This window comes from Staurois parvus, unplaced genomic scaffold (genome assembly GCF_062004578.1).
Source record: "Staurois parvus isolate SC_StPar_1 unplaced genomic scaffold, SC_StPar_1.0 ptg000657l, whole genome shotgun sequence".
Taxonomy (NCBI): domain Eukaryota; kingdom Metazoa; phylum Chordata; class Amphibia; order Anura; family Ranidae; genus Staurois; species Staurois parvus.
The window spans coordinates 629,708-701,796 of record NW_028318453.1 but is presented as its reverse complement, the minus strand read 5'-3'; the positions used below and the strand labels follow the sequence as shown (position 1 = coordinate 701,796).

Here is a 72,089-nt window from a genome sequence, read left to right as displayed (position 1 = left end):
CAGCTATACTTTGACCTGCAACCCCGGACCTTCTCTTCAGAATCGGTGAAGGTGGGATTTGTTATATCCCTGTTGCAGGGCGAACCTCAGGGATGGGCCCATCGCCTGATGGAGGCCCACCACCCACATTTGAACACTGTGGCCACCTTCTTTAAGGCAATGGCACAGCTGTACGATGACCCGCATCGAGCTGCCTCGGCTGAGGCAGCCCTCTATTCTCTACAACAGGGACGCCGGGCTGCAGAGGATTATGCTGCGGAGTTTAGGCGCTGGAGTGGAGATACACAATGGAACGACGCAGCCTTGCGCCACCAGTTCCGGTTGGGACTGTCGGAACCACTGAAGGACGAGTTGGCAAGAATAGGGGTTCCAGACTCCTTGGAAGGTCTAATAGATCGTGCGATCCAAATCGATCGCAGACTGCGGGAAAGGAGACAGGAGAGGTCCAGCCAGGGGCAAAGAACCTCATGGATGCTGCCAAGAGTATCAGTCATGCCAAGGGTCAGTGTCGGCAATCGGGGCCCAGAGCCATCAGAGGGAGCCGAACCTATGCAACTCGGCTTGATGCGACCTTCCCTTTCTACTGAGGAACGACAGAGGCGTCGGGCAAACAACCTGTGTCTGTACTGCGGAGCAGCGGGTCATATGGTGCGCTCCTGTCCGGAGAAATACTGTAAGTCCTCTATTTTCTCTAATATATCTACTGTGTGCACAGGCAACCCCACTCACTTGGCTGTACCTGTGTCTTTTCAGCTCCCAGGAGGAAGCATACAGGTGACGGCTATTATTGACTCCGGGGCATGTAGCTGCTTTGTTGATCTCAGTTTTGCTACCCAGCATCAGATACCGTTACTCACCAAAGAACATGAGAACCAAGAGATTGTCCTGCCAACATTTAAAGTCGATAATGCTCACCCCCTAGACGTAGGTGAGACCTTAAGGCTATACTTACGGGTTACAGCATCCTTCCGTAGGTCGGACGATCTATTCATCCTTTTCCATGGAAAGAGTAAAGACGACCAGGCGTCTCTCAGGTCAGGATCATCCAGGCCATCCAATGGCCTACAGAGCTAAGGGCTTGGCACCTCCGGAGACAGTGACTGCACACTCAACCAGAAGTGTGGCTACGTCCTGGGCATCTTCCTGGCATGTTGCCTCTGCGATGATCTGCAGAGCGGCCTCATTGTCCTCAATCAACATTTGTATGGCTCATTACTGTGTAGAGCCTGCCTTCTTATCCTCTGTTAGTTTTGGTTTGAAAGTCCTGTTAGTTGATGGGGCAAATTACAGTCTTTGTTTGAGTAACTGCCCACCTGTGTGTGTATGGCTAGTTATTTCCAGTACGTATGCTGCAATGGAGTCTGTCAGGAAAACTGAAAATTTCCTATCAAATACTTTCGGTAATTTTCCTTTCCTGATGGACTCCATGGTAGCAGGATTTATGGGAGTGGGGTCCTATAGGAGAAGAGAGGGTGGGACTAACCCATACGTATGCTGAGAGTCAATCAGGAGGTAAGTATGTGATAGGAAATTTTCCATTTTTTTTAGCATAAATTGATGGATGTCGGTTATCAAGGTAGTATGTGAAGACTTGAATAGGCAGAAAATAGAAGACAAGGCAGGTTTTATCTTGCAATAATAATGAAAGTGTATTATTTGGGATATAATAGGCACAAATATTGTACAGTGGCTGTACCTTGCAGTCCCTGATAACAGAAGGCATCAGATGCCACTTTGTCAAAGTTCCTTGCGCTGCAGCCTCTCTCAAATTTCCTGACTTGGGTTGCTCCAGAGTAAAAGATTTCTCTTTATTGTTTTTTAATTGTGTTTTTTATGTTATGTTTTTCCATTTTTTATTTTCATATGTATTTTTCAATGCAGAGGAAAGGGAAGGGAGCAACAAGTAAAGGAGGACATCTACAGCTAGGAGGAAGGGCAGGCAGAGGCAAAAGTACGTGTTGAATTTATGGCCAGAGACTGCACACCCTTCCCAAATTACAACCATCCAAAAAAAGACAAGCAAACCTAAAAAGAGAGGTAGAGGTGATGTCACATGGAGGTAACCAAGCATTGCTATTGTGACATCCTCCTTACTCTAATCTCTTCCTCATTCACCTCTTCCTCTTCCAACTCCTCCTTCTTCTTCTCCTCTTCTTCCTCCTCTTCTTCCTATACCTCATTCACCTCTTCCTCCTCCTTCAAGACCCTCTTCTTTCCTTCCCTTCTTCCTACTTTTCCTTCTCCTTTTATGTGATTATGGCACAATCAAGGGCTCTGGGGAAATGAGTTTATATGGCAAGAACAGTGCCAACTGACCCATATATGTGAAGAACTGGTGAAAACAGCCCCCTCCGCTAGTTCATGGTCCCCCATTAACACATTTAGATTCAAACAGTGAAAACAAAAAACCTCTTGGATTACCTGCACCATTTGAAGTTTTTTTTCCTTTCTTTCATACAGAAGTAGCCCTTGGTTGCTGCACAAATCATTTCTGCAATTCCAATGCTTTGCCAGCATAATTTTACTCCCCCTACTTGACAGCCAGTTGTATTTTTTAAATATATATTATATCATTATATATAGTTAAATCATTTGAGGAATACATGCAAGGACAAAACCTATGGCCATAGGCTGTTGGTCCTTTTTTAATGCAGGGGGAAGGGAGCAACAAGTAGAGGAGGACACCTACAGCTAGGGGGAAGGGCAGGCAGAAGCAAAAGTACGTGTTGCATTTATGACCAGAGGGTGCACACCCTTCCCAAATTACAACCATCCAAAAAAAGACAAGCAAATCTAAAAAGAGAGGCAGAGGTGATGTCACATGGAGGTAACCAAGCATTGCTAATGTGACATCCTCCTTACTCTAATCTCTTTCTCATTCACCTCTTCCAACTCCTCCCTCTTCTTCTCCTCCTCTTCTTCCTATACCTTATTCACCTCTTCCTCCTCTTCCTTCAAGACCCCCTTCTTTCCTTCCCTTTTTCATCCTTTTCCTTCTCCTGTTATGTGGTTATGGCATAATCAAGGCCCCTAGGGAGCTGAGTTTATATGACAAGAATAGTGTCAACTGAACCATATATGATGAAGAACTGGTGAAAACAGCCCCCTTCCCTAGTTCATGGTCCCCAATTAACACATTTCGACTCAAACAGTGAAAACAAAAACCTCTTGGATTGTCTGCACCATTTGAAGGTTTTTTTTTCCTTTCTTTCATACAGAAGTATCCATTGATTGATGTGTTCTGGATTGTAGCCATTATAGCCAGCACATTCTGGTATTCTGTATGGGCATAACTCCATACACAGACATGCTTTGACCTCTCTAACTCTGGGGTCTACAAATCTGGTGAGCATTTTGTGGTGTTATTGGTGGAGACTGAATCAGCCTGAAAGAGGAGTTATACTTTATGACTGAAGCATGGCAAAAAGGATTGGAATATTTTAGAAATATTTTACACATATACTTTATACAGGTTAAATCAGAGATAGGAGGGGACTGACATATACTGTATAGGGGAATGACAGAGGGATGTATAATTCTTTGCACTGGTTTTCAGTGCAGAGGTGCTGGCTGGTGGTCAGGAACAGGGGCAGACTGACAACTCATGGGGCCCCCCAGGCAATAGGTGATCATGGGGCCCCTGTGTCCTTGCCCACACTCAAAGCACACCCAAAAAAACCTATAAAAGGTACCAGGGGCATTTCATGGGGCCCCCTACTGACCCTGGCCCTCGGGCAGTGCTCGAATGGTCAGACCGCCCCTGCTCAGGAGGCTTTTTTCCTCCCACCAACTGTACATCCTTATCACCTGTCAGTATATGACACACATTTACTAGCTGCTTACATTCTGTGATGCTGTGATTGGTCACGTGGAACAGTATGCTTTCCTTGTGATCCACTGGGTCTAATCAGAAGCAATTACAGGACTGTGTATGCAGATACTCACATGAGCTCAGTTCTGGGAGGATGTACAGATATGTCCTCTAGAACAGTATAATAGTGGTCCAACTATATATGAGGTGTGACAAAGTAATTCCCGGAATGAACTGGTAATAACTCTATGAAACATCTCTGAATTCTTCAAAAGTTTGGATGAAATTTGAAGACAACGTTCTTTTTGATCTTCTCTCAAGATTAGAGGCACCAACTTTGCAGAAATCTTTCTCATTCCCATATCCTTCGATAGAATCTGCTGCACTATTTCCTGCTCATGTTTAATTCTTCTGCCATCAGTCGGACACTCAATCTTCGATCTGAGCGTACAAAGGTTCACACTCTGTTCATATTTGCATCCATTCTTCGGGTTTTTGGCTGCCAACTTCTTTAGTCATTGTGGACATTTTCTTGCCCTTCCTTAACCACTTGAGCCCCAGAGGATTTACCCCCCTTAATGACCAGGCCTTTTTTTGCTGTTTGGCGCTGCACTAATTCAAATGATAATTGCGTGGTCATGCAATGCTGTACCCAAATAAAATTTACGTCCTTTTCTTCACACAAATAGAGCTTTCTTTTCGTGGTATTTGATCACCTGTGCGCTTTTTATTTTCTGCGCTATAAACAAAAAAAACACGAAAATTTTGAAAAAAAACAATATTTTCTACTTTCAGCTATAAAAAATATATCGTAAACTCAAAGTTAGTCATAAATTTAAGCCAAAATGTATTCTGTTACATGCTTTTGGTAAAAAAAATCCCAATAAGTGTATATTGATTGCTTTGTGTGAACGTTATAGCGTCTACAAACTATGGTATAGATACTGTAATTTATGCCTTTTTTTGCTATACAGCGCTGCACTAATTCAAATGATAATTGCGCGGTCATGCAATGCTGTACCCAAACAAAATTTACGTCCTTTTTTTCACACAAATAGAGCTTTCCTTTGGTGGTATTTGATCACCTGTGCGCTTTTTATTTTCGGCGCTATAAACAAAAAAACACGAAAATCTTGAAAAAAAAACGATTTTTTCTACTTTCAGCTATAAAAAATATATCGTAAACTCAAAGTTAGTCATAAATTTAAGCCAAAATGTATTCTGCTACATTTTTTTGGTAAAAAAATCCCAATAAGTGTATATTGATTGCTTTGTGTGAACGTTATAGCGTCTACAAACTATGGTATAGATACTGTAATTTATGCCTTTTTTTGCTATACAGCGCTGCACTAATTCAAATGATAATTGCGCGGTCATGCAATGCTGTACCCAATCGAAATTTACGTCCTTTTTTTCACACAAATAGAGCTTTCTTTTGGTGGTATTTGATCACCTGTGCGCTTTTTATTTTTGGCGCTACAAACAAAAAAAACATGAAAATATTGAAAAAAAAACAATTTTTTCTACTTTCAGCTGTAAAAAATATATTGTAAACTCAAAGTTAGTCATAAATTTAAGCCAAAATGTATTCTGCTACATGTTTTTGGTAAAAAAAAAAATCCCAATAAGTGTATATTGATTGCTTTGTGTGAAAGTTATAGCGTCTACAAACTATGGTATAGATAATTTGAAATTTACACAGCTTTTACTTTCTGACCGCCCATCACATCTCTTGAGGTGCTAAAATACCAGGATAGAACAAAAACCCCAAAATGACCCCTTTTTGGAAAGCAGACACCCTAAGCTATCTGCTGAGAGACATATTGTGTCCATGGAAGATTTATTTTTTTTCCACAAGTTTCTGGAAAATGACAAAAACGTTTTTTTTTTGTTTTTTTTTTACACAAAATTGTCATTTAAATGATTTATTTCTTGCACAAGCCATGGGTATATGTGGAATTATACCCCAAAATACATTCTGCTACTTCTACCAAGTATGAGGATACCACACGTGTGACACTTTTTGGGAGCCTAGCCACATACAGGAGCCTGAAATCCAATGAGCACTTTGAAAGCCTGAAGGTGCGTAACTTCTTCATTTCACTTCCCCACTACCTATCAGTTTCGGAGGCCCTGTAATGCCAGGATAGCACCAAACCCCCCCAAATGACCCCTTTTTGGAAAGTAGACACTCCAAGGAATTTAAAAAGAGGCATGGTAAGTATTTTTCAGATCTAATTTTTTCTCACAAGGTTTTGAAATATAAAAAAGAAAAGAAAAAATATATTTTTATTTTCTTTCTTCATTTTCCAAAAACTTGTGGTAAAAAAATAAATTCTTCTATTGATTCAACATGCCTCTCAGCAAATAGTTTGGGGTGTCTACTTTCCAAAAAGGGGTCATTTTGAGGGGTGGGGGCATTTTATGCCCAGCATTAGAGGTTTATGCCACACATCACTCACTCTTCTAACCACATGAAGACCAAGCCTTTTCTGACACTTTTTGTTCACATTAAAAAAATCTGTATTTTTGCTAGGAAATTAAAGTGAACCCCCAAACATTATATATTTTCTTAGAGCAGACACCCTAGTAAATAAAATGGTGGGTGTTGCAATTTTTTATCTCACATATTACTTACACAGCGATTTTTCAAACGCAATTTTTTTGAAAAATATACACTTTTTTTAATTTTAATGCACAAAAACACAATATATTGGCCAATTATTTGGTATGATATAAAAGATGATGCTATGCTGAGTAAATAGATACCAAACATGACATGCTTTAAAATTACGCATGCCCTGTGCAATGGCGAAAAAATGCATACATTTTTAATATCTATAGGCAACGCTTTAAAAGCCTTTACAAGCTACCATTTTAGATTTACAGAGGAGGTCTAGAGCTATAATTACTGCCCTTGATCTGACGTTCATGGCGATACCTCACATGCATGGTGCAGTCGCTGTTTCCATACTGGGAAAGGGTCAACGCTCACGACCGCAGGTGTGCGCGTGCGCGGATGGGCGAGGGTCCTTTTTTTTTTTTTTTTCTGATTTATTTAATTATTTTTACACTGTCCCTTTAATTTTTTTTTTTTTTTAATCACTTTTAATGCTATCTCAGGGAGGGGGAGGGGGGGCCATTTTCTCCCACTGCTTGTAAAGGCAATTCTGCAGCTAATTAACCACTAGGAATGCTTTTACATGAAAGCCCATTGCCGGCTGAAAAAAATGATACCAGGATGATGCCTGCAGCTGCAGGCATCACCCTGGTATAACCATTCAAAGTCCAGTGATGTACCAGTACGTCACTGGTCCTTGTTGGGTGTATATGCTATGTTCTTTTTTTCTTTATGCAGCCTGTGGGCTGAATGAAAAAAAAGAGAAGAAATCTCTGCCAGAAAAAGTGTGTGGTATGCCCACCATTAGAAACCTCCCTCAATCCACCCACTTCTAATGGTGGGCACATATGAAATGTGCCAACAAATATAAAATATATATGCCGAAGCATGGGGGCCATCCACCCACTGGCCACCCCAGGCCCCCATGCTTTGGCATATATTCTCTTTTTTTTAACTGCGGATGAAAAATCTCATCCAACAGCACTGCACACACCTACTTATGTCTATTCTGAAAGCAAGACCCTGTTGCTGTCAGAATAAACAGGTCAGTGCTGCAGTTTGACGTTCCTGCAAAGAAATCAACAATGGTTAACAATAAAACAAACTCAATAAAACAACTTTATAAGGAAAAGTGTGTGGTGGTATGCCCACCATTAGAAACCTCCCTCAGTCCACCCACTTCTAATGGTGGGCACACATGAAATGTGCCAACAAATATAAAATATATATGCCGAAGCATAGGGGCCATCCCCCCACTGGCCACCCCAGGCCCCCATGCTTTGGCATATATTCTGTTTTTTATAACTGCGGATGAAAAATCTCATCCAACAGCGCTGCCCACGCTGACTTATGTCTATTCTGAGAGCAAGTTCCTGTTGCTGTCAGAATAAACAGGTCAGCGCTGCAGCTGAAAGCATTCCTGCAAACAGAAATGGTTAACAATAAAACAACAATAAACCAGTGAAAGTCGAACAATCACAAAAATGACAACAAAAAAAACTATATCTATTTTTGGTTTTTACATTTTTTTATTTTTTTGGAGGGTATTTGTACTTTTATTATTTTTTTTTTTTTTTTAACTTTTTTTTTCCAAACTTCAAACATTTAAACAGCTGGTAGGGTCTCTCCAAATGCGATAGCCAGTTTCCTGACTACCTAACATCTTTTGAGACCCTGTGTAAATGTGCCCTGATCTGTGCCGTGCTGTACCCTATACTAATAGTTCACTAGTGTATGGTAGAGGCGGAAGCAGGTCTTGATGCAGAGGCCAGGTTGGCCAGGACAGGAGGGACAACAATAGCGGCTGTCACGCCTAATTCCACGTTTGCTGCAGACACGACATCTTTTTTGGGGTCTTCTTTGGGTTGGGGTACCAGGAATGGTATCGGGAAAATGTCTCTCATGCAGACGGCTAACTGCATCTGGGAGAGGGATTTGGGGCGCAGCACCTTCTGGATACAAAAGGGCCCTGATGTTCTCTAACTGGAAATTTAGGTATGATCCACTACGTCCAGTTGCTTTATAGAGAACAAAAGCGTTATATACAGCCAATTGAAATAAATAAACTGACACTTTTATGTACCAGCGTTTGGATTTTCGGGAAACTAAATATGGCTGCATCATCTGGTCATTGAAGTCCACCCCTCCCATGTTAAGGTTATAATCGTGGACACAGAGGGGCTTCTCAACGGTCGTATCTGCGTGAATGGAAGACAGGAGGTAAACATCCCGTTTGTCCTTCCACTTCACTGCGAGCAATTCTTCATTTCTCAAGCAGGCTTTTTCCCCCTTTTTAAGACGGGTATTTACAAGCCGTTGGGGGAAGCCTCGGCGATTAGATCGCACAGTGCCACATGTGCAAATTCCCAAATTGAACAAATGTCTAAATAGTGGCACGCTTGAATAAAAATTGTCCACGTATAAGTGGTACCCCATATGGAAATAGGATGACGCCAAGTCCCAAACTATCTTGCCACTGCTCCCCATGTAGTCTGGGCATCCAGGGGGCTCCAAGTAACTATTTTTTCCCTCGTAAATCCGAAACTTACATGTATAGCCTGTTGCCCTCTCACAGGTCTTATACATCTTGATCCCATATCTGGCACGCTTGCTGGGGAGATATTGTTTGATTACAAGGCGGCCGGAATATTGAATGAGGGACTCATCGATGCAGATGTTTTTCTGGGGAGTATACACATCTGCAAATTTTTGGTTAAAGTGATTTACGAGGGGCCGAATTTTGGGGAGCCGGTCAAATTCAGGGTCACCCTGAGGACGACTGAGTGAGTTGTCGTAGAAGTGCATAAAACACCTTATCGTCTCATATCTATGCTTGGCCATGGCAGCAGAGAACACGGACATGTGAACAAGAGGGTCGGTGGACCAATACAACCGCAATTGATTTTTATCATTAATGCCCATGTTGAGGGTTAGGCCCAAAAAAACTTTAAATTTGGAAACCGTAATGGGTTTCCATGCGAATGGTCTGGCAAGGTTTGAATTTGGGTTGGCGGCGATAAATTGTCGTGCATATAAATTGCTTTGATCCACAATCAATGCATAAAGATCTTCTGTGAAAAACAGCTCAAAAAAATTAAGGGGAGTATTTAAATTTGCTGTTTCCACCTGAATTCCGGGTTGGGCAGTGAATGGGGGAAGTACGGGTGCTGCAGAATTTGTGGGCTGCCAATCGGGATTTGCAAGCACATCCGGAAGGACACTAGGGGCTCTACGGGCCTGTCTGCGGATTCTTGGTGACCGCGGGACACTACTTGTGCTCGCCACCGCACCAGCTTGTACTGCACTTATGGGACTCGCCACGTCACCAAGTGATACTGCAGTGCTGGTATGCCTACGACCAGGACGTACTAGGCCGCTGGTGCTCGCCAGTTCACCAAAAGATACTGCGGCACTAGTACTGGCACTCTGCTGCATATGAGAGTCATCATGCATTTGTACCACCTCAGCAACCTGTGAATGGGATCGGGTACACCTGACCTTAGCAGGGACCACTTCCTCGTCGTCTGAGCTAGCTGTCAGGGTGCCGCTGCTGTCTATAGGTTCGTATTCTGAGCCTGGTCTGCCAGTGAGTCTACCCCTTCGCTCTCACTTGACATGCTCAGAATCCTATAGGCCTCTTCACTAGTGTACCTTTGCTTAGACATTTTGGCCACTAAATTTACAGGTACCTAGTGCAACTCACGGGAAAAAGAGCGCCTGGCTGTCAGGGACTGCTTGAACCGCTACAAAAAATTTACCGACAAGTGCTAACAGATATCAGGCCTGATTCTGTGAACACTGCGGTTTTGTGTGTAATATGTATCAAGTGACAGTTATCTACTGACACTGCACTTGCCGGGGGAGAAGGGGGGGCGTAGGGGCTAAACGCAGGTGCTGGCAGGTGTTGGGGCTGATCCCGCTAACACTGCGTTTTTGGGGATACTAAAGTAATGTGAATGCTGGTATAGCGCTGATCTGATCAAAGATATTGATCCAATCAGACACTATACTAGCAATCAAGGTTTAGCGTGCAAGTAAGCGTGTTCCTGGCAATCAAGGGGTCAAATGTGATTATTTGTGTACTAGCGGGCAAACTGGTGCTATCTGGGAGGGGTGCTAAAACTATCGGAAGTCACCAGTGACACTAATACAGTGATCAGTAAAAATCTGTTCACTGTAATCAATGACACTGGTGACAGGGCAGTGAAGGGTTTATCTGGGGGGGGGGGGCGATCAAGGGGTTAAATGGGATTACTGATGTACTGGCGGGTAAACTGGCGCTATCTGGGAGGGGCGCTAACACTATTGGAAGTCGCCAGCGACACTGATACAGTGATCAGTAAAAATTGGTTCACTGATCAGTGACACTGGTGACAGGGCAGTGAAGGGGTCAACTCGGGGAGGGGGGGGGGGCGATCAAGGGGTTAGACGGGACTACTGGTGTATTAGTGGGCAATCTGGCGCTATCTGGGAGGGGCACTAACACTATCGGAAGTCGCCAGCGACACTGATACAGTGATCAGTAAAAATCGCTTCACTGATCAGTGACACTGGTGACAGGGCAGTTAAGGGGTTAACTGGGGGGGGGATTAAGGGGTTAAATGGCTTTATTGGTGTACTGGCGGGCAAACTGGCGCTATCTGGGAGGGGCGCTAGCACTATTGGAAGTCGCCAGCGACACTGATACAGTGATCAATAAAAATCGCTTCACTGATCAGTGACACTGGTGACAGGGCAGTGAAGGGTTAACTGGGGGGGGGGGGCAATCAGGGGGTTAAATGTGTCCTAGACTGTGTTCTAACTGTCAGTGTGCTGTTTTACTCACGTTTAAATGTCTCTTCTTCTCTGTCTGGAACGGAATGTGTACAGGCAGAGAAGAATGACATCATATCCTGCCATGTGTAAATATCAACACAGGACAGGATAGGACAGGGACCGATCATCCGATTTCAGCCAGAAATCACTGGCTGAAATCTAATGATTGATCCCTCCTGGATCGAATCGGATCACCCGCGGGTCGGCGGGAGCGCGCGCCCCCTGCCGGCGAAAGCGTTTTTATACGTGGTTTTGCGCTCCACTGCCGCCCTGCACACGTATATACACAGTATAGGGCGGGCGGCAAGCGGTTAACCTCCCTAGCGGTATGATTATTTCAGATTTTTGGTGCTGAAAGCGGTACCATTATTTTGCATGGAAATATGTAGTTTTTTTTATTGTAGGCTGTAATATTTAGGAATAACTCACTGAAATCTGTCCGAACAAGAGTCTAGTAAACATCCCGGGTATGATAAAATTTGAAACACAAAATCATAAATTATAATTTAATAAATAATCATAAAAAATAATAATATAATAATATTACATTTAATTCAATAAAATAATCAAACCAAAAACACTGAAATTTGAAATATAGCGCCAAGTTTGCACATTGCTGAGCAAAGTCGCAAAATTGTTTTCAGTGTCTGATGACGAATTTCTCCACGAATCATTATCACTCAATTCTGCAAGTGGTTCTGATTTACTATTGCTGTTCTCTAGCCGATCTAAACCCGCTTTTGACCTAAAGGGACACTTTTTGGACGCCATGGACTTTTCTAAGCTTCCAGGCAGAAAGAACATTCAAAATGCAGGCAGGGCACAGGACAGAGCACTAGGGACAAAATGTATGTGAAATGGGTTGAAACAGCAATGTTTTACTATGTAAAATCGTTTTGAAAAAAATGTCATTTTTTTTAAATTTTCAAATTTCCCGCCGCCGGTGGGGCCTGTACGTCCCGACGTCACAGGGACCGGAACACAGGAGCCGGATGCTGGCATCAGCCGGAGGAGATGGCCGGGGACGCTGCAGGGGACACATGGCGGGAGCGAAGGACAAGGTAAGTGCTGCAGGGACTCCCTATGCAGCGCCGCATGGTAAGCCCGAGTGTAGCTCGGGGTTACCGCTTTTGGTACAGACATTTTACCCCAAGCTACACTTGGTAATACCGTTAGGGAGGTTAAACTGCCTATGCCATTCAAAAACAATTGATTTCTTCATGGAATGTTCACCATAGGCCAGTTGTAACAGAGCTAAAGTTTAAAGTTTTACTTGCACTTTTGCCAATTTTTACATAAAATTTGATGTTAATCCGCTGCTCCAGAATCCTCTCACTCATTTTCTGCCAACAGCACAACGCACATAAGTGTTATTTCTTCAACTGCTCATTAAAGACTGAGTTAACTAGTCTGCGACCCAGGTGATTGCAAGTTAGAACATCTCAGAACATGCTCAAGTGTGAATGGCTGAGTGTCTCCCCACCATAGTGCTATGCTGTGGGCATTGCAAGAATCAAATGGTCACTTTGTATGTACAGTGGCCAGTCTGCAAGAGTTTAAAGTAGATGTAAACCCAACCACTAAAATTTTTTATAAGCTTTAACTATGATGATACATGGAAAAGTCTATTTTTTATTAGAAAGCCCATTTTAATTTTATTTGTTAGCATTCATAAAAATAACAGCCGATGACTGATATAAAGGTTCTTGCTTGTGTTATGGGTGTGACAATGTTCTGCCCCGTCACCCACAACCTCCTGCCTGTAGTTTGTCACATGCTCTCTCAAAGGAAACTAAGTGCTATTTTGCTGATGCACATTGCCGAGACAAATTCCATTGCTGTCACCATTTAGAAAAAGGCCTGTAAAAAACGATTGCAGCCATCAACAATTAGGAAATATGCCCTGTAAAAAAACACATGCAGCTTGTTATTACTGTAGTGTGTGTGGACAGGGATGAGCTATAAAAAGGCTGCAGGATATCAGCAGCATTAAGATGTAACAAAAATAAATAAAGTGAAAACCCTTCCTTCCCCTCCTCCCTCCAATTCTCTACGATAGGTTTTTGCTACCTACATGGGATGTCTGGCTTATCCAAAAGCCCGCTTATAGGCCAAGCTCAAATGCCAGGTAGTGCATTATGTTTATGGCAAATTTCTCAATTATTTTGTCAGGACTGTGAACCTCAAACAGGATTAGCCGCAAACGCATGGCAGCAGCGAACCCATACCTCATCCCTAGTAAGCAGGTATAAGAAGACATCTTTTCCTAGAGCCATCTATTACATATGCTATTCAGTGACAGTCACCGATGTATTTATAGAATGGATTAGAAATGGGGGGGGGAGGGGGGGTCAATCGTTTACCCAGCTCTCTGTCGCTTGAGAAGATTTTCTTTCCTAATGTGTTAATCTTAGAATGCAGAAGGCAGAAGCATTGGCTAATTACTGGACATCTGAACATTTACTTCATTCATGTGTCTAAAAAGCTGAATTGTTATTTTGCTTAGAATTAGTAAAACAGTAAAAATGTCTATACAGCTTCCACGTACAATACCATGGAGGAACAACAGCATGACTCTACCGCAAAAAGAAAATCCAATATCAGAGCAAGGAGAAACTATCATAGGAATATATCTACTAACCCTGGGTATGTATTGCAGGAAAATCAGTCCTTCACTAATTATACTGCTATAGATTGTACTACTTAAATAGATACCATTTTAAAAATTGCTTCTGAAACAATTGAGTACTGTCCGTGATACTTTTTTTATTTGCACTAACATACAATTTTGAGGAAAAGCTTTCGGGGAGTGTCCCATTCTTCAAGGTCCAAGCAGTACTACCTAATACGGCTACTAATACAGCTACAATCACCTCAAGCAAAAGTTGCTTCTTTAATTCTTAGTAAAACAGTTTTTTACTCCTGGTTTTGATAGTGGCATATAATGTTGTGTTAAAGTAGTTTCATAGTACTTTTTTATTTTATGTAATGCCTGATGGCAACTATAATTTGTTCATGTGATATATTAATAATTTTAATTCCATTGTGAACAACATTAATAGGGTTCTATTTATAATGGTTTTCATGCAAGATTTGCACAACTTTAATTCAAGAGTCATACATTTTGTAACTGTATTCAAAATGTGTGAATCCTGGGGGAAAGTTGTGTGAATCTTGTGTGAAAATGTTTATTTATTTGTTTTTTACATAGATAAGGTCAGTAATTCTTTTTAAGGTATAATATAAGCATAATTGCAATCAAGAGTATCTGTCATTAACATAAATGTATATGTCAAAATGACTGAGCAGCAAATTGATGCACCATGTTCATATCTGATTACGTAAATGGAGTTAGCGAAACTAATAGCTAATCTTGACTTACATAACCATTGTAATTAGACACTTGTAGAACCCCTGAGACGATTTGTATTCATGAATGGCAGATTGTTTTACAACAGCCTGTTGGAAGTTCTGTGTATTTTATTATGTCGTTACACTGCACAGGTGAAAAGAGAAAGCAAGGACAGAGTCTTCAAAGGAAATTTAGTTTTTATAATGATTTAAAGATTTTTAATGATTTAGCAAATTGAATCTATACCATCAGAGGACTGTAGGCCCAGTTATGGTTGTAAATGTCTCTCCTACCTGCTTCTTGTGAGTACAGGCACATGTTCTGTAGACATAAGGGTTGATTTACTAAAGGCTGTTCATTTTGTAAGGGAAGTTGCACTTTGCAAGTGAATTTTCACCAGAGTTTAGTTAATTAAGTGATGTTCTGCTGACTTCCATTATCCAATCTTGTGCAAGAAAAAATGTTTTGTTTGTTTTTTCTTTTACATTTTCCTAGCATGTGATTCTTTGCAAAGTGAAGTTTCATCGCATTCACTAAGCTTCCGGGTGAATTCCCTTACAAAGTGAACAGCCTAATTGATTTTAGTAAATCAACCCCATAGCCTTGTATACACTTCCCCACTGCTAGTATACGAGATAAAATCAAAATTAAGAAATAAATATTTTTCTTCTGGCATAATAATTTCTTTTACAGGTGTAAAAACATTTATCAGCTCCATAAAAGTTGTTAATCATATAAGCAATAACAGCTGTAGCTTTGTGTATTGTAGCTCCATTTGCCTTGTTAGGGTAATTCAGTATGAATAATCGTTTATTCATTGGGGATGATTTACTAAACGCAAATGGCTGTTCACTTTCCAAGGGAAGCTTTGCTTTGCAAGGGAATTTTCCCCAGAGCTTAGTAAATGAGAAGAATCTCTGCATACTGCCATTGTCCAATCACTTGCACATATTTTGCACATGATTGGGTATTCTTTGCAAAGTTTTACCATATTCACAAAGCTTTGGGGAAAATGAAACTTTCCATGCAAAGTGAAAGGTCTATTTACTTTCAGTAAATTAACTTCATTGTGTTTACATGTACACAACTCCCTATTTATCTGCGTTATAAATGTTACAATTATTTTAATTAATGTATTTAACAAACTGCATTGTTAATGATGTCAACAAAAGTAATCATACAGCAGAAATACTTCTGTGAACTATTTAAAAAAGACCATAAAACATACTTGCTAAATAACATCCTATAGGTGAGATTGCTGTTTCTGCTTACAAGAAGACATACAGTAGATGATTTATTAGCTTTAGGAATCTTTAACTGAAAAGTGGTGTGGGCATCTGTTTTGTAAGCTTTGAAGTTTATGTAAATACTCTCCCTCCAGTTGTCCAAATGCTAAACACCCAAGTAGGTGCATTATATATATCCATTATATAACAAGACATGTTTCTGCCCTACCCAGCTGTCAGATGGAAACTGGCATGTTAGAGTCAATTCAGGACATACAAGAATAGGTGTACAATTAAATGTGGAGATCCAGATGGTTTCCAGTTGAGAAATAATCCATAGTGTCATTTATAGTACAGGAGGCTTCATTTAATAAAAAAAACTGTTATTACTTTAGAAATAAGGGATTGTGGGGCCAACAACTCACACAGCCATAAGAAAACAATACAAACTTCTATGACAAGTCAACAGCCCTTTTGATGTTTACTATGTAAAATCAACAACTTATATTTTGTTATTTGCTCACTACAAGAAAAGGACATCAAGGTTTTGTTTAAAAACAAGATGTATGAGGGCCAACACACTACAAATGTCTCTTATGGACAATTGCCCATAATAACCTGTAGAATTCTCCTTCTATTCTCTGAGATAATGATGTTAAAGCGGAGTTCCACCCTATCTAACAACCATGGCCCCACTGGTAGCTGATTGCCGTGCCTGTAATCTTTGGGAATTGTTTTTGTTTTGCTTATTTACCTTTAATTATTCAAAATTCCCTAGTCACCACTGCCATGTACGTCATCTCCAGTATCCCATTGACTCCTGGGATATGTGTATCGTCAGTCCCAGGAGTCATCAGCATCCTCCACTTCTGGCATCATGTTATTTCAAAATGGGAAATGACACTATACCAAGCTGCTTTCCCTGAACACACTTCCCTTCCTTCCAGGTTGTGTTGATTGACAGGTTGCCATAACAACGGGAACTTCTGTCAAATGACGCCATTGCTATGGCAACCTACAATCAATACAGTGCGCAACACTGTGTCCTAACTGCACAGGCACAAGATTGGGAGGTACATGCTGGGTAGCCAGCTGCACCAAATCCCAAAACTTGTATCTGTACTTTATTGTGCTATAAATAAAAAAAAAACATAAATTAGCAGCTATACGTAGAATACAGTGCTACAATCTCAAATAAATACTAAATGCAATAATAATAATAATAGCAGTAATAATAATAATAATACAAATCTAATATATCATAATACAAACTGTGCACTAATTGCAATAATAATAATAATAATAATAATCATACAAAGCTATTATATCATAATACAAACTGTGCACTAAGAGATAATGTGCAACACAGTACAAAGATTCTGTGTCCATTATATATCCACAGGTGCCAGAAAGAATATCTTGTGTTAAAAATGAAATTGTTGTCGCTCAGATTTGTATGAAAGAATTTTAGATCTTTGCTTCAGTCGAAAGAGTAACTTTTTGTTTTCTCAGATATCTTCTCACAAAATATTTACAAAGTTTCTTGAGCTTTTGTATCAGATTAGATTGAAGGATAAGTTCACCTTTAAAAAAAAAAAAAAAAAAAAGGTAAAATCAGCAAATCGCCAGTGCAATGTAGGGCTCCTGCAGACTGTCAGTGTAAACTGTCTGCTCATACCTTATACAAGCAGGCAGTTACACAAGTACAAGAAGAAACAATTAACTACTTAGAGGGCTCAACAGTGTCCTGGTAGTTCATTGGTCCGCAAAATGCAGTGCGATGTGCAGAATCGGATCGCACGCCCCAAAAAAGCGACCTGCACCTTTTTGGTGTGGGTGGGGTGCGATTAGAGCCATACAAAATGTGATTTGCACAGAAATGCAGTGCGGTTCCTGTGTGAATCACATGTGATATACCGTACCGCATATATGTGAACCCAGGCTCAAGCTGTTGCAGCAAGAGGATCAGCAAGGCAGTCAGCAACTCAAATTCCTGTAAGTCACTCACTCAAGCTGTTGTCCCAAAGAGTCAGCAAGACAGCCAGGAAACTAGAATCTCGGAAATGGCAGCCCAATAATTTTTTGCATGACAGGTAAAGATTATACAAACTGGCGTGTGCTTCCAAAACAGAAAAGGTAGGGGTTATTATAAATGTTGACCATTAGGAAATTGAAACAATATGCACAATGTAAATGGATATTATTGATTTAATAGTTCATTGGGGTTGATCACTAAAATCTGAGCCAGGACTTATATTTGTCTGCTTATAGCTCGCAGACACGTCTAAGTGTATAATGTCACTTCCGGGTCCACGTTGACAGATTTCATGGCCTTCCAGGCTGGGAAAGAATGTAATGCAGCGTGCAGTGAAGTACAGGGGATGCATGCAAGGTCTTTCAGACCCTGGATTGCTCCTTAAAGAGAATCTGTCTCCAAAAATCATCACATAGGGAACTTTTCGTCCCCTATGTGATGAAAAAAATAAAGTTATCCCAAAAAAATTTTAATTGTAAAAAATTAAGGATACACCCAAGCACATAACCCCTCCCAAAAATGTTGAGGGCCCCCCCACTCCTACTTATATGCATGTACAAACGTAAATGCACACGCAGACGTCGGGATGCCTACGCATTAAAACGTCAATTGAGATGCACATGTTACATATCGGTGCACACCGAGATGAGATCAATAATTCCAGCACCAGACCTCCTCTGTAACGCTAAACTGATAGGTTTTAAAAGTGTCACCTATAGAAAATATAGGATACTAAAGTTTGCCGCATTTCAAGAGCCCTCAAATTGAAGGTTTGACATGTTGAATATCTACTTACTCAGTGCAACCTCATCTTTTATATTGTACCATAAAATTGATTAATTTAATGATTTTTTTGTGCCCTAAAATTAACTTAAGTGTTTTTTTGTGATAATAACGCGTTACATAAAAAATTGGAACTTCCAGTATTTTGTTTTCTACTGTCTCTGCTTTCAGGAAATATATCATGCTTTGGGGTTTATGCAATCTTCAGACTAAACAGATTTTTTAAACGTTTGCAAAAAACGCAAAAATGATCAGACAGCGAAAAGGATAAAGAACAAGTTCACCTTCAGAAACATTAATATGTTCCATCCGTTTTTAGGGTGGAACATGTGAAATGTTCCCGCTCCTGCAGTGGCTCGGTGATCCTAGTCCTCTGTGTGACAGAAGTACAGGGAGAAGCTCTTTTGAAAAGAGCGGGACTCCACCCACACGAACACGTCACCCGTTCACAGAGTTCTGTGATGGAATCAACTATGAGTACCAACATCCTTTGCGGATGTCGGCTTGTAGTTCTCAATGAACTACCACGGCGGCCTGTACAATGTACGAGCAGACAGCTTACACGGACAGTCTGCAGGAGTCCTGCATGGCACCAATGATTTGCTGATCGCTGGTGCAATGCTTTCTAGGCTCCTTATTTATTTATTTATTTTTTAAAGGTGAACCTATCATTTAATGGAGTGGACACTGGGGCTTGATTTGGCTGCTCAGCACACGCTAGTACTGAGCACCTAAGTGCTTCCATGTGTGAGGATAACCTGAAGGAATAAAGTTTTTGTTTTCTAATTTGGGCCAGCACCTCATTTACTGACAGATGCACTTCTGCTGAGGTTTAAGAGAGCCCAACTCTCTCCTTCCTGATGAGCACCCAATCAGTGCTCATTATACTGCAAGGTCTCTCCCTTCCCTGCTAGTCCCCAGGTGCGGTGCTGGAGACAGGCAGTGAGGTGAGGAGGAGATAAAAAGCTCCAGACATTCCTAAAAAGCACCTCAGATTTAAATACGGTTTTGGTTAAAATGTATTTTTTTATCTGAACAAGTAGATTGTCATGAGGGACAAGTAGATTGGGACCCCAATTTAGTCCCTGGACAAGTCATTTATTCAGACATTTGCACACGACTAAAGTCTTTGCTCTACTTAGAGAAACTGGATAACATCGTACAAAACTTTGGGCTCACATTTCTTTACCAGGTTAAAACAGTGGTACCTGAAGGCTGACCTTGCCAACTCGCTAGGCAGACTAAAGGTCCAAGAACCCTTTCAGCGCTCTAGCCTTCAGGTGCCGCAGTATAGTCGCAGTATAGCTGAACCTCTCCTTTGGACAATTTTCTAATGTTGTAGTGTTATTCTATTTCAACTATGTTGAGAATGATTGCAGTCTTATTGCAGTAATATCTTTATCCTAATGAAAGGTATAGAACATCCACGCTTCTGCTCCTGCAATTGTGTTGTGTCTCCAATTATTTTGTAGACTCAACACTCTATAAGCACTTAAGCCTTATGTTTTGGTTATTTTAGGGCCCATTTACACTTGCTTCAAATTTAACACATATTACAGCGCCTACCTCTTCAACTTGCTTTTTTGATGGTTCTGTGATGCTTCGATGATGATTTTTTGAAGCTGTAATGAAGCTTGGCATATGCCCTGTGTGTGTGTTGATTTTAGATTTAGTCTAAAGAGGCCCAGTAAAACCCCAGCACAGTAGTACCCACACTCAGCAGATCCCCGGATAATTACTACCCCTGTTCAGCAGATCCTCAACTCATTGGTACTCTTGTTCAGCATATACCCAACTTATTAGTACCCTCGTTCAGTAGATCCTCTGCTCAGTAGTACTCCCAACTCTGCTGAAGGCCCATTGAGTAGTATCCCCAGCTTTGCAGATCCCTCGCTCAGTAGTATTCCCAAACTCTGCTGATCCCCTGCTCAGTTGTAGCCCTGAACTCTGCTGATCCCCCACTCAGTTGTAATCCCCAGCTCTTCTGACCCCACACTCAGTAGTAACCCCCAGCTCTGCTGGTCCTCTAGTTTACTGATCCCATGCTCCGCACCACATGTGACATTGCTAATTTTTTCTGCTCCGGTCTCCCAGCTTTGCTGATCCTCTGCTGCTCCAGTCCTCTCTCTGGTCCCCATTCACCTTCCACTATAGCATTCCCATGTTACACACCCCATGTGTCAGTTGCTAGTTGCTCTGCTCCGGTCTGGAACCTGCTTAGCTTCCTGCAGCTCCTCGCTGCACACCAGATGTGATGTCAGCACCAGACATTTCAAGAATATATACACATGAACCAGAAGTGAATGCACATACTTGCTATACTTCCAAGACAAAGCGAAGCTAAAGCATAATAAAAGCTGCTCAAAAGCTGCAGGTGCTGTTAGCAAGCTTTGTCATATACTTCTATGGAGCAGGGGTGGACTGACAACTCATGGGGCCCCCGGGCAATAGGTGATCATGGGGCCCCTGTGTCCTTTCCCACACTCAAAGCACACCCAAAAAAGCCTATAAAAGGTACCAGGGGCATTTCATGGGGCCCCCTACTGACCCCAGGCCCTCGGGCAGTGCCCGAGTGCTCGAATGGTCAGTCCACCCCTGCTATGGAGGCTTTGGAGATGCTTTGAAGCACCAATACTGAAGAAGATCAGCTTTTGCTTTGAAAATTTTCATGAAATACTGGTAGAAGATCAGCCTGCAATATACGTAAACTGTAGGAATGGCTATAGGATAGGATAAGATACAATAGGCAGGGCCAGTGCTAGACTATTTTGCACCCTAGGCAACACCAGCTACTTGTGCCCACCCCCACCCCCTACTATTTTTTAAAACAGTAGAAAGTATTAAATCAACAAAACGTGAAGCTTTTAAATTTATTTTAATTAGCAAAAATAAGTGCTAATAAAGTACCACCAGCAACATAATTAAAGAAAAAGTATATATTAACCAAATATAAATTACCTGTATTAAAGAATCAGACAGAGAAACAAAAAAAAAGAGACAGAGTTACACAACTCCACAGTGATCAGCAGTCGCCAGCCAGCTTGCAGTAAGAGACTGAGTCTGAGAGGAACACTGGAAGGAGTGGCAGCTCATCTGCTACACTGGCCCCAGACAATCGACATCTTCCTCTCTCCTTTCTTCCTCCCCCTCCGCCACCTCTCTCCTCACTGCAGGACTATTCATGATGTGGCAGCATCCCACATGATCAATCAGCATCCCCTCACCCTGACTATTGTCCGCCCCCCTCCTCCTCCTTTCATCTCCATGACCTGCCATCTTCCTAGGCTTGGATCACCTCTGATGGCTCCTGCGAAGTCCAGGCTGTGGCTCTCAGTGAGGACAGGTGGCCTCTTAGCTCTACGTCGCTTCCCTCTCATGCACATCGGGCCCTGATCATTCTACTCACAGGGGTAACCTTGCAACCAGAGCATACCCCCACATATTGATTAGCTCCAGCTTTGTAGAAGAAGGCAGAGCCAGCGTTGACATGACCCATTCGGTCACTAGCCCACTCTCTGTTACACATATGGACATGTGTGTGGACAGGCTGTGAGACAATTGTGCAGCGTAAAGATACCATCATTCCCTGTGTATGAGGAGAAGGGGACTCTGCAGAGAAATGACAAATTCAAGAGGCCACACTGGGAGAGTGTCGGCCTGTGCTGCGCCCATGCACCCCTAGGTGGCAGTGCGCCCTAGGTGACTGCCTAGTTTGCCTAGTGAAAGCTCTGGCCCTGACAATAGGACAGGATGAACACACCATTGTTTCTACCTGGCAATATTAAAATATGAATGTTTTAAAACAATGAGCAACAGAATTATAATAATATTTTATTGTTATTAGAAACCTTTCACAAAATTAAATTCATTTGCTGTATTCACCTATTTGTATTAACATGTCCTTTTTTTGACAGGATGGATGTCTTGGTTTGGCAATAGCATTGTAATATTTATATTATACAAGCAGAGAGCCAACTTATTGCCCACAGATTATCTTACATTTAACCTGGCAGTATCTGATGCCAGTGTATCTGTATTTGGCTACTCTAGAGGCATCATAGAGATCTTTAATGTCTTCAGAGATGATGGTTTTCTTATCACTTCAATATGGACATGCCAGGTAAGATTAAATTATAGTAATCTTTACAAATAATGTATTTACTGATTAAGGGTACACTAGCTTATCTATGGCTTAAATCTATAATGGTTATTTGTCTAACCCTACACTTAGACTCATAAACTTCTTGTTCATCTATGTGTTTTTCTGAAGCATTATGTGAGGTTCTGAAAAAATGTTACCAATGATTTTTAGAGGTATCATTGTTCGTTGCATTACTTTTTAAAGGCCAATCAGACATCCAAGTGTTTGGCATTTTGATCTGTATTTGCAATGCATACGACAATTTTCTGCTAAACATGATCAAAGTCTTCTAATAGGAATGCATGTCTAGCCAATTGTGCAGTTCTGAAAATCCACGTAATCAAGGTTTTGGTTAATCTTGAGATACCATGGTAGGTGCCAAAGTGTTGAGATGTAGAATTTTCACTTTTAAAGGCTTTCTCTATTTTTATTTAATTTAGTTTTTTTGTTGTTGGCCGGCATTGGAAATTAAAAATAAAAAATTACATTAACAGGATGCTCTTGAAAATGGCCAAATTATGATAAACAGCAAAGATGAACAGTATCACAGGTTACTTACCTCCAGCACCTCTGAAAGTGACCTAAAGCTCTGTTCACAATAGTGCAATTTCAGATGTAACTTGAGTCGTACGTCATACAGAATCGCTTGGCACTTGAAATGACATTGTTTTCAATACCCCTTCACATCAAAGCAACTCAGCACAGCAAAATTTTGGAAAAGGTTCCTGTACTACTTTGGTGCTATTTCAGCATGATTTTGGCTCCATATTATATGCAATGTATGGAGCTGTAACTTGAGTCGTACGTCGTACAGAATCACTTGGCACTGGACATCACATTGTTTTCAATATCCATTCACATCAAAGCAACTCAGCACAGAAAGATTTTGGGAAAGGTTCCTGTACTACTTTGGTTCTATTTCAGCAAGATTTTGGCTCCATATTATATACAAGTCACATTCAAGTTACATTAAAGTTACATTCAAGTTGCACTACATAATCACACTGAAAATTGGATCAAAACTGGATTGCAGTAGTGTGAACCTAGCCTCACTCTTTTTAGACCCTGGTGCATAATATGTGTTACACAGGTCATATGTGTCCTGCTCGTTCTCTGCATGTGGCCCTCTGTTTCCTGGGTTGGATTCACCACTGGTTGGGCACCTGTGGAATTTGTAGGGTGGCAGCACTGGAGACTTTCCTGTGGAGTGTCAAGTGAGCATATGACCAGGTATGGTTAAATTTCACTGAAGCTACACTGTCACTGACCACCAATGTAGGGTGTTAAATAATATGGCCTCTGACTCCCAGTGTGGAAGGGCTTAAAAAACACCATCACTGACCACTAATGGGGGGTAAGGAACACTGCCACTGATCACTAATGGCAGGGGTGGGGGAATGGCACTGCTACTGAGCAACAGTGCAGGAGGGAGCTAAATGTGTGTAGGGGGGTTTAATCTGTTTACTGCCACCAACATATGTAATATGTCGGCAAAAGCCAGATTGCATTCACAGATCCTCCGAATAGGTTCTGCTACTCAGTATCACCAGGTAGAGGGGAAGGAGATCAGCAAATGTCCGTTCACTGATTTCTACCAGCTAGTAAGAACCTGGAAGAAATGAGGTCACTTTACCCAGCTGTTGTGGCCAGGAAAGAAGTTAACAGAATATGATCAGAACTACAATAGCTTCAGTGAAGTGCAGAGGAGACATCAGGGGTATTATTGTGTCCACTGGTACCAGTGCTGGGGTTCAATCACATACAGCAGTTCTTGGGGTTATTATTGCAGTCACCAACAAAAGTGTTGAGGTTTTTTTATTGTATCCACTAAAACCAATACTGGGGGTTATTGTTGTGTCACTGATGCCAATTCTGGTAGCTATTTTTCCAGTTACTGACCAATGCTAGAGTGTTATTATTTTTATCATTGACAGAATTGCTGGTGGTTGTTGATGTTTCCACTGAAACCAAGGCTAGGGGTTATTATATTGTCCATGGAAGCCTGTGCTAGGGGCTATTTTTGTGTTCACCTACACCGGGTGTCGGCAACCCGCGGCTCCAGAGCCGCATGCGGCTCTTTTTCACCTTTGCTGCGGCTCCGGAGCACACTGCCCACCAGGTGACAGGCAATAGGGTTGCCGTAGCTCAGTGGTCGGCAAGCCGCGGCTCTTTTAACCTCCCTGGCAGTTTTCCCGAGTGTAGCTCGTGGTAGAATTTCTATACCACGAGCTACACTCGGGCTTACCATGCGGCGCTGCTCTGGGGGTCCCTGCAGCACTTACCTTGTCCTTCGTTCCCGCGATGTGTCCCCTGCAGCGTCCCCGGCCATCTCCTCCGGCCGATGCCGGCATCCGGCTTCTGTGTTCCGGTCCCCGTGATGTCGGGACGTACGGGCGCCGCCGGCGGCGGGAAATTTAAAAAATTTAAAAAATGTCTTTTTTTTTTTTTTCAATTTTCAATAGTAAAACATTGCTGTTTCATCCCATTTCACATACATATTGTCCCTAGTGCTTTGTCCTGTGCCCTGCCTGCATTTTGTCTGTTCTTTCTGCCTGGAAACTTAGAAAAGTCCATGGCGTCCAAAAAGCGTCCCTTTAGGTCAAAAGCGGTTTTAGACCGGCTAGAGAACAGCGATAGTAAATCAGAACCACTTGCAGAATTGAGTGATAATGATTTGTGGGGAAATTTTCCTTAAAATTACAGCCTACAATAAAAAACTATTTCCATGCGAAAAAATGGTACCGCTTTCAGCACAAAAAATCGGAAGGAATCATACCGCCAGGGAGGTTAATGCAGCTCTTCTGTGTGCCGGGCGCCCGCTCCCCTCCCTCCTCTCGGGCGGCCGCCCCAAAAGTCAGGACTCTGCAGCTAGCCTAGCAATGGGCAAACTACGGCCCGGCGGATCTTATAATCCGGCCCGCGGAGCGTGGCAAACATTGGCTGTCAGGATGTAGGCGGGGCAGCGTGACGAACTCCTCTCCTCTCACAGTCCGCCCTGAAGACCAGAACTGCGCGGGAACACGGCGAGAGGAACGCGCGGAGTACAGGTAAGTGAATTGACACAATATGGGAATGAATTACTATAGGGGGGATGAATTACTATAGGGGGGATGAATTACTATAGGGGGGATGAATTACTATGGGGGATGAATTACTATGGGGGATGAATTACTATATGGAGGATGTATTTTCAGTTTTAAAAATGTGGCTCTCAAAATAAATTTTAATCGTGGTTTTGGCGAGATTTGGCTCAGTTGAAAAAAAAGGTTGCCCACCACTGACCTACACCTATTCTGTAGGTTATTTTTGCTATTACTAACACCAGTGCTGGAGGGTTATTATTGTGGTCACTGACCCCAATGCTGGGAGATGTTATTGAGTCGTTGATGCCTATAACGGGAGCTATTTATCTGATCACTGACACCAATTCTGCTGGTTATTTTTGCAGTTACTGACATCAATTCAAGTACTGCATTCATTGACATGAATATTGGAGGTTATTAATGTTTCCACCGAAAACCAATGCTGGGGGATATTATTGTGTCCACTGATGCCAATGCTTGGAGGTGTTTTTGTGATCACTGACACCAATGCTGTTGGTTATTTTTGCTGTTGTTGACAACAGTGCTGGAGGGTTATTACTGCATTTAATGGTACCCGCACCGGGGGAGGAAGTTTAATGCATGCATTGATGTCAATGATGACTCAGCACCAGGATCCAAATTTTCAGCAATTGGGATGCATTACAACCCAATCATTTAAATAGGCTGCCTAACTTGATGCAATGCACCTCAATGAATGAAAATGCCCTGCTATTTTGTGGCTCTCTGGAATTGTCAGGGGCTGCGATTGAGGCCTTTTATAGTTGTCAATTTTACCATGATGGCTCTGTGACCTACTGTTGCATGGAATGATGAACCTAATTATACTGATTCTTCTTCTTTAAAGTGTCCGAATGCATGTTAGATATTCATTACGCAGGGCTGTTCTGACCAGAGATGAATCATCCAAAACGCAAACAAGGCTGAAGTTTAAGGCCCAGTGAAAGTCCAGTGGGCCCAGATACAACCTCCGTGATTCCATTGTAAAACAGGGGCAAAAAACAGTTGACTTGCCTGTCAGTTCACAAGGCAGGACACACGTGTAGGTAGTTATTGTCTGACGATATGGGCCATGGCAATACAATACAGATAGGGTGGCTTCTTGCCTATTGCAATCATTAATAATGTTAATGGGAAGGATTGAGGGTGGAGCAGTGTTTGCAAAGCTGCTACCTTGCCTAGGGCCCCATTCTGTCTTAATCCATACCTGGTTCTGACAATCTGACAGAAAGTGTTGGACAATGATTAATTTATATATGTGGAACTACATTAAATTGTAGACTTGAATTGCAGCCTAATACCAGGGAACGTTCTGATGTAAAATAAAGACAGATATTCAGAATGTTCTTCCTGCTGGCAAATGGTAGTTTCCTTCTAGGAAATTATTTGTGTTTCTAAGACTCCCACAGACAATAGATAGAACCCATATGCTGAGACAATTTCATGCTTATAGGTCCTGTGCACTGATGGTCATCCTTTCTCTTCTTTGCTCTTCCCCTTCCTCTGTTTCCAAAAGTGATGTTAGATATTTAGATGTAAATGAACATATTTAAACTTGTTAAATTTAATTTTTTTTATCCTGTAAACCTGAATAAACCAGAGAAATGTACCCATTTTGTTTGCTGCTATCAGAAAACTATACATAGGGCTGTGTTTGTGCAATGACCATGCAATAATTTTACAAAAAAAAAAAGTGATTTATAGAATCAACAATATTGAATATTTCTTTGTCCCCATTAAGGGCTTGTGTTGATGACATCAGTTCATAGTTCATTGTGAGGTGTATATCACCAATTATTCAATTACAGGTTGCCTGGGATAGGAAGGGGTTAAGTGTGTCTAGACTCTTTTCCCAAGCTTTCTGAGTCCTGCCCCCTACTATAAGCCACATAAATATAAGAAGATGGCTCAGAGCTCCCAGGCTCTTCCACATGGGATGTCAAAGGAAGCACTGCTGCAACATGTAGCCCTACCGGAGCACATGGCCCGCTTCTGGTTCACCCTGCTGGGAATCTCTCTAGACTAGGAACCTACAAATACTAGACTTTTGCTGAATGGACTTTGCTTCCCTCTAAGGTATGAACTGGCAGCCTGCATTAGTTAGCTAGGACTGGACTCTGTTTCGTGTATGCTGTGATGTTGAACTGTGTTGCTGAATCTTAAGTAAAGCTGTTAAATGTTTAAAAGCCTGGTCTGAAGTTGTTCTAAATGGGTGCATGATGGTTCTTAGCGTATGAAAGTACAAGGCCTGCAAAGCACATATGGGGTGCAGAAGCTAGGCCACTACAGAGGGTTTACTCAGCAGAAAGTGTGGAGGAAGAGAACAGTTGCCACAGGTAACCAAGGACTGTGGAAGTGAATAGCAGCCTTTCATGAAGCATGTTACCTGGCGTGGCAATGGGTCCTCCAGTAGCAAGGGGATCAGTGCTCTAACTCCCTCCCCAGAAGTCAGTTCCCCAAAAGTGTGGGACTGAACCTGTGTTATGGAGACCCACTGTCTGGCCACAGGTTACGGGAGAGCAGAAGAAGTTAACTAAGTGCACACGAGGTCCATGTTAGTACACAGCAGAACCCCATTCTGTCATTGGGAGTGAAGTGGCAGGTATATGCTGGACAGGTGGAGAAGGCATGGGCTCCGCAGTGTCCCTCCTAAATGCAACATACAACAAGGAAGGTTTGTAGTGACATGGGAGAGAGTTCTTCATGAAGGAATTCTGTAGGTCACACAGCTACACACAGTGCACAGCTAATCTCTAAATCAGAGTACCACCATGTTGATTTCCACATGAATGCCACCCTGCCTGGTTCTAGGCATTTATGAGTGTGTACTCAGGCTAAAGGAGGGTAAGACCAGCCCACAAGGCTGTTTTGTTGAAATTTTTGCTTCTGTACATTCTGAATCACTGACCTGAAACAAGTCTGCAAAGCAGTAGTTCAGTATTCATGTTATTGACTTTCCTTATCTCAGTGCTTGTTGGGTCTCAAAGTCAGTTGAAATGGTACTGTATACTAATGGAATTGAGCCTATTAACCTAGCAAAATGTATAACTAGGTGGATCCCTTTGAAATCATCCATGCGCACGAAATGCGTCAGTTAGGAGCCTACGTGCTGACGTCACACTGCTGCGTCCACATGATGGTCCGGAGGCCATCTTTGTAAGTGCTTTTCATCCATTGATGATTTTATGCTCCACGTGGTTGCTATCTTTTTAACAAAATATACTACACTATATGATACTGTCTACGGGCTCAGTCTATGAGCTTATCCTCTAGGAGGAATCCCTTTCCTTGGTTCACCGTGGGCTGGAGACGGAGACTTGGCTACTCTTCTTTTGATTGTTCATTTGGTGTATCACTGGCTTCTGGAGAGATCCCACCTTCAACCGGCAGGAGGAACAAGCAGGAATACCCCTTAGTGTAATTCCACTCTGGGCTTGCTTGCTACTTACTTCTGGTGAGTGCATTATGGTGGAGGTGCAGTGCGGAAGTCACAGAAGTCACTACATTTTGTTGATTTGATCACATCACTATTTTTGGCACTATTGTGACATTTAGAGGACTTAAATATTTTCATTTGTTATTTGTTATACCGTCCATTTTGTTTCTTCATTGGAGTATTCACTATTCTCTATTTCTTTTTTATGATGTTTCCTTTCTTTTTTACTATCACACTGGTCGTCATTAATTATAACACACATTTTTATTAGCGCTGCACATTGATATTATAGTGTTTTGTTTTGGTGGAGACAGAGGGTTTGCCACATTGTGCTAGATTGTTTACTTTTTCCTTTTTTGTCTTGCGCTTACCATTTATTCTATGATTCTAGCAAAATGTATGCTTACTTTGCAGAGTAAATGTCAGTAAATCAAGTAAAGCCATGTTCATAAAATTTAAGGTCTCGTCTCAAGCTCCTGTAAATCCATGCCAGGGGGTTTATTTACTAAAGCTAGAGAGTGCAAAATAAGGCTTACTTCTGCATAAAAACTAATTAGCTTCCAGTTTTTATTGCCAAAGCTTATTTGAACAAGATGAGGTTAGAAGCTCATTGATTTTTATGCAGCAGTGAGTTTGATTTTGTATTCTCCAGCTTTAGTAAATAAACCCCTGTGTTTCCTGCGATGGATACTGGCTGGGCAGAAGTCCATCTAACTTCTCACATACTGTGGATATACATAGAGAAAGGTCTCAAACACTGCACACCTACTGTAACAAAGCAGCCTCAGCCAGCTTCATCCAAAGCCACACCACCAACACATTTCACCCCGCCCATGGGGATTAATCATGAAGCTGTGTTCACTTTGAACTCCCATTCATAGGCTAGTAAAAACATGTATATTTTGTTTCTCCCTTGCATATAATTGGGCATTTGAAGTAAACAATGCTTAACCTCATTTACTAACAATCACCTTGCAAAGTGAACATTCCACTTTGATAGGTGAAGAGTCTTTATTCCTTCATTAAATCAACCCCAGTATCTCAAATTATTAAGTCAGAAACAGCCAAGAACCTCTCACTTTAAACCGTAAACGGCCTTTAACAGTGAACCCTCCTTAGACTTCTATTTCTTGTAATTATAGTATGTATACAGCATGTTAAATAAATGTTTTTAAGATTTAGTTTTGAGGAAATTATAGAACAGGTGAAAAAATATATACTAGGTCATATTTTGGACAATTTAGATTAAAAAAATGTCTTTGATTACAGAATAATACTGTGTGGTCTTTTCAACTGGTTCGGAAATAAAACTCAGCAGAAAACCAACTGACGAAAAAATCGGATGTGGTTTATGTGACTTGTGCAGCAGCTTTATTAGCAGATAATGGAAGGATTAGATCTGCAGACTAAGTTGACACACAATAGCTACTTTGCAATCTGTTTTCAATCCATCCTAACTCTGTTAAAAAGGGATTAGGAAAAAAATGTTGGAAACATTTTCAGAGACAGCTGCCACACCATAGACAAACAGAGGTAGTGAAAGAGAAACTTCTCAGTATAAAGCCGTCTTTTCATTTATGGAATGATGTGATAGTAATTTCTTGTTGCTTTTTTGTGTGATGTGACTACTTTTGTTTTTGGATTTGGATTTTTTTGTGTAACAAGAAAGTAATTATATGCAATGCGAAATTCACAAGCAATAGATTCGATTTATAAGTCACCTGGGGCAATTGCATTATGATGTGCTGCAATACCAAAATTAAGTTCTGGGTTGGTCAAGTAATTTTTCTCCTTGCAAGGAAAAATGCATGATGCTTTCAATTTACAGTATATACCACAAATGCTAAATGGTCTTAGTTAGCCCCAATTATCACATCAAGCAGGATTAATCACAATGTCAACAACCAAAGGAACATATTGTAATTACTTATGAGATCTACTTGTCTTTGTGCAATGTTAAGATAGGATATGATTAGGATTATGTGCAAATCCTGTTGAAAAAGGGAAATGTAGTTTTTTATGTCATGTATGTGTCAAATTACAGTCATGTCACAATAACAATATTAGCTACTTCCCAACCATAAAATGTAAGTGCTGGTTCTCACTGGTGCAATTTCTAATGCGATTTGAGTCACACAAAATTGCATGACAAGGGAAATCACATTATTTTCAATGGTGCGTTCTCATCAATGCGATTCATTGCAGTGCAATTCTGTAAAAGGTGCCTGTGCTACTTTGGTGCAATTTCAGTGTGATTTGGCTCCATAAATATGCTAACCACATCCAAATTCACACCAAAGACACACTACATAATCACATTGAAAGTCGCATCAAAGTCACATTGCACTAGTCTAATTGTTATTGCTTACAGTTAGTGTTCATAAATACTACTGCTATGCAGTACCATGTTCATTACTGCAACATACAGTTACACACATAACATGATTGTAGTGGTATTTATTTTGAATGACACTCCAATATCCTAAGGCAGTGTTTCTCAACCTCTTTTCAGTCAAGGCACCCTATAAAATTATGGACAGTCCCAAGGCACTCTTGAAAATTATGAACAGTCTTGAGGCACCCCATTCTAAAATAGGGTGCCTCAAGACTGTCCATAATTTTAAAAGGGCACCCATTCTAAAATGTGAAAAACTATTTTAATAGTTTTATATAACGCAGCAACATCCACACATGTAGGAAACCCAACATTAGAGGTGAATTGTTCCAAAGAAAATATACTTTTGCACACTGGTACTGAGTAGTGTTCCAGTGTTTCTGTTCCCCCCCAGTTTTTCTCCATCACAGAGCTAATGTGACCCCAGCACTGACAGAGAGGGGCAGGGGAGGGTCAAACTAGGATGCTGAGCAGGCAACCGACATCCTGCTTTATCAGCTGATGATGTCATTGATTGTCAGGACACCGGCATCTACAAGGTTGTTATGGTGCACAATGAAAACCTGTGGCTTTGTGTAACTAAAAGGCAGGCTTGTTCCACCTGCTGGCTTGTATACAAGTTTTGGGCAATTTTTAGATATTTTGCCAAGGCACCCCTGAAAAAACCTAAAGGCACCCCAGGGTGCCTGGGCACCCTGGTTGAGAAAGGCTGTCCCAAGGCAACGCAACAGTGTTGTAGCACACCACAGCGCACAGCAACACTCAGTAGTGAGCTGGGCTAGAAAGAAGGTCATTTGTTTTTTTGAAGCATATTAGGGTACATTGGCCATTTGTTTTGAATGGACTGCTACAACATATGTATTGCCACCCTTGAAAGAGCTGCTGGATAATTTTGGTTCTCTGTTCTGTGCCTTGACTCCAAGAACAACCTCAGCCCCTCTGACGCACCTGGTTGAGTAAAATCACTGCAGGCACAAGTAAAGACACAGGTGTAAAATACGTGTGACCTGGCTCTGGGGTACTACTAGTAAAGAGACACACACCATTTAGTAGCAAATACAACACTCTTAATCTATTGATACGAGTTGGAAAGAATAGCAATTTATGTTCATTTTGAACATAAATCAGCACACAGAAAGCTTATGACACAGTCTGCTAGACAGAGTAATAAGTATGACAAATTAGCAAGAATTAGGTTGTATACCTCTAACTAGAATAACAAGGATGAGTTAGCAACACAGCAATGAACAATAACAATACACGTTAAATGCAGTATAAATGAGGATAATACTACACTAGTTTAGAGTGGATCTTATGTAAGAGCAGAGGATAGGCATGGCAGAGGATGGAAGGGTAGGTAGGGAAGAGGATGGGAGGTTAGAAGGTAAGTGTGTAAGAGTCAGCATGGCAGAGAATGGGGGTCACAAGACTGGGGTACAGGGTTTACAAGGGTAGAGGACAGGGGTCAGCAGTGCAGAGGGCAGGGGTCAGCAGTGCTGTGTACAAGGGTACAGGGGTCAGCAGGACAGAGGACAGGGGTCATCATTGCAGTGTGCAGGGGTCAGCAGGGCAGTGTACAGGGATCAGCAGGGCAGAGAACAGGGTGTCATCATGGCAGTGTACAGGGACAGAGGCAGAACAGATAGATACTTCTCTCCAGTCCTTGCAGTTGGAAGGGGGGTGAAGCTGTGCTGGCTGGGCTCTGTTAGTGTCACAGTGTTCACAGCTGCAACCTAAGTTTATGGACAGCACTTCTCCTGATGGGTGGTTGGCAACCCTACCCCAGCACAATATCCATGGAGGGAATTGCCTGGAGGTGGGGGGGTGCAACTAAATTCTGGGGAGTACCCCCTAGATCCGGCCATGGTTCTGCTACTCCCAGCTGAGTCTGTCGCTCTTACTAAGCCTCTCATACAGGATTTTACATATCAACCTGTTTCAAACACTGGTGTTTACATAGATTTTGAAGATTAGAAGTCAACTTGTTCTATGCTTTTTGCAGGCTAAGCCTGCTTCCTCAGAAGCTGAAATATCTGTGAATGCTGTCTGTAAAAGTGTTTTTGTCAACACTGCAGGGCACCTTGGGGGAGGGGGGGGGCATCAAAACTAGGGTCACAGGAGAGACTTTCTCTGATCATTAAGATTTATCACACAAAGTCTTGAACTAAGATGGGTATCTAAAAGTTACAGGGCCAATTCTGACTTTTCTCTCATATGTAAAAATCAATGTTTTTTTTGCTAGAAAAGTACTTAAAACCCCCAAACATTATATATTTTTTGTAGCAGAGGCCCTTGAAAATAAAAAAGTGGTCGCTGAAAAAAAACAAAACACAATATATAATTAATTTTTTTTGGAAAATACGAAATATGATGTTATTCTGGGTAAATAGATACCCAACATGCCATGCTTTAAAATTATGCACTCTCGTGGCATGGTGCCAAACTATGGTACTTCTCCATAGGTGAAGGTTTAAAAATTTCTACACGTTACCAGTTTAGAGTTACAGAGGAGGTCTAGTGCTAGAATTATTGCTCCTGTTCTTATGTTCACGGCGATACCCTGTGTGGTCTGAACCTCATTTACATATGTGGGTGTGACCTACGTATATGTGTTCACCACTGTGCAGGAGCACGGGGGAATGGGGGTGCTTTAAAAAAAATTAATTTATTTTATGCATTTTTTTATTTTTACACTGTCTCTTTATAAATTTTTTTAATCACTTTTATTCCTATCACAAAGAATGTAAACATCCCTTGTGTTAGAAATAAGCAGTGGCAGGTCCTCTTTATGGAGAGATATGGGGTTAATAAGACCCCACATCTCTCCTCTATAATGTAAAGCATTAGATTAAAAAAAAAAGCATTGATCTAATGCTTTAAAAAATGGCATTGTTTATATTAGGCTGGAACCAGAAATGATGTAATGACGTCACTCCTATCTTCCTAGGGTCATAGAGATGAGTGGGGACCATCTTTCCTTCACTTATCTCAATGCTCAGCCGCCACGACCACCAGAAAGCGGCGGGGGGGGGGGGGGTCCCCTCCTGCTACTTCTAAATGTGATTTAATAGTGAATCCAGCGCTCAGACCACTTTTAGCACAAAGAGAATCACCGGCTGAAAAAAACAATAATGGGGTTATCGCACTTTGCTGCAGCCCTACCTTGGTATTCTACTTACAACCGAGGAAGTATATGTACTATGACCAAGTTGGGAAGTGGTTACACCATAGCTGATTATATTGTATTTTGCCTTCTTTTTTGCACAGTTTTCAGGAGATCAGTGACCATTTTAGCTTGCTAAGGAGAAAAATTTGATTGATGCTCTTCAAGGTAGAATGATGTCAAATAGAACCCCATCCATGGTTCCAGCAAATTATTGGTTAGATTTTAGCTGATGTTCTATAGTCACTTACATTTTGGTGGACGATTATTTTATCAGCTGACAATAGTAGTATACTATATTTATGCATTCTTTCTTTGTGGTGGCTTGTATGTATATATATATATTTTAGAAAAAAAGAATTGGAGATATTCCAACAAACAGTACAGGACAGGACTGCAATTGTTAACCACTGCAAGTTGAAGTACCTCTTAAAGTTCTGGCTTGATGTAAATATCAGACCAAATTCTAAGTTTTTTTAAGGTGACTTGGGTGTCCTATATTCATGTAACTGTTTTGTTTTCCATAATACGAGTCCCTTCCTCTCTGCTGTTGTGTTTCACCTGCCTTCTTTTTAAAGTAATAAAAGTCAGTTTCAACCCAGTGCCTAGAGCATTGTGCTAAGAGGAAACAACAGGAAAATACATTATCAGTTTGAAGTTTCTTTTTATCTTTCAGTTCTGTCTGACCACCTGTGCACTCTTGTGAGTTGCTTATGACACAGGCAGCATTCTCCTCAATTTCACGGTCGGTTTAAATTTATATTTATCAGAAAAAAGTGTGCTTGTATATAATGGTGATATTGATCACCCTAATGCAGTATGATTTTTAAACAAAGCCATGATTCACAAGTCTTCCAGTTTGATTTTGCTAGCTATGTCCTTGGTTCTGACTTTGTCCAGTTTTGTCTTTTTATTATTCTTTTTAATTATGAAATTGTTAAGCAACTTACTAAGTATTTGAACCTCTGTCAAGTTTTATTGTTGTATGTAGCCTGCAGGTTAAGCGGACAACTTCCCTGGTTAACTAAACAAGTCATGTTTGCCAGTAAATAAATGCAGCCACCAAAATCTCTGGTAACCCAGCTGAAGGGGGGTATTGAGCAAGAATCCATTGCTTTCCCATTGTCACTGGACTAATTTTTATAATACTTCTTTATCAGGTGTAATCCTAACCTAATTACAGTACATCAATATTAGGGCAGTGATGTCCCTCTGCTCCTGTTTTAGAGGAAGTATAAACAAAATTCAAAAGTAAGCTGATAGGTAGTCTTCGTTTTACCAATTTTTACACTAACTGAACAATTGTAACACTGGAAAAAGAAGAGCAACTAATAGAATATTTGATGCACCACTGATTTTACATTATTTTTCTTTCTCTAGTTACATTGTCTTGACCATCTATTATAACAGATCTTTCTCCTGTTAAAAAGTAAAGAGTGATATGAATGGCTTTGTTTTATTTTTTCTATGTTGGATTTTTTCAATAAAGATTTCTGAAATACAAATTTTGACTAGTTGCTTTAAAAAAGGGATCTTGTTTTTTGCTTTTTGCCTCATTGAATAAGGCTGTTTTAAATTTCTCATCAATTATGTCAAAGATGTGTTACGTAACGCCCATAGTAGCTTTGGGTCATTCACTCTTTACCTATGAGGCAATTAATCATTATTTTTACAAAAGTGATACAATTCTATTTGCCTGAGGCTCTGGTGTTACAGTACATGAAATGTGACTGGAAAAGAAAGGCACTCTGTTAATCTTTTGGGATAGTTTATGACTGTTCCACTATCGGATAATCACTTAGTCATAATGTCAAATGCCCTCTGGCACAATGATGACAAATACATTGCCATAGTGCAAAGGTCATTACAAATACAATTTTTTTTGCTTTTACCTAGAGACCATGTCATCTAAGAAAATTAAAAAAAAATGCTTCAAGTCTTAAATATAATCCTCTAGACGTTCCAGCACATACATACTATATGTGTCGTGAAGTCCAAATTGCAACTATTTCTGACAGGCAAAGCTCCAGCAGTTCTGAGTAGCAAAGGAATTTGTTATTAAAACTCGCTCTCAATGTATTCCTTACTATGGAATCACTCATCATTACTATGATGGTAAGCCATGATGGTCAACAGGAATGTTCAGGAGGCAGGAAAGGGTGGGGAACTAGCAGGAAGTGCTGAAGCTTTGCTTGTTTGAACAATCCAGCATTTAGCTGTGATATAAGAGTTTGGAAAGTTGCTGCAGGGAAATCTAGGTGCCTGTTTTTTTTTATATTGGTGGCTTTTTTTATCCTTTATTTAGATAAAAGAGTATGTTTAAATTATTAAGGCAAGGCATGGTGGCTTATGTGAACACATTATACCTGTTAACAATAAAACAGGCTAAAATGAAAAGGGGATTTCTATTGCCTTCAATTAGCTTCTTCTTGGGTTAAAGAAAGCCAGCAAGGGCCAAGTGATGTAAACCTCTGTATCAGAAGTTGGACTGTATTAGAACTGACTAGAAGAATAGTCAGTGTTCATGGGAGGTGACTACCCAGGGACTATTTCCTAAAATAGCAAGAAAGGCTGCAGGAGTGGGAACATGTTACAAATAATAACAAGTAGCTAATTCCCTACTCATAACATGGAAGGGTGAAAGGGAGTTAAGAGGAAAAAAGGAAAAGAAAAATAAAGCATACAACCCATAGGGAAAAAAGGAGAATAAGTAGAAAACGGTGTCTCCAAGGTCTCGCTAGCCCACCTCCAAGTATCTCTAGCTGTGGCTGAGAACTCAGTGTGCTCTCCTCCAGTCATCAGACTTGCCTTGACACACCCCCTTCCTGTACAGCCATTCACTGGGAAGTTCAGTGTAATGCTGTTTCTCCTCCCACCCCCAGCTCTCTGAGTTCTTTATGCAGCTGAGAACAGAGGGTATGTGGTCACTTATAAAAAAGGGAAAACAAGGTATTTAGAATTTTTTATGTGTATACACAAATGTTTTCCCTTTCATTTCTGTTTTAAACTGAATGGGTAGTTTTACAAGATGAGGGTTTACATATACTGTAATTTTTTCTGTCACATTTAAAAATCAATTTGTCAATGTTTGGTCATAAATATCCATTTTTGTAAATTCAGCGAGTTTGTTTTATCTTTTGCCTGATTAGATAAAAATAGCCAACTTAAGCTAGGTACACACTGTCAGTTTTTTTTTTTTTCGTTCAGCCAACAGATTCCTGCATCCAGGCAATGTGGATGCAGGAATCCCCTCTTTCGGGACAAATATTCTGAGAGCAAAGGCTCTCGCCTTTCAGAATACACTGATCAGCACTGCAGCGTATTGACTGCAAGCTGCTGTATGAGCAAGGTTTTCCAGCAGTCTGATTAGACAGAAGCCAATCTAATGATCATTAGATCGGCTTCTCCTGAAGTGGGAGGGCTACACACAGATCAAAATTTGGCCGCTCACAGTGGAACTGATCACATTTTGATCTGTGTGTACCCAACCTTATGCCCATTGTAATTGTGTGCCAAAGAATAACGCTTCTTCAGCTTCAAGAAATACACACTAAGATCTGTCTAATTTGGCCCCCACTGAACTGTGTGGATACAGTGCTAGTTAAGTATTTGCATGGAGGTCTATCTATGTATATTCATTTAAATTCCTGACTTTTTACATTCTTGAGGATGATGCTGTGAGAATTAATACTAAATCTTAACTTTTGAATTTCAATTATAGATCGATGGTTTTCTTACTCTGCTGTTTGGTTTGGCCAGTATAAACACTCTAACTCTTATCAGTGTAACTCGGTATATTAAAGGATGTCATCCTCAAAGAGGTAAGAAGAGTGAAACAACTTAGTATACATTTGTTTCTTAACACTTTTTATGTTCCTATTAAATGCTTCCCACACTTATTGGCGGTAGTGGAAATCATACTTACAATGATCAAAAATAATCTCTAACTCACTCAAGCATATGTAACTAATTCAAGATATATGTTAATGGATAATGTTCCTTTCTCAATAATTCTGCTTAAATACATACTTTTTAAGGGCCGGGAGGCGCCGGCGCCAAGAGGTTAAATGGCAAATTTCAGTAAGGAGGTCCCTATTTACATTCACTCACTTTTCCTCAACCTTTGTACTGTATGCACAAATTTACTGCATATGTATGCAATCATGATTCAGTGTTCAGTACTAAATATATTGGCTTTTAGGACGTATAGAGATTATAACAATATTTCGTTATCTAATAAAAAGTCTAAGCATATGGACTGTCTTTATAAACTATTAAATATTCATTCTCCTTTTGATTTTTTTTCTCTTCTTTCTCGGTTTCTCCAACATTATACATATTCTACATAACACGTTTCTGTAATGTTACAGCCGACTGCATTAGCAAAAACAGCATCACTGTGTCCCTGGTACTTATATGGATTGCAGCCTTGTTTTGGTCAGCAGCTCCTCTACTAGGTTGGGGAAGCTATAGAGGTAAGGTGGCTGATTAAATGATAATCTGAACTTTCTACATGTTTTTGTCTGCCTTTTACAGTGTGTTAATGCATAAGCAAAGCAAACAAGGAAGGTAATCTTTATAAATGTTACAGGTATGTATGTAAAACAGATCAGCCTAATATAAATGTATTACAAGTCTTGTTTCTTAATTCTAATAGTACATTTATATGTAGACAGCCATATACTTACATCATTAGCCAGGCTGAAAGTCCATCTAGTTCAACAAATATAAATAAATAAATAAATAAATAAACAAGCAAATACATTAATAATAAAAACACACACAATTGAAAACCTCCATTTACACTATCCTATACCCACAGTTGATCCAGAGGAAGGCAAAAGATAACCCAATAAAGCATGGTCAAACGAGGCAATCAAATATTCCCTGGATCAACATCAACATCCCCTGTCATTATTACCTCTAAATATATCCATCCAGTTATATTTTGTGCATATAGGAATGCATCCTTCTCTTTTTTAAAACTACTGAGTTGGCCAGAACCAGTTCTTGAGGGAGTTTATTCCACATTTTCACAGTTCTTACTATGAAGAAGCATATCCCCCTTAATTGCCTCTCTTAAGAGAGAATAAATTAATTTCAGTTAATCTTACTCCATAACTGAGCTCTTCCATACCTCTTATCAGTTTGATTGCCCTTCTCTGCCCTTTCTCTAGTTCTCTGATATCCTTTTTGTGAACTGGTACCCAAACTGTAACTGCATATTCCAGGTGAGGTATTACTATAGATTTGTACAGGGGAAAAATGAAACTACAGCTTGGCATTTCATGTTATTGTTAAGTTTATATCTACTAGAACACCCAGATTCTTCTCCACCACTGACTCCCCCAGTACACATCATAGAATGTATGATGCATGCATGTTTTTAGCCCCCAAGTTCATAACTTTACCATGCCAGTCATTAAAGAGTCTCTAAAAATTAGAAACAATGGTTTATATAACTGAGCTCAGCTCTTTAAGAACCCTTGGGTGTAAGTCATCTGGTCCACATGCTTTATTCACCTTTATTTTGTCCAAATAATTCTGACCTATGTCAGTTTTGAGCCATTGTGGATCAGCTGGGGCTATGCCAATACTATCTCCATTAAAGACTTGAGCGTCCCCATTTTCCTTGTATACACAGACCTGAAGAATTCCCCAGTAACAAACACAAAAGTATCGAGTAAAGGGCCTACATGCTTAGATCTGACCCTTTTACTGTTATTACAGTATATTTGAAGAACTACTCTCTTTTGCAAACTTTTGTTCCTTTTCAGTTTTTGAAGCCCTGATTTACTCTTCACATATTCTGTTATATTCTTTGTAACTTTTAAATGATGACAATGTTCTTTAACTGTTATATATTTTAAATGCTCTTTTTTTAATTAGTTAAAGATACTTTGACTTTGAATGTGAACCACACAGGTTTTATTTTTAGCCTTTTAAACCTATTGCCCATGGGAATATGTTTTTCAGTATGTTTGCATACGGTCAATTTGAACCATTCCCATTTCTGTTCTGTGTTCTTTAATGGCAACATTCTCTCCCAGTCCAAATCTTGAACAGCCTTGGAAAATTTGCTCTCTTAAAATTAAGTGTTTTTATCTTTCCAGTATGTGTTTGTTGTTTACAGCTTTCATTAAATTAAATCATGTTATGGTCACCGCTACCCAGATGTTCTTTTATATCAACATAAGTAATAATCTCCGCATGGTTTGAGATCAACATGTCCAGCAGAGCATCATTTCTAGTTGGGGCCTCCATAAAATTGTCTTAAATAGGTTTTTCACATTTCCACCCTTTTACTGTTCCAGCACTGCCATTACTCCAGTCAGTTTCAAGGTAGTTAAAATCCCCCGTTATTATTACTGTCCTAGTCCTTGGAGCCCTTTTTGTCTGTCAAGGAGTTTCCACCTCTTCATTAACAAACTTAACTTTGGAACTTCAATAATTAACTTTGATGGTAATTATTAGAGTTTAACCCATGGTGTAGTAGGGCAAGATGGCGGTGGGACTGGACGCATAGCAGCAAGCTCCTGCACCCCTGGCCCCAATCCGCTGCCTTCCGGACGACAGCGGACCCTGGCGGGGCCCCCACAACTCTCCAGTCCCTGCTCAGCAACCAGGGAAGGCCACCGGACCTTTTTCTCGGAGCTCCGAGACTTGCGGCCTACCTCGCACCCGAAGCCGCGGCCGACCCGAATCGCCGGGCATCGGCCCCCCGCTGACCTGCCTGCCTCCCCAGGGCCTCCCCCATCGGCCCTGGGTCCATCCCTGACCACCAGGAACCAGCCCAAACCGACGGCGGACCGCTGCTCCACCACCCAGCCCACTGACCTGTCCATCTCCCTAGAGCCCTCCCCATCGGCTCTGGGTCCACCTCAGGCCACCAAGCACCCAGCTACCGGCACCCAGCTACCACCTTAGGCCACCCAGCACCCAGCTACCGGCACCCAGCTACCACCTCAGGCCACCCAGCACCCAGCAACTGGCAGCCAGCTACCACCTCAGTACACCCAGCACCCAGCTACCGGCACCCAGCTACCTGCACCCAGCACCCTGCCCCAGCCTAGAGGCTGCTTCAGACCACCCAGCACCCTGCATCAGCTGGCACCCAGCCTCGGACCAGGGACCTCTCCAGGCTACCCAGCGAGTCGAGAAGTCGCCGCACCTCTGCCACCCACACCAAGAGGGTAAGCCCCCACCGCCACCGAGAGAGTAAGCCTCTATGACCAGTTGCCTCCCTGCTCCCCTCCGGGTACCACATGGCTGGGCACCTACCACCACACAGCCCCGAGCCCTGTCCAATCCGGCGGAGTCAAGCCTGCCACGCGGCCTACAGCACCCACTAACACCAGGCCCTACTGTTCCCACAGACGCCGGACCCCTAGCACCCTCAGTCGCTGGCCCGCAGCATCCGCATGCACTGGCTCACTTTGCCCACGGACGCCGAGCCCTACTGCACCTAGCTACACCTAGCCTACACCACCTCCAGACGTTGGTCCACAACACTGCCTGATGACGATCCTTCAACACCTCCTGACGCCTAGCCCTCCAGCACCTTCAGCGCCTTCCGACGCCAAGCCCTCAGCACCTGTTGCCTGGCCTCAACATCTCCAGTCACCGAGTCGCCAGCATCACCAGACGCCGTGCCTACCAACACCCCCGGACATCGCGCCCTACGACCCCTCCGCTCGCCGAATCACCGTACCCACTGAAGACGCGCCACAGCACCCACAGATGCCAGCATACTGCATCCACAGACTGCAACCAGCCAGCTGCTGACCCAGCTGCCCTCCACTCTCACTCTCCCCCTTCAGAAGGACTCAAATGGACTCCTCCACGGCGATACAGACTCTCCACATCACCTTGTCCTGACCTGTATCCCGTCACCTCCCCCGACCTGTCCAGCACTCCGCTCACCCCAACATGCCACCTGCACTCCTCCTCCTCGTTTTCCTCTCCTCCGTCCCAAAAATCGCCTCCCTCTACCTGCCTACCCCTCCAAAACAGCTCTACATTGCCCCTTCACTTCTCCCCTCTCCCCACTACGGCACTCACCACCTCCTCCTGCTACTCCACTCCCCTGTCGACCCACGTGCCACCACTATCAGACCCACACGCTCCTGCACCTCCCATTCCAATGCCACCCTCCTCACCCTTCTCCTTCTCCTATCCGCTGGGGACATCTCCCCGAACCCTGGCCCCTCACCACCCCCCTTCCCCAGGGACCCCCTGCTCCCGCCAGCCGCTGCAACCCCCTCAACCTCGTACCTGTGCCCCTCCTCCCCGCATCCAACCCCCCTCTCTCAGTTGCACTCCTGAATACCCGCTCGGTATGCAACAAGCTTACCGCCATCCACGACCTCTTTATCTCCCACTCCCTCAACCTCCTAGCGGTCAACGAGACCTGGGTACAGGCCACTGACTCTACCTCCCCTGCAGCACTCTCCTATGGAGGTCTCGTCTGGTCCCATTCACCCAGACCGAGCGGTCGCAGAGGTGGTGGTGTTGGCTTGCTCTTATCACCGCTGAGCACCTTCCAGGTCCTCCCTAACTCCCCCTCTCTATCATTCTCCTCCTTCGAGGCTCACTGCATCCGACTCTTCTCCCCCACCCCCCCTAAGGATCGCAGTGATCTACAGGCCTCCCTGATCCATACCCCGCTTCCTGGATGACTTCACCGCCTGGCTTCACTTCTTCCTCTCCTCTGAGCTACCGACCATCATCCTTGGGGACTTCAATATCCCCATCAACGACAACAACCCGGCTACTTCCCATCTCCTCCACCTAACCTCCTCCTTTGCGCTCACTCAATACACCCAATCCTCTACCCACATCGATGGGAACACCCTAGACCTTGTCTTCTCCCACCTCTGTACCCTCAACCAGTGCACTAACACCCCCTTCCCTCTCTCCAACCACCACCTCCTCACGTTCACCGTCTCCCCTTCCCCTAACCCCCCCCCCAAAGCGCCAAACCATCACCCTCCGCAACCTCCGCAACCTGAACCCGGCCCCCCTCCACTCGGCTGCCGACCGCCTACACGACAGCATCCTTCCACTGTCATGTCCTGACCTAGTCACCTCCACGTACAACGACTCACTGTCAGCTGCCCTAAACTCTCTGGCACCCCTAACCACATGCAACTTCAAACCTAGACCACTTCAACCATGGCTGAACGACCATACTAAACGCCTCAAACGTCACAGGAGAGACTATGGCGCAAAACCAGGTCCCCTCGTGCGTTCTCCCTCTACAAATCTGCCTTCCTCACTTACACCTCCTCCCTCCATGCCGCCAAGCAGGCCTACATCGTAAACCTGATCAACACCCTCTCCACCTGCCTTCGCCGACTCTTCTCCACCTTCAAATCCCTGCTCTCTCCCCCCCCTTCCTCCACTCAGTACCTCACTCACCACCCACGAGATTGCTACTCATTTCCACAACAAGATTGACACAATCCGTAAGGACATAGTCAACTCGCAATCTACCTCCCCACCTAGCCCCCCCCACCACCCCCCCATCTCTCCCCTCCTCTGACTTTGCAATCGCACTGCCCCCCACCACACCCAAGGCCCCGCTTACCATAACCCCCCAAACAATGTACTCCTTCAGCCCTGCTACCACTGAGGAAGTCACCAGGGTCTTCTTAGAAGCCCGCCTCACCACCTGCCCCCTGGACCCTATCCCCTCTTAACTCCTCCGGTCACCCCCCTCTTCCCTCATCCACTCCCTCACCCACATCTTCAATCTCTTCCTCTCTACTGACGCATTCCCCGCCCCCCCTAAAGCATGCACACATCACCCCCATACTCAAAAAGCCCTCCCTGGACCCCACTTACCCAAACAACCTCAGACCCATCTCCCTGCTGCCACTCACTTCCAAGCTCCTTGAGCGCCTAGTCTACGATCGCCTAAGCGCCCACCTACCTGACAACAACCTCCTTGATCCACTACAGTCCGGCTTCCGTCCCCTAAACTCCACCGAAACTGCCCTCCTCAAAATCACTAACGACCTGCTAACCGCTAAAGCCAAAGTCGACTGCTCTGTTCCCTTCTCCTGGACCTCTCCGCGGCCTTTGACACAGTTGACAACCCCCTCCTCCTTAATAAACGTCTCTCCCTTGGCATCAGAGACACCACTCTCTCCTGGTTCTCCTCTTGCCTATCCCGACGATCCTTCAGCGTTTCCTACAACAGTGCCACCTCCCCTTCCCTCCCTCTCTCTGTCAGGGTCCCCCAAGGCTCTGTCCTTGGACCCCTTCTCTTCTCCATCTACACCTCCTCCCTTGGCAAACTCATACACTCCCACGGCTTCAACTATCACCTCTACGCTGATGACACTCAAATTTACCTCTCCACCCCTCACCTCACCCCCACATTCTCCGCCTGCATCACTCACCTCCTAAACGACATCTCAGATTGAATGTCGCTCCATTTCCTCAAGCTTAACCTCTCCAAAACCGAGCTCCTCATCTTTCCCCCTGCCCAGTCACCCCCCCCCCCCCCATCCTATCCATCACTACTAACAACACCACCATCAATCCCGCCCCGCAAGCCAAAGTCCTTGGCGTCATTCTGGACTCTAACCTTTCCTTCCAACCTCATATCAAATCACTTACAAACACATGCAGGCTCCACCTCCGCAACATCGCCAAGATACGTACCTTACTTACCCCAGACACCACTAAACTACTCGTACACTCCCTGATTATCTCACTACTGCAACTCGCTTCTCACCGGCCTACCCCAGTGCAGGCTCTCCCCGCTCCAGACCATCCTGAACTCAGCGGCCACCTCACCAAACGCTCCACCTCTGCCACCCCCCTCTGCCTATCCCTCCACTGGCTCCCGATTGCCCAACACATCAAATTCAAACTACTAATCCTGACCTACAAAGCTATTCACAACACTGCCCCTAACTACCTCACCAACCTGATTCCCAAGTACCACCTTACCCATACCCTTCGCTCCTCACAGGACCTCCTTCTATCTTGCTCTCTGGTCTCCTCCTCCCATGCATGACTGCAAGACTTCTCCAGGTCCTCCCCCATCCTCTGGAACTCACTGCCCCAATCCATCAGAGTGTCACCTTCCCTCCTCACCTTCAGGCGCTCCCTGAAAACCCACCTCTTCAGGGAAGCCTACCCCTCCTTCACTTAACAGCCGTTCTCCTTCATTCCTCCTACCACTCCATCCCCCACAGCCACTTCCTCCTGTGCTACTACCCCCTCCCTCCTAGATTGTAAGCTCGAAAGAGTAGGGCCCTCTAACCCCTCGTGTACTGTTGTTGTTGCTGTTCTGTTTCTTGTATTGTCCCCCCCCCCCTCTATTGTACAGCGCTGAGTAAACCCTTTGGCGCTATATAAACTTGATGTAATAATAATAATGATGCTTCAGCATCATCATACTCTCCATCAATAAGTCCCTCTTTCACACTTGCTTTGAGATCACTTCTCACATAGAAACCCCCACCTTTATGTGTTGTCCTGTCTCTCTGAAAGAGGGCATGGTCAGGAATAATAATAGCCCACTCATGTGAAGAATGAAGTCAACATTCAGCAATACCAATTAATGCATGGTTCTCTTCATTCACCAAAGTGGCTAACTCACCGATATTGTTTGGCGGACTTCTGGCATTGGTGAACAAACACTTTAGTTCATTGTCGCTTGCTGCACTTGTGGTTTGAATATTTGTTTGTGGGACAAATAGCACTATCATTTACAAGGGTTGTTTGTAGCATAGGAACCTTGTTATTGTGTGCTGGGTCATGCCTAGCTCCTCCCAGTAATTTATCAACCTGGTCCACCATATGCCAGACCCTGACACCAGGGAAGCATCAAACCATTCAGTTGAGGCGGTCCTTGTGACAAATTATTCAGTCAGTCCTGATTATAGAATCCCCTTTTATTACCAATTGTCTTGGCCTATCTGCACTACCTTCGCCACCTCTACTAGATGGACTGTTTTCCCAGCTGTTAGGGGTAGCAGTGAGTTCCAGGGCTGCCACCTCTGAGTTTTCCACCCCCACATCTTCACCCAGCTTGGCAAATTTGTTTGGATGCTCAAACACAGGACTGGCTCTCCTTTTCTTTCAGCCCCTACCACTCCTTCTAACTGCAATAACCTATCTTCCTACCTGATGATCCCGGCATACCCCTGCACCTTTAACAACAACCCCATTTACTACCTGTTCAATGAGTAGAAGACTCTTTTCAAGGTTGCTGCAATTTCAGATCTCTAATGTGAGCTTTTTTGGGGGTTCTAGTCAGCAAAATATGAACAAGCTTAATGTGAGCTCTACAGAAAGTTTTAGAGCACTTGTAGCACCTATGAACAATTAAGCACTCCCCTTAATTAGCAGACCAAAGGGAAAAAATGCTGTGACAGAAATAGTGACAGAAAAAGTTCTTTAAAAGCTGCTAGCAAAGTTCCCAAAGAAGAAGATAAAAATTGCACTTGAAAATATAAGGAATATTTGCTCGAAATATTTTTTAGATGAATTCTTTATTCATGGGAAACAAAGGGTACTAATTTCCTAAAAATAATAATGTAATGTATTAGTGTTACCATGTGCTGTACAGATTAAAAGTAAATCATAATTATAAATCCATTATAATTCCTCCTATGTTTCAGATCATAGGATTACCTTGTACACATAGTTTGGCTGCAGATCATTGTGTCTGATTTAAAATGAACCTTCTAGGTTATTTTATTGCAATGTATTATTATTATTTGATATCCAGCACTATTGATAAAAAAATACTAATAATAAGTCACTTATACTTTAAATGTGCTCCTATCAATAATATTATTAAGTCAAAATGCATGAAACACCAAACAATGAAAATGTCTTTTGATGACAAAATCCCAATTATGAACAGCTGTGTCCACAATAATCCTACACGTGTGTGGTGAAATAGAGACTCTTGTGCCCACTACCACAAAAAAACACACTGCTCCTTACCGAATAGTTAGACTTTAGATCAGGGGTATTGAATTAAAATTCAAGGAGGTCCGGTCACTAAAATTTTCTTCTGACCAAGGTCCAAATAGGGTGTGCCCATCAGTGTGCCCCCTTACATTAGGTCTGGCCATCAGAGTGCAACTTTACATCAGGTATTCCTATCACATCAGTTGTCCCCATCAGAGTGCCCCTTTATATCAGGTATCCCAATCACATTGCCACCTTACATCAGGTATTCCCATCAGAATGCCCCCTTACACTCAAAGTACCTCTTTCTATCATATTTCCCCATCAGAGTAACCCTTTCCATCACATGTGCCCATCAGAGTGCCCCTTTCCAAAGTATGTGCCCATTTGTGCCCCCTTAACATAAAATGGGTCCGTCAGAGTGCCCCTTAACATAAAATGTGCCTATCAGAGTGCCCCTTAACATAAAATGTGCTCATTAGAGTGCCCCTTAACATAAACTGTGCTTGTCAGAGTGATCCTTAACATAAAATAACGGGCATGCTGATAAGCATATTTTATGTTAAGGGGCACTCTGATGGGCACATTTATATTAAAGGGCACTCTGGTGGATACATTTTATGTTAAGGGGCACTCTGATAGGCACATTCTATGTTGTGCCCATCAGAGTACACCTTAACATTAAATGTGCCCGACAGAGGGCCCCTCAGCAAGTCTATCAGCATGTCCGTTATTTTATATTAAGGGGCACTCTGGTGGATACATTTTATGTTAAGGGGCACTCTGATAGGCACATTCTATGTTGTGCCCATCAAAGTACACCTTAACATTAAATGTGCCCGACAGAGGGCCCCTCAGCAAGTCTATCAGCATGCCCATTATTTTATGTTAAGGGGCACTCTGACAAGCACAGTTTATGTTGCCATGATGACCGCCCTGCTCAGCAGCGGATCTGTCATTGTGGGCTGGTGGTCCCTGCAGCGGTGCTGCTGGGGCTGTTCACGGACCATGGTCTGCCATTTAGTGACTGCTGCCCTAGATTATAGGTGGCCTAACAGAGCATGATGCTGAACATATCTTGCTTGTAACATCCTAGATGGAAAAGAGATGTGACAGACTTTGGTATCTCTTCTCCTCTCTTCCCCCCTTATTATGATCCGCTGTGTCAAAAAGGTCAAAAAGGACAGTACTCCAGACATCTGAGTTTACAGTGACCGCACCTACACTACAACTAGTATTAAACTCCAAATTTCAAACTTAAAAGATTAAAAATTTACTGATAGTACAACAGCCACTGCTGAATAAATGGGGAGAAATCTTATACTAAACATTTATTAAATATTTATAAAATCTAGCCACAATACCAACCCAAATGCTTATTCCCCCTTAGTTGTAGAAATTATAAAAATCCTACCACTTTATAGTCTGAGTATTAACCCCTCAGTGGTGAAAATGAAATAACCATTCTGCCTAGAAAATATCATTGCACCTTGCTTCAAGATTCATACTATCAAACCAAGATAGATAAAACAAATCTCACCAGTTAAAGTGCATGTCCCATTTACAATACTTAAACAAAAAAGAAAATCATTTTTTTACATATAAAATAGGAATAAATTAAAATTAAAAATTAAAATATAATAATACAGTATGTTAAATAATATGTTAAGATTAGGACTAATGTCACTCATATTGTGTTTCAACAACCCCCAATGTCTATAAGTGCCATAATTCTGATATCCTGATATTCTTACAGTATAACTTATCAACACTATCAACTGTTATTGATGAAACAGTTGATGTCCCATTCAATGTTATGACTATAGGGTACATACGATTTTAAATCAGTTGATAGTGTAGGTTATACTGTAGTAATCCCCCCCCCCCCTTCCATCCCTTTCCTTTCATTACTCCTCCCAGTCCTCCCCCTTCCCTCCCCTTCTTCCCCTCTGCTCTCCCCTTTTCTATTCTCCATTCTTCTATTTTCCCCACTACCTATTTCTTTTCCCTGTCTCCTTCTCACATTTGATTTGCAAGATCTCTTAGATATGATGGTCTGTTATAGCCTTACAGAAGTATTATTATTGAAGTGACATGTGATCTGTCCAATATTGTCTGATTTGTTTCTTTTCTATTCAACATGTCACATGTGTAACATTGCACTATGCTCAATAAAATTCTGTTAGAAAAAAAAAAAAGAATAAGTGACTCGATATTAGTATTTTTTATCAATAGAGCAACAATAACTGGATTTCATGTATTGAGTATTTGTACTGGTATTTTTTGAGTGCAGCTATTGTTTCACTGTTTGTTTTATTGTTCACAATTTGCTTGGATTTTTTGGGCACTCAACGCACTTACATAACTTTCACATTATTATTATCATTATCACACAGGATTTATATGCACCAAGAGGCTAGAGGCAAGATAGGCTTTCCTGAAAAAAAGAGTTTTCAGCGATTGCCTAAAGGAAGACAGAGTTGGACATAACAATACAGATTGGAGTAGGAAGTTCCAGAGGATGTGAGAGGCCCTAGAGTAGTCCAGGAGACAAGCATGGAAGAAGGAGACAAGGGAACTGTAGACAGGACCGAAACTATGGGGATAATGTAGCTCGGGCACCACATTGAGCTAGGCTTGCCACGTGTCTGGATTTTCACTGGAACTGTCCCTAGATTTGATTTAAATACCAGCATCCCAGCAAATCTGTGATAAATTGCGGAGCCCAGTGCTAGAATGAGTTTCAGCACTGAGCTCTAGTAACTGGCTTGGCAGGGGCCAGTTATTGGAGCATCTCTTGAGAAGTGTATGGGGCTCTACACCTTCCCTGCATCTCTTGAAGGGTGCATAGGGCTCTGCACGCTGCTCTCTACACCTTCTTTCCACCAGCTGCCTGCAGTACACAGAGCAGACTGAAGCCGCCTCAGGGGGGAGAAACACCACTCTGCATGTTGAGCCATGCTGATGATCTGAGGTCTACAGTGAATTTCTATATGAAGATTTACATTAAAGGTGGACACAGTGACCAGAAAGGGGGGTGAAGTGGAGCAGGTAAGAGTGTACACTTGGAGGAGTGATCTGGGGAGGGGGGTAAGAGGATATGTGCTGGGGAGCAGTTTGGGAGGGGAGAGGACTTGTAGTAGAAGAGGGGGTTGGATTTGAGATCCCCTCCACCCCAACTTTTAGCACAAGTCCTGTGCTTCCAAGGAGCCCCTACTCCACCTTCTAGCACAAGCCTACTCCGCTCCCAAAGTATCCCCTCAGTATATATCTGCCCCTTCCTCCACCCACCTTCAAGCACAAGTTATCTCCTTTTCCAAAGAGCCCCCTCCAGTACACATATCTGATCCTTCCACCCCACCTTCTAGCACAAGCAGGATGGGAACTAGGTAGAGAGGGGGTTGGGGCATGTGTCCACCTGGCGCCGCATTGAGAGGAGTGCCACAGCTATCTATCTGTCTGGGTTTTTGCTGGGATCATTCGAGATTGGATCCCAGCAAATCTGAGCTGAATTCCGGAGCTCAGTTCCGGAACAAGTTCAAAGTCCAGTAATTGCATTGAAGGATGGGGGGGAGGAGCATGAGCATGGCGCCATGAGCAGCGTGAGCTCCAAGCACCCAACAAACTGAAAGAGTAGCTCTGTAGCCCTTCAGCTAGTCCTTTCCTGCTGCTCTGTATCCCTAAAGTTTCTACATACCATGAGGCCGGGCAGGGGTGGAGCGGAGAGGAGAGCCATGGCAGCATTGGGTCCGGGTGCAGAGCTGGTCTCAAAGGTGAAGGTCCGGTCCAGTGCCCCTGGGAGAGGTGGCAGAGTGGTGTGGATCGGCAGTGTCCGGGAGCAGGAGGCGGCGACAGCAGAGGAGATGGGGACAGTGAGAGCATCCCTGTGACATCCATGTGACCACCCATGTGACTTACCAGGTGACAGCTCATGTGATGAAAGGCGGCAATTTTGAAAAAGTGACAGGCAATTTCAAAACCTCTGAAGAGTGATGTGGCTTTACAGCTGAAGAAGAGGGAGCATTTTAAAAACGATTTATTAAAGACCTGGCTAGCAACCTTGGGAGACCCTGAGACACCCCAGAAGTTTAAAGAAACAGTGACCCTTTATTAATTTCCTTAACCTATCTAACCCTATCAGGAATCGGGTTCGGCAGTAACTGCGGGGTCGGTGTACGCCCTATGAAGACGAGATCCAGATTTATCGATATGAAAGGGGTTGGTGAGTTGCCGTGAGCAACGGCAGGACTTTCTCTATTGTGATTCATCTGCTGTTAATGTTATAGTCTACATGCACTCCTGAGCATTGTGGGGGTTAGAGGATTGAATTTGGGGGGTACTCAGTGATTCTCAGTGGCGGCGGTATTGGATAGATCACTCCTACTCCCAAAAAGTATTTTTTAGGAGGGAAAGTCTCTCAGGGGGACGGATAATACAGCAGCCGTGTATTACAACAAATTCAGTGGCAAAGCATAAGAGATGAGGAGCAAATCCGTTAAAGGGGGGAGTAAAAACCCCCAAAGCAGGTGTGAATACTAGCACAATAAAGAAATATCCACCCCTCCAGGAGAAAATCCCAGAGAAATTAACCCCTCAGAAACAACAGAAGAGAAATAGAAAAAGGGGTGGGAGACCATGCAAGAATGTCACTGGGAACACAAGACGCGCACCAGTCTTACGACACGACAAATGTGGATAACACAATGGATCAAAGTGTGATGGAGCAACAAGGAGCTACATCACAAATTCTCACAAAAGCCGATATGGCAGATATGTTTGCAAAATTGGAGGTATCTATGAAAAATGAACTGGTGGCAATATGTAACGATCTGGGTCAAATATTGACACAAGTGGAGGAGGTAGAGGAGAAAATGGAGACATAGGAGCTTTGGATCACTAAACTTGAGATGCAGATAGAAGAAATGCAACGAGAACAGAGACAGCTTGCATTTAAATTAGAGGACCAAGAAAATAAAGAAAGAAGAAACAATTTAAGGATCCGCGGCTTGCCAGAAGAGTCCCATGGGAAAGAATTGGAAGATAAAGTAAAAAAAGTGCTTAACCCCTCTGTTAGATAGACCCCCCAACAGAACATCTTAAAATGGAGAGAATTCATAGGATAAGGAGACTGCAAGGAGTGTCAGCGACTTGCCTAGAGATGTGATTTGTCCGCTTCCACAATTATGAGGACAGAGAAAAAATCTGGAAAAAGCTCAGAGAGACCCCTGAAATAAAATTTGGAGACAAAAAAGAGGGGGTCCAAGGAGAGATTCATATCCTAAACTGTATGTATCTGTGTTCTTTTGAAGGAAAGTCAGCAGATCAACGTAACTACAGTAAAAATTATCTTGATTACATTTATGGCATATAATGTAAAAGGGCTGAACTCCCCGATAAAAAGACATAAGATACTCAGGGAAATCCATCAACACTCTATAGAAGTAGTATTTCTCCAAGAAACACATTTAACTCGAGATACAAATATCAGATTATATTCAAAATTTCATCCAGAGTGGTACTATGGTGACTCACCAGTTAAAAGAGCCAAAGGGGTGGCAATTAGGTTCTCAAAAAATGTAAATTTTTCTCTGGAAAGTAGAATGGAAGACCCAGTGGGCCGATTCCTATTTCTTAGGGGAAAGTTACAGGGTCTGGAATTTACATTCACTAATATATATTGTCCAAATAAAAATCCAGTGATATTCTTAGAGGGGATGTTAAAGAAACTCTCTGAATTTAAAAAGGGAAGTCTGGTTGTGGCGGGAGATTTTAGTCTGTGATTAGATCCTCAATTGGATGCATCGTCATGTGCACAGAGAGAAGAGGGTAGGAAGTTGAAACTATTGAAGAGAATATTATATAAACATCAATTGGTGGATACGTGGAGAGTGAAACATCCAAGAGAAAGAGACTATACCTTCTTCTCACGTGTACATGGTTCGTATTCGAGACTGGATTATATAATGATAGAACATAGACAGTTGGAGTCATTGGTTAGTACCAACATTGAGGTTATGTCTATGTCTGATCATGCCCCTGTCACAACGAGATTACGAGTAAAAGGAGGGCAAGATAGAACAACTATGTGGAGATTAAATGAAATGCTCATATAGGATCCCGAAGTAGAGAAAAGGTTAAGGAGAAAAATTTAACAATTTTTGGAGCTCAATGAAACTAACGAGGTCTCTGAGGCTATAGTTTGGGAGACACATAAAGTATATATCAGGGGAATATTGATTTCAGCAGGAGCAGACCATAATAAAGAACAAGGGAAAAGAATAAAGAGGGTGATGGAAGAGCTTTATAAGTTGGAACAGGTACATAAGAAAAAAAAGGGAAAAATAGATATATACCAGAAGATAATACTTAAAAGAGATGAGTTAAAAGATCTTATGGAACAAGAGTCGAGGAAGATATTTTACAGGGTTTCAAAGGAAAGATACCAGTATGGGAATAGACCTGGTAAATATTTAATGAGAAGGTTAAAGAATAAGAAATCCAAAAATTTTATGGAAAAAATTAGAGATGAAAAAGGAAAAATATTACACGCTACTTCTGATATCGCCAATAGGTTCCAAAGATATTATAGTGAACTTTATAATGTGAGCTGTAGTGATCAAAAGGAAAGGGAAGAGAATCAGGCAGAAATATTTAAGTGAGGTTGAGCTACCAAGATTAGCGCAAGAACACTAAGAGACCCTCGACAGACCCATTACTCCAGAGGAATTAAGAGTTTCAGAAGATGGGAGGCGGGATAGGCAGGGTTTAGGGATCATGTGACCGCTGTGACGCGTCATCACGGCGGTCACATGATCGGGAAAGGTCCCGATCGAAAGAGCAGACCGGGACCTTTCCATGAGTACCAGACGTGTGCTGGGAGCGCGCAGGGTGCGCACTCTCAGCACATATGTTTTTTGTTAATTGCAAGCAAATGTGCGGCCGCTTGGCTTCTAGGCCCAGACGCCGGAAGGCCGCACATTTGTGTACGGCCGGCGTGAAGAGGTTAATTTAGCTGTAAAGAATACAGGGGGAGGTAAAAGTCCAGGGCCGGTAGGATATTATAAAAAATTTAAAGATCTTCTTATCCCTGTGCAGGTATATGAAAGCATTGGGGGAGGAATTGGAAATGATTGAGGAGTCATTGCAAGCTCATATAACAATTATTCTTAAAGAAGGGAAGGATAGTACGCAGTGCGCCAGTTATAGGCCTATATCTTTACTAAATGTAGACACTAAATTATATGCTAAGCTGTTGGCAACAAGACTGAGGGATCTGATGCCAGAATGGGTACATCTAGACCAGGTGGGTTTTGTACCAGGAAGAGAGGGTAGGGATAATAGTACTAGTACAAAGAGCTAAGAGAGAGAAAGTGCCGGCAATACTCCTATCGATTGATGCCGAAAAGGCTTTTGGTAGGGTTAATTCTGGATTTATATTTGACACACTGGAGGCCATAGGAATAGGCCCTAAAATGTTAAAATGGATAAAAGGGCTGTATAATAACCTGTCAGTGGCGGTGAAGGTTAACGGATCACTTTCACGTTTTTTCAGAATTTTATAATGGTACTAAGCAGGGATGCCCCCTCTCTCCATTATTGTTCGTATTGTCTTTGGAACCAGTTCTGGCGAAAGTAAGGAAGTGTGTAGCTATAGCGGGAATAAAGATAGGTGAACTGGAACATAAAATAGCCGCTTATGCAGATGATATGTTGTTTTACATTGTGAAACCTAAAATAACGTTTAACGCCTAATTTAATGAACGTATTAAAACAGTACGATGAGATAGCAAACCTGAAAATAAAAACAGAAATATTAAATATCAATATCCCAAGGTTGGAGAAGCTGAATCTGCAAAAAGAGTTTCCATTTATATGGAGGGAAAAGGAAATAGGATACTTGGGAGGAAATGATATCCCCCTAATAAACAAAATCAAGGAAGAACTAAAGAGGCTTTCAAAGGGAGGAGCTTCTTGGATAAGATGTATAAATTTAGTAAAGATGGTGATAATGCCAAAACGTTTGCATAAGTTCCATATGCTTCCGGTTTGCCTCCCAGGATCGTTCTTCAGGATGATAAAGAAGATGATTACTAAATTTATACGGGCAAATAAGAAACCAAGAATCAGTTACGAAGTCTTGAGTAGAGAAAAAGGAAAAGGGGGCCTGGGCTTACCTAATGTAAGAAATTACTATTTAGCAGTAATTATATTACGAATAGTGGACTGGACATTTAATTTACAAGGGAAAGGATGGGTGAAGATGGAAGGGATTTTAAGTAAGGCACAATTAGAAAAAATTGTATGGATTCCACATAAATTTCGCACATTGGATGTTAATATTAGTTCACTGACAAGGAAAGTTTTAAGTGTATCGGATAGAATGCATAGTCAAAAAGGATGGAAATATAATTCAATATTGACTCCTTTGGAGGGAACGTAATATTTCCCTCTGGGGAAGGACAATATATTTGGGAAATGGTTAAAGGATAAGAATGCAAGTTTGAAGGATATATTGAATGAAAGGAAAATGCTAACTTTTCAAAATTTAAAGAAAAAAGATTTATTTGTCACATTTGATGAGTGGAGGTATTATCAACTAAATCACTTTGTTTCAAGTCTCCATCAACCATTGAGGACGTTGGAGGACATGTATCCATTTGAAAAACTGTTAAATGAAAAAACAATCCCAAAACATGTTACTTCTAGAATTTATAAGATCCTAATGGCTATAGAAGGACTTTATGCTCTTCTTGAAAAAATGGGAAAAAGAGATTGCAACAGAATTGAATGTACAGCAATGGAATAAAGTTTTTAAATTAACACATAAGGTGACAAATATGAACACAGTAGAGATGAATTATAAATGTTTAACTAGATGGTATATTACACCAAACATAGCTCACAGACAACAAGTAGAAACATCACCTTTGTTTTGGAGAGGATGCGGAGTATGTGCCAGGGGTACAATGGCACATATATTATTATTATTATACAGTATTTATAAAGCTCCAACAGTTTGCTCAGCGCTGTACATTACAATGGGAGACAGAACATGCGACAGTACAATAACAATACAATGCGATACACGAGGGGTTCGAGGGCCCTGCTCCTTGGAGCTTACAATCTAGGAGGGAGGGAATAGTGGTACAGGAGGAAATAGCTGTGGGGGATGGAGTGGTAGGAAGAGTGGAGGAGGGCGGGAATTAGCAGGGGGTGGGGTAGGCTTCCCTGAAGAGGTGGGTTTTCAGGGTGCGCCTAAAGGAGAGGAAAGTAGGTAATAGTCCGATGGATTGGGGTAGGGAGTTCCAGAGTATGGGTGAAGACCTGGAGAAGTCCTGGAGGCGGGCATGGGAGGAGGAGACTAGGGAACTAGAGAGAAGGAGGTCTTGTGAGGAGCGGAGGGTGCGTTTTGAGTGGTATTTGGATATTAGGTTGGTGATGTAGTTTGGGGCAGTATTATGGACAGCTTTGTACGTCAGTGTTAGGATTTTGAATTTGATCCGTTGGGCAATCGGAAGCTAGTGGAGGGATTGGCAGAGGGGGGTGGCGGAAACGGAGCAGTTGGTAAGGTTGATGAGTCTGGCTGCCGTATTCAGGATCGATTGAAGCGGGGATAGTCTGTGGCGAGGCTGGCCAGTAAGGAGGGAGTTGCAGTAATCGAGTCGTGATATGATGAGGGAGTGGATGAGCTGCTTAGTGGTTTCTGGGGTTAGGAAAGTGCGTATTTTGGCGATGTTGCGGAGGTGGAGTCTGCATGAGTTTATTAGTGAATGGACTTGGGGCAGGAAGGATAGATTGGAGTCTAGAATGACACCTAGTACTCTGGCTTGCGGGGCGGGCCTGATGGTGGCATTGTTGGACATGATGGAGAAGTCATTGGGGGGTGGTGTGCGGGCTGGGGGGAAGACTAGGAGCTCGGTTTTGGAGAGGTTCAGTTTAAGGAAGTGGAGCGACATCCAATCTGATATGTCGTTCAGTAGGCTTGTGATTCGGGTGGAGACCAAGGGGGTGAGACGAGGGGTCGAGAGATAGATTTGCGTGTCGTCGGCATAGAGGTGGTAGTTGAAGCAGTGAGAGTGTATGAGTTGGCCAAGGGAGGAGGTGTAGATGGAGAAGAGAAGGAGCCCGAGGACAGAGCCTTGGGGGACCCCAACAGAGAGGGGGAGTGAGGGGGAGGTGGTAGCGTTATAGGTAACGCTGAAGGAGCATTGTGATAGGTAGGATGAGAGCTGGAGAGAGCGGAATCTCTGAGGCCAAAGGAGTGTAGTTTTTTGAGGAGGAGGGTGTGGTCGACTGTGTCGAAAGCCGCGGAGAGGTCAAGGAGTAGGAGCACCGAATAGTGGTCATTAGCTTTGGCAGTTAGCAGGTAGTCGGAGAGTTTGAGTAAGGCGGTTTCGGTGGAGTGTAGGGGACAGAAGCCAGACTTAGGGGATCGAGGAGGTTGTTGTCGTTGAGGTGGGAGCTTAGGCGATTGTAAACTAAGCGCTCGAGGAGTTTGGATGTGAATGGCAGCAGGGAGATGGGTCTAAGGTTGTTCGGGTCAGTGGGGTCCAGGGAGAGCTTTTTGAGTATGGGAGTGATGTGTGTGTGCTTCAGAGGGGAGGGGAATGCGCCGGAAGAGAGATTAAAGATGTGGGTGAGGGAGCGTAGGATGGCAGAGGAGAGAGGTCGTAGGAGTTGTGAGAGGACAGGGTCGAGGGGGCAGGTGGTGAGGCGGGCTTCAGAGAAGACCTTGGTGACCTCCTCAATGGTAGTAGGGTCGAAGGAGTGGAATGTTGAGGGGGCTTCAGTGTGAGGAATGTTAGGTGGGGTGGAGGTCTGAACAGTGGTGAGGCCGAGTGAGAGGGGTGATGAGGGGGTTGCTGTGTGAGAGGGGATGGGTGGGGAGGAAGTTTGAACGGCAGCGATGTCCCTGCAAATTGTGTCTATCTTGTTTTTGAAGTGATTGGCAATCACAAGGGCGATGAGTGAGGTGCCGGGTGAAGGTGGGGGCGGAGAGAGTAGAGAGTTGAAGGTGGAGAAGAGCTGGCGAGGATTGGAGCAGAGGGGCTTGATGAGGGTCAGGAAGCAGGCTTGTTTGGCAGCGTGGAGGGAGGAGGTGTAGGTGTGGAAGGCAGATTTATAGCGGGTGAATGCTAGTTGGGATCTGGTTTTGCTCCATAGTCGCTCCAGCGCACAACTGCGTCGTTTGAGAGTTTTGGTTTGATCAGTCTGCCAGGGCTGGAGCAGTCGGGGTCTGATGTTTCGTGTGGTTAAAGGCGCTAGCGAGTCAAGGGCGGTTAACAGCGAGTTTTTATAGGCAGTCATGGCCAGGTCGGGGAAGGACAGGGGGAGGATGCTGTCGTAAAGTTGATCAGCTGCAGAGTGGAGGGGGGCAGGGTTCAGGTTGTGGAGGTTACGGCTGGTAGTAGTATGACACTTGGAGGGGTAAGCATTAGAGGACGAGGAGATAGAGAAGGTAATATGGTTGTTGTCAGAGAGGGGAAAGGGGGTGTTTGTGAGGTTCTGGGGAGCTCAGAGATGGGAGAAGACAAGGTCCAGGATATTCCCGTTGGAGTAGGTGGTGGATTGTATGCACTGTGCAAGTGCAAAAGAGGAGGTTAAGTTGGGATGTGGCCGGGTTGTCGATGTTGAGAGGGATGTTGAATTCCCGAAGGATGATGGTGGGTAGCTCGGAGGAGAGAAAGAAGGGTAGCCAGGCGGAAAAGTCATCAAGGAAGTGGGATACGGGTCCAGGAGGCCGGTAGATTACAGCAATCCTCAGGGGGGGTTGGGGAGAAAAGTCGGATGCAGTGGGCCTCGAAGGAGGAGAAGGATAGAGGGGGGGTTTGGGAGGACTCAGAAGGTGATCTGTGGTGACAGGAGCAGACCAACCGTTGGGTCTGGGTGAGTGGGTCCAGATGAGACCTCCATAGGAGAGTGCTGTAGGGGAGGTAGAGTCAGTGGCTTGGATCCAGGTTTCCGTGATCGCTAGGAGGTTGAGGTAGCGGGAAACAAAGAGGTCGTGGATGGGGGTGAGCTTGTTGCACACCGATCGGGCATTCAGGAGTGCATACGAGAACAGGGGGTGGTTTTTGGGAGCAGGGGACATATACTAGGTTGAGGGGGTTGCGGCAGGACGTGGAAGTGGGAGGGTGCCGTGTGCGTGAGCGGGGTGGTGGAGGGCCAGGGTTCAGGGAGATGTCCCCCGCGGTTAGGAGGAGCAGAAGCGTGAGAAAGGTGGCATGGGAGCGGGATGTGCAGAAGCGTGTAAGTCTACCAGTGGGGGTGTTCGGGTCAGTGGGAGAGTGGAGTATTAGGAGGAGGTGGTGAGTGCTGTAGAGGGGCGAAGGAAGCAGTGAGGGGACAATGTACAGTTGTTTGGGAGGAGCAGAGGGATATAGAGAAGAGATTTTGGGAATGGAGGAGAGGAATATGAGGAGGAGGAGTGGAAGAGGCATTTTAGGGAGGTACACGGGGTGGCGGTTAGGTGTGGTGAGAGGCTTGGCTGCAGAAAGTCCAGCGTGCAGTGGCGTATCTCGTTGCTGTGTCTTCTGGTAGCTAGAGGTTAAGGGTGTAGGGAGTGTGGATCAGGTGTGGAGAGATGGTTTCCAGGGGCGCTTGATTGGAGATTGTCTAGCGTGCAGTGGGGTTTCTCTTTGTAGTGTCTTTCAGCTAGAGTTCTAGGTCAAGCTGGGCTGGGGTCGGCATGAGTGATGTCTGGGTGGTTGGATCAGGAGCGTTGTGTGGCTGTTTCTTGTGGGAGGATGCATGTGCTCTTGCGGGGACTTGCTTGGCAGGGTTCAGGGTCTGGGTGGAGGTTCCAGGTTGAAGAAGGAGGGATGGGTGGGAGTTGCAGAGTTGATGTCCCTTGGAGCCGATGGGGAGAAGCCAATGCACCAGGCCACAGGTGACCCCTGGTGACAACGGCCGTGGGTGTCCACGGGGAAGACCACTGGGGTGAGGAGGGTGGGAATGGAGGGATGAGGATGGACGGAGATGGGGATGTCTTGTCCGGATGCAGGGGTTGGGGTGGAGGTGGATGGAGATGGAAGTGGCTTACCGGATGCCGGGGATCCTGCAGGGAGCCTCAGGTGTTCACTGCTCTTTGCCGGTGCTCTTTTGGATTTGCTCGGGTGGTGACCTGGAGCGCCTGAGCTTCGGGGTGTGCGGCCGCACCAGGCCACGAAGTGGTGTCCCCAGGTGAAGTGGTCATACCAGGCCGGGAGGTCGGTTGAAGTGGTGGTGCCGTGTGGGGCCCTGTCGGGGGCAGCAGCTGCCTGGGTGCTGGCTGTTGTAGGGTGTTGGGTGGCCTGGAGTGGCCTCTGGGCCGAGGCTGGGTTCTGGTTGCTGGCTGGGTGATGGCTGTTGCAGGGTGCTCTGGAGTGGCCCCTGGGCCAAGGCTGGATGTTGGTTGCTGGTCGTTGCAGGGTGCTGGGTGGCCTGAAATCAGCCCCTGGGCCGAGGCTGGGTGCTGGGTGCCGGGAACTGGTAGCTGGGTGCCGGTTGCTGGGTGCCGGGTGCAGGGTGTCGGGTGCTGGGTGTCGGGTGCTGGTTGTTGGGTGCTGGGTGCCGGGAGCTGGGTGCTGGTTGCTGCAGGGTGCTGGTCGACCTGGGATGGACCCAGGGCCGATGGAGAGGGCCCCAGGGAGGAAGGCAGGTAAGCGGGGGCCGGGAGCGTAGCGGCGGCGATCCAGGGCGATGACCGGCGGTAGGCTGCAAATCCCAGAGCTCCGGGATTTGGCCGAAAATGGTCCAGCACCCCTCCCTGGGTGCTTATCGGGGGCCGCAGGGTCGTGGGGGCCCCACCGGAGTCCGCTGCCGCCCGGATGGCAGCGGATTGGATCAGGAGCTCTTGCTCACACGTCTGCCCCCCGTCGCCTCCTGCATATATGGTGGGGTTGTCCAAAAATACAGGATTACTGGAGAGAAATAATTCATTATATTCAGGTGATATGCGGGATAATTGTACAGAGAGATCTCTGGAGTTGTTTATTCTATAACTTTGAGCCCTCAGTGAAATGATATAAAAACAGGTTACTTTGTCTTCTAATTAGTGCGGCTAAGAGTCTGAAATATTTATAGGATGGAGGAGTTATGTCATATAGAGGAGGATAAAATAGAAAAATTCAGGAAAATGTGGTGTAGTTGGTTTAAATTTAAAACCTCTGAAAGATATATGGAACTGGTGGGTATTGATGGAGAAAATTAGAAGCCAGGAGGGAGTCGTAATTGAGATTTTAAGGGAGAGCAATGTTGGAGATAAAGAGACAAGTAGATAAATATGAGAAAGGAAATAAGTCAGGATGAGGATGTGGAGGGTGGAAAAGGGAATGAGGGGGGGAAGGGGTGAAGGGGGTATTAGGGGATGTATTGGAATGGGTATATGTGAATTATTTTTGTAAATATGCTGTTCTTTTTATATTGGAAAATCAAATAAAAGTTAAATAAATAAAACTCCAGTAACTGGCCTGACAGCAGCATGCTAGTGTGGACACTCGTCACACTGTCTCTGCATCACCTGTGGGGTGTCTGGGATTCTACCCGCCACTCTCTGCACCTGTATCTCTCTCTGCTGGCTGCCTGTAGAACACAGTGCACAGTGGACTGAAGCCACCTCCTCTTCAGCTCTGACATCTTCTTGTACACAGAAAGGAGGGGGAGGAGTCAGGGAGGAGGGACACCGCTCTGCATGTTGTTTCGCATTGATGACCTGAGGTCTGCAGTGAGTTTCTGCATGAATACTTACACTGGAGGGGGACAGAGTGACTGGGAAGGGGGGTGGAGTGGGGCAGGTAAGAGTGTACAGTTGGAGGAGTGATTTGGGGAGGGGAGGACCGGGGGGTAGATGCTGGGGACACTTTGGGAGGGAAGAGGACTTGCACTAGAAGGGGGGGTTGGATTTTAAATCCCCCCACCTTATCTTCTAGCACAAGTACTCTCCACTCCCAAAGTGCCCTCAGCACATATCCACCCCTCACTCCACCTTTTAGCGCAAGCCCACTATACTCACAAAGCACCCCCCCAGCATATATCTGCTCCCTCCTTCACCCCACCTTCTAGTTCAACTTCTCTCCCCTCGTAAAGAGCCCCACAGCACATATCTGACCATTCCACCCCACTTACCTGCACAAGCAGGGCTGAAACTAGGCAGGCATGTGTTCCGCAGGCTGCGCAGTGAGAGGGGTGCCACTGCTAGGGTTGCCACCTGGTCAGGTTTTGAATCATGTGTCCAGGTCCAGAACAGATTGTGGCTCCCAATGCTCCAGCGAGCCTGTGCAGCCTCCTTGTCACAGCTGGGTAGGAGGGGAGGAGGTGGCATTTACTAAAACCAATCAGCTATATTTTCTTCCTGCAGTTGCTGAAAGCCTGCTTCTTCTCCTCGCTCTCCAGCTAGCATTCAGCGGCTGCAGGAGAAAAATAGAGACAATCAGTTCTAGTATGCCACCCTGCTGCCCCTCCTGTCCAAGTTCCACTTCTTTGTACTGCCACTGTCCACTGCTCTATTAATTGGCACTGTCCATTTTTAAGGCAGGTCAAATTTGAATTTTTACAGTGACATTTGTTTTACTAATCTAAGAATATTGTAATGGTTTTGTTTATTTATCCATGCCCCTTTAAACTCATCCCACTTTAGAACAATTTAGTCACACCAACTGTTCACTGCTGTACTCTTCTTGGGGCATGCAAAGGTGCTGTGCATCGCTAAAGTGTTTGTGTTTGGTTTGAAGAAAAGGATACAACCCTAGCCACCACACCAGAAGAAAGCAGCAGTACATTATGAGGTGATTTAAAGCCTCACTTCTTCAGTGGGTTAGGAAGGGTGCAGCTGCTACAAAAGAAGAGAGCCCAGAATCGGGTCTTCACTAATTCACTTCTTCTTTCCTTGTGGTGCCCCTCCTAAAGTCGTCTCATTCAAACCTCACCTAGGGAGTGATTGTGTAGGATTTCACACAACATATGCAGTGAGTCTCTATTACCAAAACCTTGAAGTTATTAATATATATATTTTATTATTACCATGTAGACCTGTAGAGCAGGAGGTCTTGGAAGGAGAGAAGTGGACAGATTGGTTTGATATTTTGAGATGAGGTTGGATTTAAAGCTCGGGGCAGAAAACCAGTTGTTAATATTTTTTTTATTTTATTATTTGGGCAATTAGAAGCCTGTAGTGGAATTGGAGGAGGATGACAGACACTAAGCGGTTGTAAGGTGGATGAGTTTGGCAGGAGAATTCATAATAGAATTAAGGGGGGAAAGCCCATTAAGGAGGGAATCCTACAAAAAAGAGGAGGAGGAGAGAGGAAGATTCTTTGGTGATGCTGAAGGAGAGCTTAGATAGGTAGCAGTAAAACCAGGAAAAAGGAGAGTCTTGGAGGCCCAAGGAGTGATCAACTGTACCAAACACAACAAAAAGATATATTAGTAAGGGTAGTGAGTAGTGGCCATTGGATTTAGCAGTTAATAAGTAATTGGTAAGTTATAGAGGGGCAGTTTCTGTAAAGTGTTGTGGGAGAAAGCCAGGCTGTAGGAGGTCAAGAAGGTTCTTTTCAGTGAGATAGCAGCTCAGACGGTTGTGGACTAGGTGTTCTAGCAGTTTGCAGCTAAATGGGAACAAGGAGATTAGGGCCTTTTAAATCAGAGGAACCAATGCATGTTTTAGGGAGGAGTGGAAGATGCAAGTGGGTAACCAGAGCAGTTGTGAGGCAATGGAGTCTAAGGGGCAGGTGGTGAGGTGGGCATCAAAAAAAACTTTAGCAATATCCTCTGTAGTAACTAGTGATGGGCCAAACACCCCCCTGTTTGGTTCAGGGTTGAACATTCGAACCTATTGAAAGTTAAACCGCGTACCAGGACAATTCACTAAGCAGCATGTTACCTTAACTGAGTATGCGGTAAGATACCGCCTAGCATTTCATAAAAAAAAAATACTAAAATACCGCATGAGTTATTTTATTAAGTCATGCGTTATTTTAGTAGTGAAGATATGCTTTAATGTTTCAGCTGTCAGCTGAATGTGAAAAGAATTGCCAGCAATTAAACATTTTGCAAACAAAATGGTGTGGGGTCCTCCCCAATCCTTACCAGCCCTTCAGGTCTGGTATGGATTTTGAGGGAAACCTCTACGCCAAAATATTTTTAAAAATGGTGTGGGGGTCCCCCTCAAAATCCATACCAGACCCTTTTCCGAGCATGCAGCCCGGCAGGTCAGGAAAGGGAGGGGGAACAAGCGAGCGCCCTCCCCCCCCTCCTGAACAATACCAGGCCACATGCCCTCAACATGGGGTGGGTGCTTTGGGGACAAGGGCCTCTTCCCCACAATAGTGGCTGGTAGTTGTGGGGGTCTGTGGGCGGAGGGCTTTTGGAATCTGGAAGCCCCTTGTCTTTGACAAGTTCTTTATTAAAAACAAGAAAAAAAAAGTCCCCTGAAATAGATCCAACGTCAATCACAATGCCTGCCGCCACCGTCGTCAATCTGAAAAAAGAAAAAAAAAAGGCTCCGCTCTCGACGCTGGCTCTCGGCCATTTGACTGCTGCACCAGCCTGACAATTCTTAAATATCTAAGGGGCAAGGCCACCCAATGACATCAGCCCCACCCCTTTTGACATCATCATGTGCTGTGATTGGCCAAACCATTGCACCTGACCTGTGGTCACAATGTACTGTAAGAGCGCAGTGCATTATGGGGCGCAGTGGGTGAACAGCCGATGTTCAAGTCGAACTTACATTCGACTCGAACATCAAGTCCAACACTAGTAGTGACAAGGTCAAAAGAGGAGAGTGTTGATGTGATGGTAAAGATGGTAAGTTAAATGGGGAACTAATTGGGGAGATATCTGGACAGTGGCAGTCTCATAAAAAATGGTTGGTTTTGAAAACAGGGCAGTGAATGAGTGGTGGACAAAGTAGAGTGTTAAAAAGGTAATAAACTCCTGAATTTAAAAAAAATGCAGGCCCCTAGGCAGGTTAAGTAATTCTGTGCTAGTATGCATCTCATACTATCACATTATGAAAGACTTTTATTTAAAATGAAGTACTCCAGTGGCGCACTGTTGCTACTGCCAGCGCTTCCATCTTCACCAAGTCTTCCTTCCAGGTTCATGCTCTCTGGCTGTTTAAATGGCCAGGCCATGATGATGTCACTCTCAAACATGCACACGGCACAACACTCTGAATAGATGACACACTCAGTGTGCTGTCAATTCAGAGCGCAGTGCGCATGCACCGGTGACATCACCAGCTGCTTTAAGCGTGGATATCTCCTAAACACCGCAAATTTAGGAGACATTCACTATACTTACAGGTAAGATATGAGAGAGGGATAGAATAAATGTGTTTGGCGGCCTGGTGGGAGGTATTATATTTTAGGAGGACAGATTTGTACAAGGCAAAGTCTTGCAGGGACCTATTATCACTCAAGAGTATGGCTATGTCTTTTGAGACTTCTGATGTCATCTGTTTTCAAGGGTTGTTGCAGTTGGGGCCAAATTCTGCAGGTAATGAGAGAGGCAAATGCATCCAGTGAGGATGAGAGTTAACTGTAGTAGACAGAAGTGGTGAGATCAGGGCTGGACAGGCGTGAGATTTCATCTTATAGGTCACTGGTAGCAGAATAGAGAAGAGAAGAATTAAAGCGGCAAAGGCTGCTACGAGTATTAGTGTGAAACTAATAAGGTAGAGCTCAGAGAGAAGAAATGGGGTGTTGGTGAGGTTGCAAGGAGTGTAGGGGCAGGAGAAGACAAGGCCAGGGATGTTGCCACCAGAATGAGTAGAAGTGTATATCCATTGTGTTAGGTCAAAAGATAAGGTTAGTTAAAGAAATTGAAAGGTAGCTGGGGTGGGATTAACAGGGATGTGGAAGTCACCAAGAATAATAAAGAGCATTTAACAGGAGAGAAATTAGGGTAGCCAAGTAATCAATGAAGTATAACATGTATGTGTACAACAGTCAGACATAGCCACAAATATGAGAGAACATTTTTATTTTGGGCACTCCATGGCTTACACAATGTTCACTAGAGCATATATTCCATAGCAAACCTCACTTGTTAGTAAATTTAACATATTTATGCTGCAACCTATGCACATGTACTATACATGCATACATTGTGGATGCATTGGATATCATGAGTGGATACTGTTTGTGCTGGTATGCTGGTATACATGCATGTCCTTTAGTAAATCAGTCCCACCGTACTTTTTCTGATATAAACTTTATTATTTTTGTGTGAAGAGCTGAACTTATTGTTAATGTAGTTGCAAAACATAATCAATTGACAATATAGGAAACAGTAGATAGCTTACTGTGTATAATCAGCTTAGAAACATTTTCAGTAAATACTGTAGGTATTTAGAAATTCAGCAGAGCTGCGTGCATAGATTTTTACTAAATGTCACTTTTTCCTATTCCACGATGTTTGAAATAGTATAAGTAATTATTTTTCTGCTTTCTTTAGATCGTTCATATGGAACATGTGAAATAGACTGGACCAAAGCCAGTTTCTCTACCATATACAAGTCTTATATTGTGTCCATATTTATTTGCTGTTTCTTCCTGCCTGTTATGGTGATGGTCTTTTGCTATGTTTCTATTATCAACACTGTTAAATCAAGTCGTGCTTTAACTACTGAAGGAAATTTATCAGACAGACAAAGGAAGATGGAACGAGATGTAACCAGGGTATGTATCTTTATACTAAAATATATAAAGAAAAATCTAGCATATTGTTGGATATATGATTTTCCAATATCAGTACTGTCCAACTGTAGAATAAGGACCACACTTCTGTTATAACTAAAAAAAATCACATTCTGTTTAAATTATTTATTCCATAATTAATAAAGGGTTGGGCCTGGCTCATTGACCATCCCTTAGAAATGTGTATGCTACTACATTTTTTCTTGTGCAGCCAAGTATAGATAAAAAGACATTTTATCTGAATAAACGACACTTTCCCTCCCCAAATTTGCTCTAAATATGCCTTAACCTTGCAGTTTTCTGACCTATCCAATGAAGTTACAAATTCTTTACCCCTCCAGCAGTATCAGGGAGTGGTTTTACTTCTGGGCTAAACAGCACTAACTAACAACATGTCAGTAACCCTCAGTCCAGGATGATGGTGAACCGGGCTGAATAATGAAGTACTCTTTGGTGGTGTGTTATTGACAGCCTGAGCTTCTGACAAGTGGGTTTAGCTCAGAAAAAGACCCGCAGTTGCTGTGGAGGAGGATGAACAGAGGACAGCTGAAGTGTGGAGAGTGGAGTTGCCATTTTAGACTTTTTTTAAATTAAAAACAGCAGGATGTGAGCATTAAAATATAATAAAGAATGAAGCTTTACTTTAATTTATTATAAAGTACTTGTCCATCTATATACTGGGGTATGGTAACAATACACCTTTCTATGAATTCATCAAGACATAAAAGGTCATTTGTTTTAGATAACTGCCCTGTACAAGCACAGTAGAATTCACATTTTGTTTTATGCAGTGTTATGTTTTCAGCTTATGAGTGATAAATAGAATACAGACATGGAACTATTGGGAAAGTGGTTATGCTTCTATTCAGTTGCTTAAACAGAAGGTAGGCAGACCCTTATTTGATCCAATTGTATATTCATTAAGAAAATATGTATTTATTTTCATATATCATTTCAATCTGTCTTTGCACTAGCCTCTTATGATGCCTGGCATATTATTATTCAGACTGGGAGAGAAAGAGAAAGCACTGTCAGTGAATCAGATTTTACTTTATTAGAAAGAGTTGAGCTTGCTGATTGGAGTAGAGAACATAAAGGTGATCTTGTTTTGTTCTTTAATTATCCGATCACAGTCTTCACCAAGCTGTATTGTTTTGACTGTAGTGGAGAAGAACAAATAGTTTGCACCTGAGAATTGTCTGGCAGGGGGTTCTGGATTTAACCACTGCCTAAATAAACGTATTATTACTTTTTCTTTGGCAAGTAAAACAGTTCAGAAATGTATAGTTCAATTGTGCATTTTGAAATTTGCCTACCTGTCGATCATATTGATGGCAGGTGCTACAGACCCCAGAGAAAAACGAATTTGTAGTGTAAGCCAGGGCAGTAAATCATCCTCTTTTTCCCGCTAGTAGTGTTGCAATAGCGTATCTAACTAAACACTGAAAGTCTCATTTTAACTAACATATTTTGCACAAAGATATTTGTTGCCCCAAGGAAGGAGTAACTCTCATTATGAGGCTAAACACCAAGAGCTCAGCTTGGCAACTTGGTTAAGCTTACTAACAGCCTCTTTCAGTAGACAACTTAAAATATCTTAGAATAAATCAGTTATGCAGGTTTTTGCTTCTGTTAAAAAATGTGTTCCTGTGTTCTCTTTATAGGTTTCCATTGTCATTTGCACAGCCTTTATAATTGCCTGGTCTCCCTATGCTGTGATATCTATGTGGTCAGCATGTGGATATTTTGTCCCCAATCTTACTAGTATACTAGCAGCTCTTTTTGCAAAATCTGCCAGTTTCTACAATCCCCTGATCTACTTCGGCATGAGCTCTAAGTTCCGAAAGGACCTTGGCATCTTGCTTCCATGCACAAAGACTAGCAGTAAGAACCCTGTCAAACTAAAACGTTTCAAACGTCTGAAGCATAAACAGAACCCCCAAGCTAATTTCAGAGAAGAAAAGCACATTGAGAATCCAGAAGAAGCAGAACAGGTAGCACCAAGTCAAGACTCTGGAGTGGGAAGTCCCAGCAATACCCCACCACTTGAAACAAAAGATGTCTACACTTGTCGCCTAAATATAGGACCTGAAAACCCAAGTTATCAGTGTGATCGGCTGTGAGCTGTATGATCATGTTATCTAACAATTCATTACATTTTGTTATGAAAACCAAGACAAAATGTGAGACTTTTTAAGTATGCTGTCTTTATATGCACCACTTGGTCTGCAATCTTATATATTATATGAAGCAGTAAAGATACACATCTGCCTTATAGATAACATTTAACTTCATGATCTGTGAAGGAAATTGTTGTATAAATACCTTAAAATGACAAGTTAAAAAGCCATGCTTTTTTCATCACCTTCATGGTATAATAGGCAATCTACTGACATCAAAAGAAGTCATTAATATTGATAGAAATCTTAACAAATTAGTCTGAGTCATCTAATAAACAGCAAAAGGAATTCTGCCAGGGGGAAGACCACCTAGGCAACAGCAAAGCCACCTCCAAATACCTGCCTAAAGCAAAGAAGCAACCTTGTATGGCAGCCATCAAGTCATCTTGAAGACAAGGACAACAGTTTAGTTTTCTATGCTGTTTTAAATATGTTTTCATAATTATTTCACTGTTACCTATTTCTGTGCAAATTGCAAAGTATATGGTTATAATGTATGTTCTATATCATTCTAAATAAACAACACTTGAATTCACTTAATTTTTTGCATGACTTAACACCACACTTTTACTCTTCCAGTCATATATGATGTGGATGACATTGACTTTGAAATGTTTTAATATATATATATATATATATATATATATATATTACAATGTATACAGCATTTACTGTACTAACATCTGTACAAAATGTACTACTGATGTAGTGATATGCTCTGATTTATGTTTTTGTTTTCATGCGCTCATTTTAAAAATGGAAGGATGTTTTGGAAATGTATACATTATAGTGTTGACTAGTATCCTTTACCTAAAGAAGTTGTGCAAGTGAAAATTCACTTAGCTTTGTAAATGAGGTGAAGCTTTGTTCGCTGTGACTACCTAAACATATTCAAGGGAAATTTTTTTAAAAAATCATGATTTTTGCTTTAACGAGACTGGATGATAAAATTGAACATAGCCTAATATTGCCCACTGAGCTAATAGTGCGCAAGAGGGGAGGTCATTTGGTGTTGTACAAAACTTTTCTTATAGTGAGTAACAGGGGAGGACTGACAACTTATGGGGCCCCCGGGCAATAGGGAATCATGGGGCCCCTGTGTCCTTGCCCACACTCAAAGCACACCCAAAAAAGCCTATAATAGGTACCAGGTGCATTTCATGGGGCGGGCCCTCGGGCAGTGCCCGAGCGTTCGAATGGTCAGTCCGCCCCTGGTGAGTAACTGAACAGCTTCAAAAGGTGACTAGCAAAAAAATGTAGATGATCTTTCGTCCAATTTTCTGATCATGTGTACTCGGCTTAAGTGAACAGTCTGTATACAGTTAGTAAATTAACTCCATTGTCATCAGAAAAATGACAGCTGAAATGTAATTAGTTGCAATGCAGCATTCCTAGATAAATCTAGAACAAACACATTGTAATTGTTTATGTGGAACATCCCAAATCATTACAATATCAAATAATGACATGATAGGTAAAAACAGAGATTGTGCTGAGCCATGTAAGCGTAACCAAAAATAGTTAATGCAAAGAAGCTATAATAAGGATGATAGGTTTTATTTAATTTTAAGGGTCAGTCCATCAAAACCAATATAACTTTTTTTTATTTTAGTAACAAAAACTGGTGAATAAAAATACTGAACGATTTCTAGTATCTCTCAGGAACATTTTAGTAAGATATTTGCACTTGAGATCCGAGGTTGGTGTTCATCTTTTATTATGGACAATGAAATAGGTTTCACAGGTTCCTGGTGGACAGGAACAGAATTGGGAACTATGGCAGGGAGATCTTGCTGTTGGAGCACCAAAGACATCTAAAAACCCAGGGGCTGACTCCGCCAGCATGGCTCTCCTTATAACTAAAATATCACTTTAGGGGGCAAACCCTAGAAAACCTTATTTCAGAATGGTAAAAAACTACAGTATATACATTGCTAGAAGTTTAATAAAAATTATTGCAGTTCCCTACTGTTTTGCAGATATTGAGACCATGCCAGTGCACTTGCCAGATTTTTTAAAGTGGGAGGATTTATAAGGACAGGAACAATCCAAATGTTCTAATAAGAAATATATTATTACCTAGGCATTCTCTTTAGGCAATACCTTTCCAAGTATCTTCACAACTGTAAGTAGGTGAAAGAGCTGGAGTTCGTTTCTGATCCTGAAATATAGTTTTTAGTAAAATGGCAAGCAATCCAGATAATACATGAAATCAGCAAAGTGCAAAAGCATTTATGCCTAAATCATAATCAAAACTGAACTATCTCACCTTAGATAAAGTTCATATAGGTCATGTTCAACTCTAGTCGACTGCTTATTCACAGCATGTTTCTTGGGATGTAATTTACTACATTTCCTAAATATAATTTAACATTATTTATACAAATATTTAGTCTGACTCATTGATTGTTCT

The 72,089-nt window shown here is 42.9% G+C and overlaps 1 protein-coding gene across 1 annotated transcript; it reads left to right on the top strand.

Annotated features, from left to right (window-relative positions):
• Positions 1 to 13,627: 13,627 nt before the first annotated feature.
• Positions 13,628 to 70,211, top strand: LOC149448766 (visual pigment-like receptor peropsin). The gene is made up of 6 exons (XM_089694240.1): positions 13,628 to 13,892; positions 22,557 to 22,762; positions 38,600 to 38,699; positions 39,249 to 39,353; positions 67,255 to 67,478; positions 69,161 to 70,211. Exons 1-6 carry the CDS (start codon positions 13,772 to 13,774, stop codon positions 69,617 to 69,619), a joined length of 1,215 nt encoding a protein of 404 aa, XP_089550366.1. The 5' UTR covers positions 13,628 to 13,771; the 3' UTR covers positions 69,620 to 70,211.
• Positions 70,212 to 72,089: the final 1,878 nt, after the last annotated feature.

Coding starts and splice junctions, on each gene's coding strand:
- LOC149448766 (XM_089694240.1), top strand. CDS start 13,772: ATGTCTATACAGCTTCCACGTACAATACCATGGAGGAACAACAGCATG. Junction 13,893..22,556: donor AATATATCTACTAACCCTGG/GTATGTATTGCA, acceptor TTTTTTTGACAG/GATGGATGTCTTGGTTTGGC. Junction 67,479..69,160: donor TGGAACGAGATGTAACCAGG/GTATGTATCTTT, acceptor TTCTCTTTATAG/GTTTCCATTGTCATTTGCAC.